General features: G+C 34.5%; 2 protein-coding genes across 2 annotated transcripts; both read left to right on the forward strand.

The window, feature by feature from the left end:
- The first annotated feature begins 4,219 nt into the window (after window positions 1–4,219).
- Window positions 4,220–38,000, forward strand: LOC115952302 (D-lactate dehydrogenase [cytochrome], mitochondrial-like). The gene is made up of 18 exons (XM_031069406.1): window positions 4,220–4,734; window positions 4,846–4,948; window positions 5,060–5,160; window positions 5,630–5,678; window positions 6,204–6,296; window positions 7,278–7,392; window positions 8,448–8,508; window positions 14,895–14,931; window positions 15,002–15,063; window positions 15,255–15,351; window positions 21,849–21,923; window positions 21,996–22,104; window positions 32,122–32,231; window positions 36,245–36,307; window positions 36,418–36,497; window positions 36,629–36,759; window positions 37,035–37,078; window positions 37,570–38,000. Exons 1-18 carry the CDS (start codon window positions 4,466–4,468, stop codon window positions 37,687–37,689), a joined length of 1,719 nt encoding a protein of 572 aa, XP_030925266.1. The 5' UTR covers window positions 4,220–4,465; the 3' UTR covers window positions 37,690–38,000.
- A 21,086-nt stretch (window positions 38,001–59,086) lies between these two features.
- On the forward strand, window positions 59,087–63,668 carry LOC115952530 (probable carboxylesterase 15). Its single transcript, XM_031069699.1, has 2 exons — window positions 59,087–59,912; window positions 63,006–63,668. Exons 1-2 carry the CDS (start codon window positions 59,230–59,232, stop codon window positions 63,310–63,312), a joined length of 990 nt encoding a protein of 329 aa, XP_030925559.1. The 5' UTR covers window positions 59,087–59,229; the 3' UTR covers window positions 63,313–63,668.
- Window positions 63,669–72,089: the final 8,421 nt, after the last annotated feature.

Raw genomic sequence — 72,089 nt, forward strand, 5'->3', positions numbered from 1 at the left:
ATCACACTATTGTATTGTATTATTAGACTACTAGTATGTAACCCATGTGTGAATTGTAGTAGTGTTATTGATGTTAGTTTGGGTTATTAAACATATAGGACATAGTTCAGAGAAAAAATAATAGCACATAGTTCAGAGAAAAAATAATTGGAGGTACTAATATAATTTTTTTTTACAATTTTCATGATATTGGTTACACCAAGTTTCTCATTACATTGCTATTACGTATATAATTTTGAAAATCATTATTAGATACTACATATATAATATTAATTCACAATTAGTGTCTGTGAAATTCTACTAAATACAACACAAAATAAAATAATAAATTTGTCAAATAGTATCTCCTAAATTGAATGGGGATAAGTGCATAGAATCGTTCAGCTCAATTACAATTTGTTACGATCAATATCTTCGCATACAAAATATTTGAATAGAAACAATATAAAAAAATATGCTTATTAGTTCAGAGAAAAAATAATAGCAAAAATCTAAACAATTTAATTTGTATAGAAATCTAACAAAAGCAAAATCTAATTTTGATTCTAATTGAATTCTCTAAACATTGGTTTAGAAAAACAAATATATACTACCTAGTTAGTAATGGACTATACATAGTCATGGTATATTATATAAATTAGTTTGTAACCCTATACATATGCATGAATATACTTAAAATATACATTAAGACACAAAGTATGATTCTTACATATATAATTTAAATATTATTGATAGTCATTCTTAAATATTTTTTAACTCTTTAAAAAGTCTTGTAAGAATATTATTAGTAAGAAAATGTAAATTTGTCATTTAAAAAAATTATTTGTTCATTAATTATAGACTCTTTGGTTTTTGTATGCAATAACTCACTTGAATGGATATTTATGATGTGATTCCACATTTGACTCAAAAATTAAGAAATAAAACTCTCTCTAAAAATAAATAATTTAGGACACATGACGCAAGATTGGACTTCAATTGTAGAATCTAATTGGATTTTCTCTAAACTTTGCTAATAGGCAAAGTTATAAATGACTTATAAATTTGAATTGTTTTTAGTTATACAAAAAAAAGCTCATAGGTATAAAATTATTCAAACTCTCTCTTCCTCTAATTTTATATATAGAGTTAGATATATTATTAGATTTTTTATGGTTTATTTATATTGAGCTCCTCATTTTCTACGCTAAATTAACTCATTTGACACAAAAAAATTAAAAAAATTAGATGGGATACGTGGCGTAAAATTAAACTCTAATTGAATTCCAATTTAAAATCTAATTGAATTTTCTCTCAGTTTTACCTATTAATATATATATATATATATATATATAGGATTTGTTTGGATATAACTTATTTTGCTGAAACTGAAAACACTGTAGCAAAATAAATTTTAAATGTGTGAATAGTACTGTGAGACCCATTTTTAATGAAAAAATTGATAAAAAAGTGGAGTTTGTGGGACCTGTGAACAGTGCACAAGTGCACTGTTCACAGAAGAATGGGTCAACCATTGCGATTGAAAAGAAAAAAAAAAAAATTGAGGAAATGCAGACGTAGCACTAATAAGTGCTATCCAAATGAGCACATAATATAATTTTCTCACAATATTAATAGTATTTTCTCATTATTTATATAAGAGGATGAAATATAAAACTATTGTATTATTAGAATATTGTATAATTTTGTCCTATGTTTGTTGGAAATTTTAAGAAATGTCGTCTCACTTAAAAAAGATATAAACGGTTGATGCCCACTTTTGACAAAGGGTCCAATAGCAGAAGAAGCCCAACAATATAGAAAAGGTGGAAAAGGGAAAAATAGTAAGGAAATAAGGAAGCTAGCCTAGCAGGTTGAAATGACAGAATTAACGGCTAGCAAGCCCACAAGAATCAAAAGAGGTAAAGAGGAAGTAAATGGGTTGAAGAAGCCCAAGAAATGAATTAGTAAATTCATTGGGATGACTTAAAGGCTAGTAAGCCCGAAAAGTAAATAAGAGATAAGGGTGTGGTAAATGGGCCGAGGAAACTCAAAGGATCTAGCAAAAAGGCCATGAGAGTAAAAGAGGTAAAGAAGAAGTAAATGGGTTGAAGAAACCCGAGAAATGAAATGGGTTGGCACAGCAGGAATGTTGGCCAATAAAACCCGAAAGAGGTAAAGATGTGGGAAATGGGCCAAAGAAGCCTTTAGCAAAAGATTGACAAAGAAGTGGGCTGGCACAGTAGGAGCATTAGCCCGTAAGCCCATGGGTAACATGAAATAAAAAGGAAAGGTAATACTATAGTAGGCACGATGAAGTGGTATGACAGGATCCACAACCAAGAGACCCACAGACATAGGAAAGAAAAGAACATGGGCTCGACAAGAAGGTGAGGGCCTCCACCCAAGCAATGCTCAGTTTGAGGAAGGGATGAAAGGCAAGGATAATAAGCCTAAAAGCCCACACATCCTTCACGCCACAAGAGATAAACACCAACCAGAACGTACAGCAAAATCAGACAAATATGGAGGCAACAGAAATGACGTGAAGACTAGAAAGAAACAAATTTAGACGGAAGTGGAGCATACATAAAGGGCCAAGGCACCACCTACTTGTACCTAGCCAATACATGGGAGGTAGGCCACGGGCCAAGGGTATCATAGGGTGTGGTCTAGCGGTGGGGAGAAAGATGGGGTCTATTTTAGGATTTCCGCTCAAACTTCTTTGGGGAGAAATACCCTACTAGGATGACATCTCACCCAAAAGAAGTAAATATGAGTTATGACCACTTGATGCATGCCATAGAGGTAAGTGAGGGAGAGATTTAATCCTTATCCAAATAAGAGTTGTGAAAGCAAAGAGAGGTAAGAAACAAGACAAGCCATTTTTGTTTGGAAATGAGGAGTGGTGCAACTAACACATTCAGTGCAATGGTAGTGGCTGGGCAATCTTGGAAGTACACCCACGAGGAGCCAAAAGCAGTTGAAGGGTAAAAATGACAAATTTTATCATAGCAGACAGTATAAAGGATGGTAGTTGTGAACAGTAAAGGGACAATGGAGGACATCACAAAAAAAGGGAAGAAGGGCATGAAAGAAGAAGAGGTAGAACAAGGAAGAAAAAGAGAGAAAAGAAAAGGAAAACACAAAAAAACTAGAGTGAAGCTTGAGTGGTAGGAATAGAGGCATGCATCAATAGGCTACCCATTTCTCTCCCTCTTGACAGACTCACTCTTTAGGAGCTAAAGGATTGAAACTTAAACCATTTAGGTCATTTTTCCAAAGTGCGTAGCTTTTATGGCAGAAGCCATCTCTAAGGTTACTCACGTTGGGGATTGGTTCCTTTCTTGGATTTCAATCTGTTGAAAAGTTAAGCTTACTTTCCATGGCAGACAAGCTTTTTTTTTTTTTTTTTCATGCTTGCTGGGTGAATAGTTTACAGTCATTAACTGCTGTATTATCCCACTGTGACTTTACCAAGCTTTCTTTTCTTATTTAAGTGTTAATATTATTCGTTTAGTACTTTAGTTATTCTGCCGTATTGTATTCTTGCTATAACATTTGTAATAGCCGTTTCAGCTGTGGGCACATCGTACACTCAATACCCTTGTTGAGAGGCATCCATATTGGGAGGGCTCAATTTGTGCACAAATTGGCCTAAAGTAGGTTTCATTTAGGCCAACTCTAACTCCCTTACCTTAGATCTACGGGCCACAGAGTAGCAAATGAGACTCAAGCCCAACAACACAAAATGCCCACCACAAAGACCATTGGATTTATTGTTGCATTTATACAAAGGTGAGTGTCCTTTGGTCCATAATTTTAGTGTCATTTCATAAAACCTTAAAAGCCTGTTGATTTAATTTTTTCTTAATCAATTTTATGAAAAAATAAAATAAAAATGAGCATTTTATAGAATTATAAATATATAATCACGGAAAGGACCTTTTCAAAATTTTTTTTTTTGTCCAATCATAGAGAAATTGGCTTTTACACTTGATTGGTTTAATTAAAGAACTAGCTTAGGTTGGTTTTTTTTTTTTTTTGGTGAGAATGAAAGAACCAGCTTAGTTGAACCTGCATTTTCAAGGGAAGGAGATAAAGCTGCTTTTTATTATTCATTATTAATTATTATGCGTCCAATGTGTATCTATCATGCATTAACAGTACAACTGAACCAAGGATTGAACCCTTTCAAAAAAAAAAAAAAACCAAGGATTGAACCAAAAATAAATATCTGAATTCCAGTTGAGTCGTGTCAGACTCTTCCTCAGTTTGGTTTGGTAAAAAAAAAAGAAAAAACCAGAAAAGAAAAAAAACAATGGCTTTCCCTTACTGGTTATCTCGTGCATTAACAGTACAACTGAACCTAGGATTGAACTAAAAAAAATAGCTGAATTCCAGTTGAGTCGTGTCAGAATCTTCCTCTGTTTGGTTTGGTAAAAAAAAAAAAAAAAAAAAAAAAAAACCAGAAAAGAAAAAACCAATGGCTTTCTCTTACTGGTTATCTCGTCTACGTTCCTCATCAAAGAGCTTCTTCTACTCCAATCTTCAAAACTCACATATCCACAATCTCAAAGTCAAAACTCCAAAACCACACACCACCACGCCTATCTTTCACTCCCATACCTCAAAAAACCCATTGCTAGCTTTGCTTCCTGCGGCCCTTGCTGTCTCACTCTCAGCTGGATCACTTGCCCTTCAATCCCAATCTAACCCTTCATTCTGTGACGCTTCTAATCTCGATTCTGCCAGGTGGGTTTCTCTCATTTTTGAAAAAAAAAAAAAAAAAATTCTTGATTGGTTAGGAAAACAAGGTTTTAGTTGATAATGGGTTTTGATTTTTTGTTTCCTTTTTATAAACAGAGGTGTCAGCATTGGGGACAAAGGTAGCACTGAGTTTGTGGTGAAGGGTTATCACAAGGAACTTCCTCAAGAGCTTATTGATGAATTGAAGGCTATCTGTCAAGTATTATATATCATTGTTTCTTCTATATTGAATCATTGATTGCTGAGAAGCTTTGAAAATTTAGTTAATTGTTGTGTGTGGTTGGTTAATGATACTATATTATTTGGGCAGGATAACATGACTATGGATTATGATGAGAGGTATATCCATGGAAAACCACAAAACAGCTTTCACAAAGCAGTCAATATTCCTGATGTCGTTGTTTTTCCTAGGTGAGACTTATATATTCACCATGTGGTTTACTATTTCTAGCTACATCAGATGTGATGTTCATTTTTGCAATTTTAACAGCAAGATGTGGCAATTTTTGTGGTCATGCAATTCAGGTTTGATGTGCTTGTATGGCAATGAAATATTGGTTGGATAGTGAAAGCCATGGTATGATGGTGCTTGTGTAATAAGGATTAAGGAATAGAAGTTCGATCACATGAAAGTTAATCATGTCCCTACTTATACTATGTGTGTGAACTTTTGCTTAAATTTTATGAGTTTCCTGTGTGAGATATTTTAATATGACTAGAAAATATGTGGTGTTTGCATACTATGTATATGTGACACTGGGAAATATTGTCAAAAAAGATGCTTTTTGTTCTTTAAGTGCAGTAATTTCTTGAGATTGTTTGAACTAAGTATTATAATTTTGTAGCTTTCGCACAGCGTGGCCTAATTTATAAATTGCAGGTCGGAGGATGAAGTTTCCAAGATAGTTAAATCATGTGACACGCATAAGGTCTGAGTTTTTCCTCATCTTTAAATTGATAATGATGCCTTGCATGTATTTCTTTTGAGGATAGAGCTTAATGGGCCAACATGCTTTAGTTCAAATGGCACTTCCTCCCCTTGTGAGTGCAAGGTTGAGGGAGAGGTCCTAGGATGCATGGATGCAGACACGGGTACGACACAGCGGCATGAGCAATTTTTAAAAAATTATAACATGAAATTGCCGCTACGACACCGGTATGACACGGGTACGACACGGGTATGGCACCCTAAATAAAGTGTCCGTGCTTCCTAGGCGATGTCTTGAGTTCAAAATCCCAGAGGGTGCATGTGTAACATACCACTAAAAATAGCTAGTAAAGTTTCGGGAATGTGGGACTAAAAATATAGTGGCTAGAAGTTCTCTTGCATACTGTAAAAATAGGAAATTTACTAATAAATAGATCCACAGTTGATGATATAGATTGTTCGCTTGCTAGTAATATTAACCTTTTCAAGAAAGTACCAAAGTTGTTTGCTTTTCATTCACAAGCAGGTCCCAATTGTACCATATGGTGGAGCTACATCAATTGAGGGTCACACCTTGTCTCCAAATGGAGGCGTTTGCATTGACATGTCAATGATGAATGTATGTACTGATCTTTTTGTATTTTATAAGAGTATGCTTTCCTGAGCTTTTGTTTTATGAAATTAAAACTTCACTTTATTTAGAACTGTAACTTACATTTTTTTAGGGTTAATTACATTTTGGGCACCAGTATGCGCAGAGTTTAGTTGAACAACTTGTGGTTTAAAAAAAAAAAGAATTTTTCAACTTGAGGTCTAGGTCAATTTGCTGTCAGAACTTGCACATGCGATCAGTCTTCGAAAAAATGTGACAGTTCACCCACCTATGATTTAGAAAAGTGCCTCTTTATCTACACATGGTTTAAAAGAAGGCACTTTACCTACTTGTGTGTTTGTGTTTTAAATTTTTGGTTGGACTGTAATATTTAATGACATAATTTTAAATATGCTAATGGGGCAGGTCTGAATTGGGTAAAGTGTCACTTGTGAAACCACATGTTGGCAAATCAAACTCACCATACAAGTAAGAAACATGTAATTAGCCTTAATTTTCACGATTCTGTTTCTTATATCTATGGGTAAAGAACTAATATTTTTCTTTGCTTACAACTTTGTTTGAGAATTATGCAAGAGGTGTACCTTCTTATATTTTAAATGAAATGAGGCAGATCAGCCTAGATGGAAGTTGCAACTGTCTTCTTTGGTCCTGCTGCCTACTTTTGCTACCATCATGAACTGCCTGCCTTATCTTGTGTGTATATGTATGTATGTATGAATGTACATATTACTTAAAAGAATTCATTCTTAGGTAGAGCCGACACTGCATTTATCATGAACGTTTTTGAATGGATAATGGGTCTACTGATATTAAAAAAATTCACTCTGTGGAGTCTGGAGCATATTTTGTCTTCCTTTGATGTCAATTCCTTCAGTTTAAAATTAAATGACTCTAGTATTGTATCTTTCTTATCTTGTTGAAAAATGAGTGGTTTGTATTTTGTCATGGTTTTTGGTTATTATTGCATTATTTGTTCAAATGTAGAGTATTAAAGCGTTACATATTGAGGACATGGATGTGGTTGTTGAACCTGGAATTGGGTGGATGGAGCTGAATGAATACCTGGAGCCTTATGGTCTATTCTTTCCCCTTGATCCAGGTTAGTTTATGATGCACCATTCTTATAATGTTTGCAATAATAGATATCTGGGGTGCATTTTTCTTTCAACTCATAGTTGAAATGCTAATTGAAATGTTTCATATCAAGATAGTGTTATAGTATGTCAAATGCGTATGCCTTAGAACTGTGCATTTTGAATGTGCTGTTGAATGAAATCATTCTGTCAGAAGCTGAGATAAATTGCAAGTCCTACGAAACATTCCTCTAGTAAATGCTATTTAGTTGGCTTGTGCTAATTTGTATATAACTTTGGTGGTATCCTACTTGACATCCTGTGGAAAGAGTCTTCACATTGGCATTGCTTCCTGAAATGGTATTTGGCATACATTGAAAATTGTGAGTTTGAAATTGCAAGAAAATGATAAAGAGAAGTTTCTTTATAACATAATAGAAAATTTCATGCAATATTTATGAGAATCTATCTTTCCTCCTTTCTGTATAGAATTACAATGTGATATCTGAATTCCTTGGAACTTGGCTATGTTAGGTCTTATATTTGAATCTTTCTAGAATAATTAAAAAGACATTTGAAGTATAGCAACAATTAAGTTATTATAAATCTGGACTTAAGGCTGAACCAAGGAGGCAAATAGTACATTCTAGTACTTAAAATGAGGATACAATTAGCCTAAAGAAATACTAATAGCCTAATAACATACTAATAACCTTGTAAACTAACACGACTCTTATTGTTGAACCATAGAGTCTTTGATATTATGGAGCCACATAGCTTAAGTATTATGCTTTTAGAAGCTCTGTTATATCAGAGATGCTACTTAAAACTGTGAAATTTGGGCAGGTGCTAGGTGTTGCCGCTTAGAAGATTACCATTTTTTGCGTAAAAAGCTTAAACAGCCCATTTTGTGAAAAGAATTCTCTGCTTTTAGTTTTTCCATATCATTTATGACCAGTGTAGTGTGAAAGTCACTCTGATAAACTTCATTTTTCAATAAATGCACCCGGTGTGTTTAGTTGTGTTCTCAAGTGATTTTGTAATTTGGATTTTCATATGCTTAAAACTTCTTGACTAACAGGGCCTGGTGCAACCATTGGGGGTATGTGTGCAACACGGTGCTCTGGTTCATTAGCTGTGAGGTGGTAGCTCTACTTTCTCAATTGTAAATTTTCATATTAGCAGATAATATATATATATTTTTTGATAGGTAATAAAGATATATATTCAAGAACACTACCTTATGCAGAAAACATAAGGCAGAGAGAAAAATACAAAGGGAAAAGAAAGAGTAAAAAGATAAAGAAAGGAAAAGATACTAAGTACATAGGAGAGAGCTAAGGAACATAGGGAGAGAATCACTAGAGGTGAGTCCCCAAGCCCTAGACGAGTCAAACAAAGTGCCACTGAAAGAGGCCAGTAGCTGGTCATCTGAACTATCCAAGTTCTCAAATGTCCTCCTATTTCGCTCCCTCCAAAGACACCACATCAGGCATAATGGAGCTAAATTCCAAATGCTAGACAAATGCTTTCTAGGCCAATTCCACCAATCGAATAGGGTATCCGCAACTAATCTTGGCAAGACCCAAGAACACCCAAAAGATCTAAACACCAAACTCCACAATTGATAAGCCTTTCCACAATGTAGTAACAAATGATCCACCGTCTCTCCATTACTACGGCACATGATAAACCAATCGACAAAATCCAACCCTCTACCCCTCAAATTATCACCTGTAAGGATCCTATCCTATACAATAGTCCACACGAAGAAGGAAACATGCCGAGGAGCGTTAACCTTTCAAACACCTTTCTAAGGAAAAATAATGGGCAAGGGGCTTCTTAACTTATTGTAAAACGATCGAATATCAAAGTCCCCGTTCTTTGTCAACTTCTATCGCATACGATCTCCGTTTTCAGTAGAAGGTAGATTTGAGCCTAAGGTATGGAGAAAATCATCCACACCATCCATTTCCCAATCATTTGGTCTCCGAGTAAAATGAACATCCCAGTTTCTCCCCTCCTCTGTCCCCAACCGTTCAAGAGAAGAGGCCATTGATGGCCCTTTATTGGATGCAATCCCAAACACACTCAGAAAAGTCAATTGAAGTGGAGAATCCCCACACTATTGATCTGTCCAAAGCTTCACTCTATCCCCCACCCCTACCTCAAAGCGAATATTCTTGCTAAAATCCTCCCATCCCATGCGAATACTTCTCCAGAAGCCACACCCATGCACCCCTCTACCTAGCTTGGAAGTCCAACCCCCCCCCCAAATTCTTCCCCAAACTTGAGAGCTACAACCCTTCTCCAACGCCTTGTCTCCTCAATCCCAAACCTTCATAACCACTTCCCTAGTAAGACTTTATTAAAAGTAGTTAATTTCCTTACTTCTAACCCACCATTTTCCAAAGGTGCACACACCTTGTCCCATCCCACCAAGTGTAACTTGGAGTCCCCCCACAAGAAATCCCTTTGCAACCTCTCAATCTTATTGGCCACATGCGTAGGGATGGTAAAAAGAGACAAATAATAAGTGGAGAGACTAGATAATGTGCTTTTAAGCAACATTAGTCTTCCACCTTTTGACAAATACATCTTCTTTCAACCGGCCAACTTACGCTCAATTTTCTCCAAGATAGGATTCCAAATAGTAGGGGACTTGTGGGACGCCCCCAATGGCATACTAAGATAGGTCATAGGCAAAGACCCAATCCGGCATCCCTAAATCTCTGCCAGGGCATGGACATTGGGAACCTCCCCAATGGGAACCATCTCACTCTTCAGCACATTAACCTTTAAACCTGTCACTGCCTGGAAACAAATAAGAAGCATCCGAACATGTAAAATCTGCTCCTCATCAGCATCGCAAAACAGAATCGTATCATCTGCGAACAAAAGATGCGAGACACATACCCCTCCACCCCGTCTACCATTAGCCCTAAAGCCTCGAAACAAACCAGCCCCTTCAGCTCTTTTCATCATTTTACTGAAGACCTCCATCATAACCAGAAACAACATGGAAGATAGCGGGTCTCCTTGTTTCAATCCCCTCGAGCTTTCGAAAAAATCGGCTGGAGACCCATTAAACAAGACAGAGAATTGGGCTGTAGATATACAAGTGCGGATCCACCTACACCACCTCACCCCAAATCCCATTCTCTTCAACAAATCAAGAAGAGCCTCCCAATTTATGTGATCATAGGCTTTCTCAATATCTAATTTACAAATAACTCTCGGAATCTTACTCTTCACCCTACTATCAATACACTTATTAGCAATGAGAATTGAATCAAGTATCTGTCTACCACCCACAAAATTGTTTTGAGGCTCCAATATCAGCTGATCCAAGACCTCTTTCAGGTAGTTTGCCAACACCTTAGCCAAAATCTTGTAAACACTCCCCACCAAACTAATAAGTCTAAAATCTCGAATATTGGAAGCACCGTTCTTCTTAGGGATTAAGGCTATGAAAGTTACATTAAGAGATTTTTCAAACTTACTATGTTGATAAAACTCTTTAAACACAGCTAACACATCTCTTTCCACAACTCCCCAACAATGGTGATAGAAAGCCAAAGAGAAACTATCCGGACTTGGTGCTTTATCTCCTTCCATCTCTTTGACAACTCGAAGAACCTCCTCCTGTTCAAACCTCCATTCAAGCCAGTCCCTCTCCAACCCCTCTATCTGATCAAACTCCAAACCTTCCACACAAGGCCTCCACTCCTCTGTCTCATTGTACAATTTTTTATAAAACTGTACAACTGGGTTGGCCACCTCGGATTTGTCCTCATAGATAACCCCATCCACCTCTAACATACTAATATGATTATGCCTTCTCCAAGAATTGGCCATCTTGTGGAAGAATTTGGTATTGTTGTCTCCTTCCTTAATGCACAGCATCTTCGATTTCTATCTCCATGAGACTTCTTCCAAAGAGAGAAGGTTCTGTATTTGAGATTTCAACATAACCCTCTCACCTAACTCCACTTCAGAATGGCCGTGCTCCCCTTCCTTAGCATCCAATAATTTCAAAGACTCCAACAATTCTTTTTTCTAACACTTTACATTTCGAAACTCACTCTCGTTCCACTAAATAATATCTTCCTTCAATGCCTTCAGCTTATTGGCAAGTACAAAACTGGGGGTACCTGAGAAATAATATCGAGTCCACCAAGAATGAACCCTATCTTTGAACCCATTCGACTTTAGCCACATGTTCTCGAACCTAAAAGGACTGTTCCCCCTTAGTATCCTTCCTACCTTCACTAATATGGAGAAGTGGTCTAAAATAGGATGAGGTAAAACTCATTGGGTCACATCCAGGTAGTGATCCTCCCAATCATGAGAAACTAGAACCCTATCTATCCTAGACATCGAAGGCTGATCCGAACCACTCGACCATGTAAAACTCCCTCCTTCCAATGGCAAATCTATCAAGCTAAGCTCCTTAATGAACTCAGAAAAATTGATAATATTGATACTTACATTTAGCAGATAATATTGATACTTAAATTTTTTTGAAAAGAAATGTATGTTAATATATGCAAGTGTTGCCCTAGTAAAGATTCAAAGATTCGATCACTTGATGGTGTAACATTTTTATCCTTGTTTTCATTTTCTCAATCTTAGTAGTACCATATTTGCTTGAATATGCTCGTTTAAGTTTTAAACTGCAAATATTTCTATAAAAGTGTCTACTAGATTTTGAACCTTAGTCCTCTCCCCCCCCCCCCCCCCCCCCAACAAAATCCCCGTCGGCAAAAAGAAGAAGAAGGTAGACGGAGTCGTAAACCTTTGACAATTGATCAAGTTTTTTATTTTTATTTTATTTTTAAATTTTTTTATTTATTTATTTTTTTTTTTTTTATGTTGAATTGGATTTGTTTGTACTATCCCTTGAATGAATAATAATTTTGCTTTCTTGCTGGAAGTGTTTCTGGATTCAATGCTAGTGTTAAGTTTGTAGATCTGACCCTTCAAGGACTATGTAGGCCATTTTCCATTATTATCCAAAACCTAATGGTCTTTCTTAATGAAATCATTCAAGTGTGCCAGTGTCACAGCTTGAGGAATGCATTAGCCATATTTACACTATACCTCAAAAGGGCTAATCACTATGGAAACTCATTGTAATCTCTTATATATCCCAAATTGACCAACTACATGTTCGATATAGGACTTAGCACATGCCTGCATGATAGCTTTAGACTCTAAATATACACTCAAATCCACATAATAGGGAGCATTACAATCTCCTTCCTTTTAAATCTTTAATGTCCTCATTAGCGCATTGCCTTGTAGTGCCTTTGAGGCACTTGGTTGTACCAACATGGTTTTGATGTCATTTGTCACGAGCTGGGGCAAGAGCTAACATCTGTGCTATATTGCAAAAGTACCAGTCACAATTGAAGCTCCCCATAATTGCTTGTTTAGCCAGATCAACCTAGTACATGCTTTAAGTGGTACTTAACATGCCCCTGCAACACCTTTGCACACACAAATCCACACAATTCAGGGAATTAAAGTTGGCAACCAAGTGCAGACCTAGCTCCACTAGCAAGTATTATTTTGCTGCATATTTTCATACAGAGGATATTCTATATGTGATTAATATTTGTACAGAATACCATATAACTTGGTTCTAAAGGATATGCTCTTTTTTTTTTTTGGGATAATTACAGATTACCCACCCGAATTTAACTTACCCATCCGTGGTTTTATTTTTGACACTTTATCCATCCGAGGTTCATTCCGTCTATGCTCCGTAACCCACCTCTAATTTTTCTGTTACTCTTAACACATTTCATCAAAAAATCAAACAAGAAATCAGATCAAACACTCCTCTCCCACACCACCTCTACGCTTGCTCACCCACTTGGAAAAAGGGACATTTGATATCAGCTTCCATAACAGGATTCACCATTTGTGAACTCATGTGACACCAATACCTTGCTGCCATTGTTTCCTCCATTTTTTCTCCTCCCTTCTTTCCCCACCACCACCGCTACCTTTGACTCTGCCACGATCAAAAATTTAAATTAAAAAAAAAAAAAAAAATCAGCACAGTAATTCAATGAATAATAGACATCAACCATCCCCAACACAAAACTCTTATAGTCAAACATTCATTCACAAGCAAAGAATCAAACAGTTTGCAAGTCTTTCACAGATCTAAATCATCATCAACCTTTTCAACCACCACACCCAAAAAAAAAAAAAAAAAAAAAAAAAAAATATAAACCCCACAAAATTCAAAGATTAAAAAAATGCCCAGAAACACTGTTTAAGATTATAGAATAAAGGTCACAGATTTGCATACCCATTAACCCAAAAAGGCAAAAGTAACACCCCAAAAAGCAAAAGAACCTGGTTAAAATTGTGAACAAAGATAATCTAGTAAGCAAAAAATAAAAAAGCGTTTTTGAAATTGATATATTACAACAAAAATTGTTGGATCCGCAACTATAGAAAAAGAAATGAGATTGAGAGAAATTTTGCACTTACCAAGACCCAGAAGAGGAACAAGAGAAGAGAGCAAGAGCAGGTCCAAAATTAAAATCTAAACAAAAATTTGTAAAATTTGGCTTTTGGGTATTGGATATCGAAGAAAATAAGGAGGGTTTAGACTCAGCAATTTATGTTTTTATGAAAACATAAATTGCTGAGTCTAAACCCTTCTTATTTTCTAAGATCCCAAGTGGGTGAGCAAGCGTAGACAATGTGTGGGAGAGGAGTGTTTGATCTGATTTTTTGATGAAACGTGTCAGGGTAATGGAAAAATTAGAGGTGGGTTACGGAGCATAGACGGAATGAACCACGGGTGGGTAAAGTGTCAAAAATAAAACCAAGGGTGGGTAAGTTAAATTCGGGCTAAACCACAGGTGGGCAATCTGTAATTATCTATTTTTTCTTAATAGATTGTCATACTTCTGTGGGATGCTTGCCATGTAATTTGGTTTTACTATTTATTTCTGTAACTCTTTGATTCAAGACTTGAGTTGTTTCACCTTTTCCAATGCTGACAGTAATTTGTGGATACTGGATCCTTTCCTCTTTGTGTTCTTATCTTTTGGCAGTGATGGATGTATAATCTCAAAATTGTAGGAGACTCTCATATAACAGTCTATGATCAAACCATTATGCATTACTTATTTGCCTTTTTAAATAATAATATATTTTCTGTCTTTTAGTAAGTCCAGGAGTGGCCACTGTTGGTAATGGGGTCCGCTTAATAAACATGCATCTGCTTCCATCAGTTCATTCTTGATTATCTGTCTAAAGGACCAATCAAGTTTAGCAACCTGGTGCATAACCATTTGGCGATTAGAATCTTTTTATTTACCTTTCTTATCTTTGGTCATTGTAAACTTGAATTTTAATTGTAAAATTAATTTTGGTAACCTAGATGCTTCCCTATCTAGATTAAATTTTGTCTAAATAACATAAATGAAAATATATTCTAGAAATAATTTCAGTGGTCTGATTTAATATTGGATCTAACGATTCTATTTTTAGCATGTAGGTATGGAACCATGCGTGATAATGTCATCAGTCTCAAGGTTTGTTATAAAATTCTGATGCCTAATTCAGCTCCCAAAAGCTGTATTTCTTATGTTGTTTTTGTTCCAGGTAGTTCTTGCCAATGGAGATATTGTCAAGACGGCATCTCGTGCTCGAAAGAGTGCTGCAGGGTTTGTTCTCTTATCTATGTCAATCTATTATTTGATATATTTTCTTTTCTGTGATTATCTTTTTTTTCCCTTATTTTTTGTTGTTTTTGTTTTGAGTAGTAGTTTCAAAAAATAAATGAGGAAGTTGGTGGGATAAAAATGCAACCGTTAACCAGGCATGCTGTTAACCTTGTAAAAGTTGTATATTGTAGGTATGATCTGACCCGCTTGGTGATTGGAAGTGAAGGAACTCTGGGTGTAATAACAGAAGTCACTCTTCGGCTTCAGAAAATTCCACAGCATTCAGTGGTACTTTGACCTTTTCTTTTTCTGAAGGTGTTTCCTCTTAAAATTATTTCTACTTTGCTACTATTGTTCTTGTCTTGTGATGGTTGGATTTAAATCTTGATTATATAGTTGTCTCGTTATGCAGCCATGATAAGATATATATTTGAATCTTATTATTATTTCTCATTTGAACGTATCTTAAAGTTATTTCTGATCCTTGCCATATTAAGCCTAGGGCTTGTGTGGAGACTTCTTGACTTGTGGGTTTTAAACTTAATTGCCATCTTCTTATGTTTCCTATTTCCATGAAATAAGCTGAAGGATCAGGAATACATGAAATCTTAGAAAAAAGCTTACGCTAAAAAGAAATTGCATTTTATGAGAATTTGAACCATCACAGAATTGATGGTATTTAAAAGTGATCAAACTAGTTTAATGATGTTAGAGAAGATCTCTTGGTTGTCTCAACATCTTTAGAGTTTTGTCTCACATTTTTTCACTGTAAAACACTGTGGTTCTTGCCATGCTGTTTCTACAAATTTGGTATAACATAATCATCAAAACATTTGCTTGTGTTCTTAGCATATTCTCAATAGCTACCGCAAGTTCTCCTCACCTGTCCCTCCCTCGCACCTAATCTCTTCAGCACCATCAATAGCTGATAGTGATCAGTCTGACACTATGCTATCACTGGCCCACATGGAACCGACATGCACCGAGATGTTTCTCTCAGTGCTTGACAACTCTGATGCCTCTGTGACTGAGTCTATGTGTTCCGATGCTTCCGTGGATGAGTCCCTGTGCTCCGATGGTGATGTGGCCTTGCAACGTGACATTCAACGGATCATCCATGAGCACATAGACAACGTCATCAAGAAATGGGGGAATTCAGAGCAGTGGGTTCTTGAATTACGAGATGGGAAGAGGGTGGCTGTCCCGATCCAAATTTCTTTGCCACCGGGAGATGTCGTTGTCGGAGTGGATGACTCGAACTAGTTGCCGACGGTACCGGGGGTGTCATCGGAATGTAAGGAGCTAAATTTAGAACTGGAAAAAGGGGCTGATGTTACTATGGAGGATTGGGTTTCAGATATTTGTTCCGAGGATGCTTCTCAATTTACTGATTCTTCGCCACCTCTAAATGTCGAACCACTGGCTTTCTCTTTGCCTATGGGCGTCATGGATATTTCTGAAGGGTCAGCAACTCTGGATGAGGGGAAATTGCTAGGTAAGGACAATTACTCAGAATGGTTTCAGGAAAAATTCAGTGGCTTTGATGATTTTCTTGGGACATCCCTCAAAGGTTTGGAAGAGCCAGCAACCAAATTCCTGTTGGTTGTTAAAGCTAAGTTACAACAGAGGGCCATTAAGGAATAAATTGGAAAAGCCGTGAAGAGCTCAGGGAGGAAAGGAATAAGGGAATTGAGGGGTTTATTTAGCTTTGTCAATTATGGTTCAGCTTCTTCAAGGCGCATTGGTAATGGTAAGGACAGGGCTCTAATTACTTTCCAATGAATTTGAAGATCATATCTTGGAATGTTAGAGGTTTGAATGAGAAGGAAAAACGGCTCAAGGTATGTAATTTTTTACGTTCTTGGAGGGCTGATATTGTTTGTTTGCAAGAGACAAAGTTGGAATGGGTTACAAGAGGAATTGTTAGAAGCATATGGAGTTGTCCTTTCATAGATTGGTTATATTTGGGTTCTGAGGGTGTTTCTGGTGGAATTCTGCTCATGTGGGACAGAAGGGTGGTTGAAAAGATAGAGGAAGCAGGGGTTTTTTTATTTAATTTTGTGTAGGTTCAAAAACGTCAGTGACCAATTTGAGTGGGCTTTCACAGGTATCTATGGTCTAAATTTGAACAAGAAACGTCAATTTATGTGGGAGGAATTGGCAGGCTTGAACAGTTGGTGGAATTTGCCATGGTGTTTAGGAGGAGACTTTAATGTCATCCGCTTTCCTTCGGAGAGGTTAGGGGCGGGAAGATTTACTCGCTGCATGTATGATTTTTTCGGATTTTATATCTCTTCATGGGCTTATGGACAATACTCTAGAGGGAGGCCTTTACACATGGTCTAACTCCACCTCAGCCTCTAGAATAGATCGGTTTCTCATCTCTCCAGTTTTGGCAGATTACCTCTCTCATCTCTCCCAAAAAAGGCTTCCTAGAGTGTTATCCGATCACTTCCCAATTCTTTTGGAGAGTAGGAGTCATCGCAGAGGGCGTATTCCTTTTCGTTTTGAGAATATGTGGTTGAAGGCGGAGAGGTTTCTAGATAAGGTGAAGTCTTGGTGGGAAAATTACCATTTTCAAGGGACTCCTAGTTTCATTCTTGCCAAGAAGTTGACTGCTCTAAAAGCGGACCTAAAGAAGTAGAATGAAACAGATTTTGGCAATATCACAGTCAAGAAATAGCAATTATGGATCAAATTGAATGCTCTAGATGTAAAAGAGGACAATCAACCTCTAACTGAGGAGGAGAAATTGGAAAAAGCAACCTTTCGCGCCAATCTTGAGAAGGCAGCTTTGTTAGAGGAGATTAGTTGGAGGCAAAAGTCCAGAGTGTTGTTTTTAAAGGAGGGCGACTCCAATACGAGGTTTTTTCATAGGATGGCTAATTCTAATAGAAGAAATAATTGTATTGAAAACCTTATGATTGATGGGGCTTTGTCTTCCAACTAGGATAGGATTTCTGACCATATTGTTCAATTTTATATGAACCTATACTCTGGGCAGCAAGAGCAGCATCCTTTCCAGGATGTATTGGATTTTCCAAGGATTTCAGGGGATAATGTGGACGGGTTAGAGACCTTTTAAGGAAACTGAGATTTTTGAAGTCATCAAAGAGTTTAATGGCGACAAATCTCCTGGGCTTGACGGTTTTTCGATGGCTTTCTTTCAAGCCTGTTGGGGGATTCTCAAATCAGACATCATGGCAGTGTTTCACAATTTCCATGTTACAGGTCAGTTTGAAAAAAGCTTGAATGCAACCTTCATTGCTCTCATTCCCAAAAAAGCTGCAGCAGTGGAGGTAAAGGACTTTCGGCCTATCAACCTTGTTGGGGGGGTTTATCAAATTCTTGCTAAAGTTTTGGCTACTCGTCTTCGCATGGTTTTAGGAGAAATCATCTCAGCTCCCCAGAACACCTTTATTCTAAATAGGCAGATTCTTGATTCTGTTCTTATTGCTAATGAATGTCTTGATAATAGATTGAAGTCTGATTAGCCAGGGTTGTTATGTAAATTGGATATTGAAAAAGCCTTTGATCACGTGAACTGGGGATTTCTTTCTAACTTACTTGAGCGTTGTGGTTTTTCTAATAAGTGGAGGCGATGGATTTCTTTTTGTTTATCAACGGTTCGTTTTTCTATCTTTATTAATGGTACTCCCCATGGGTTTTTTGGAAGTTCTAAGGGGTTGCGGCAAGGTGATCCTTTGTCCCCCTTGTTATTTGTGTTTGTTATGGAAGCTGCCGGTAGAATGTTGAATAAGGCTGTCCATGAAGGTCGTTTGTCAGGTTTTAGTGTAGGTGCTTCTATTGGAAGATCTTTGATGGTTTCCCATTTCCTTTTTGCTGATGATACTCTGATTTTTTGTGATGCTAATATTGATCAAATTCTGATTCTCCGTATGGTGCTCATTTGGTTTGAGGTTGTGTCTGGTCTGAAGGTAAATTTGAGTAAGTCTGAACTAGTGGCTATGGGGGCAGTTCATAACATGGATCTTTTGGTGGCTGTCTTAGGTTGCAAGCAAGGGTTTCTCTCAATGAAATATTTGGGTCTTCCTTTGGGGGCAAAATTTAAGGACAAGTCTATTTGGAATCCAATTCTAGAGAAGATGGAAAGAAAATTAGCAAGTTGGAAAAAATTATATTTATCCAAGGGAGGTAGAGTCACTTTAATTAAAAGCACTCTCTCTAATCTTCCTACTTATTTTCTTTCTTTATTCCCTATTCCTGCTTCTGTGGCCAACCGAATTGCTAGACTTCAGCGGGACTTTCTGTGGGGTGGCCTAGGAGACAAGCCCAAATTTCATTTGGTTAATTGGTCTACAATTTGTACTCCGCTTTCTTCAGGTGGGTTGGGGATTAGGAATCTGAGAACCTTCAATGTAGCTTTATTAGAGAAGTGGTTATGGAGATTTGGGCAAGAAAGGGATGCTTTATGGCATCAAGTGATAGAGGTGAAGTATGGTTGTGATTAGGGTGGTTGGTGTTCTAGCTCTTTCTCTAGTCCTTATGGAGTTAGTTTGTGGAAAAATATTAGAAGAGGGTGGCACTCTTTATCTCGGTTTATTTTGTATGAAATTGGAGATGGATCAAAAGTGCAATTTTGGCTAGATCGTTGGTGTGGATCTTCTCCTCTCGCAGACCACTATCCTGATTTATATAGGATTTGTTGTAGCAAAGAGGCAAGTGTGGTGGATCTAATGAGGTTCACCAATGGAGTCCTCCATTGGGATTTTCAGTTTTGTAGGGAGGTGCATAATCGTGAATTGGAAGCTTTTAGAAGCTTCATCAATTCCATTTATTGCACTCCTGTAAGGAGGAACGGGGAGGATAAGAGATGTTGGTTGCCTTGTAAGAGTAAGGAGTTCACGGTTAGTGCTTACTACCATCTTCTAGTTGGCCATAGTGAGCAGTTTTTCCCTTGGAAAAGCATTTGGAAGCAGAAGATTCCCTCTAGAGTGGCTTTCTTTGTATGGAACGCAAACCTGGGGGAAATGTCTGACAATTGAAAACTTAAGGAAAAGAAAGGTTTGCATTTTGGATTGGTCTTATATGTGCAAGTGTAATGGTGAAACTATTGACCATCTTTTCCTTCATTACCCGGTTGCTTTGGAGTTGTGGGATATGGTTTTTGGGTTATTTGGAGTTTGCTGGGTTATGGCATTCTCTGTTGTTGGGCTTTTGGCTTGCTGGCAAGGTCGTTATGGTCGCCATCGTAATGGAGATATATGGATAGTTGTTCCTCATTGTTTGATGTGGTGTATTTGGAAGGAGAGAAATAGTGGGTGTTTTGAAGACAAGGAGCGTTCCATGCTTGATCTCAAGCTTCTTTTTTTTAGAACCTTACTTGATTGGTCCTCTATGCGGAGAAACCATCCTTTTTCTTCTATTTTGAATTTACTTGATTTTTGTAATGTTTGTTTTTGATTTGTTCACCCTTGTATATTCCCTGTGTACTTGGGTGTCTCTCTCTTTTTGTTATCAATGAATCTTTATTACCTAACAAAAAATAGCTACCGCAAGCACCTGTGTTTGAAGTGTTCTTAATGGCTATAAACAAGTACCCACTAGTGATAATTCTGTCATGTGGTAGTTAGTATGGTTGATTGAGGTTTATCCGGGTTTGTCATTTCTAGGATAAATTAAAATATCTTATTCCATTTAAATATAGAAATTTTTTGTTTGAATGAACATGGGCATCTTTCTTAATACAACTTCTATATGATATTGTTATTCTTATATTCTTTTTTAATTTTTTTGCGCAGGAGATTCTGTCAGTTATTTATTCTTGCAATCTATATTAACTCTTTTGGTTTTATATTTGTTAGAATTATGTGGTTAAATGATTAAATTTACCATATCCTAATAGTTTAAGATTTTGGGACAATCGGTAATTTAATATGGTATAAGAGCAGGAGATCTTGATTTTGATCCTTGTCTTCACACTATCTCCCATTTAAAATGTTAAATTTCCATGTGGTGAGCCTCCCACTTATTAAGGGGAATTTTAAGCTCATACGTAAGGGGGAGTGTTAAAATTATGGTTAAGTGACTAAATTCACCATTTCTTAATGTTAAGTGACGTAGGACAAAGGGGAACAACAAAAATCTGATTTAGAAAACCAGGGGCAGATCTGGTAAAGCTTGGGTTTTGAAGAATTAGGGTTAGGTTTTGATGGGGAATAGGCTAGAAAATAAGAGGGATAATAGGGTTTCCAAACGGGACAAGGATTAGTAGGGTTTGGGGATGAAACAAAGGAAAACAATCAAGGTTTGGGTGGTTGTTCCAGTGCTGTGAACAGTGATCTTTGAACAGTAATCGTGAATAGTAAAATTAAAGAATATAGATAAATTCTAGGAATCACACCTAGACTTGGTTGCATCACACAAATCATAAAAGAAAGCATAGCTCCTAAATTTTGAAAACATTCATTTATAATCAACTCAATAGAAAGTACTACAACTCTTTAAATAGAAAACTAATACTTAATCCTAGTTGAACTAGGATTTCTTAAAACTCTAATAAGACTTGGACTTGGACTCCTTGGGCTTTACTAATAAGCCCAAACTAAATAACCAAGCTTAAAATAAAACTAAAGTAAGACCCAATAGACTATAAGCACAGCCCATTCTAGAATATTAGGAAATTACAAAATTGCCCTTGATACATAAAATCAAATAAAATATAGGAAATCTGTCTTCTCACTGCTTTCTGCTTTTGGGACAATCAGTAATTTAACAATATTAATGTTGTGCTTATATGCAATTTGAATTCAACAATATTGCAGGTTGCAATGTGTAATTTCCCTTCAATTAAGGATGCAGCAGATGTTGCTATAGCCACGATGATGTCTGGTATACAGGTGGGACTTTAGCTGTAAATTTTGTTCTAATTATCAATTCCTTCATGGATATATTTTTTTTATAATTGTTAGGTGTCAAGGGTGGAGCTAATGGATGAGGTTCAAGTGAAGGCTATCAATATTGCAAATGGAAAAGATTTGCCTGAAATTCCAACTTTAATGTTTGAATTTATAGGCACAGGTAAATGGGATCCTTCTCTCAATATTTTCTGTTTTTATTTATTTTTGGCTAAATGCAATTTCAAATTGAAACAACCTTTATCACTGAGCTTGCTGCACTTACTAATTGTACACCTGGAAGCCTTTTCGTAATATTAAGACAATTGTAGAATTTGTCTACTTGTACTTGTGGTGGGTTAAGGTTTAGGAGGATTTGTGGATCTAGGGTTTAATAAGAAGGGTCTTGTAGGGAAGAGAAAATATTTTATTTAGGGATGACAAGAGGTAACTATAAATGGAAATTGAATTTCTCCACATCTTTGAATGTTGTGCATGAACAATACTCGTGAACAGTGATGGAATATCAGAGAGGGAGAGAAAGGAAGAAAATAACAATAAGGTCAATGTGCCTCAATATGCAAACACAAATATTATATTGATCAACTCCGTCTACTTTATTGAGCACATTTGGCACAATTATATACAAGGACTCATTCTTGTACTAGTAGTACTAAGAACTCCTTGCTTGACTAGTAGACTAAAAACCTAATAAGGTTATGACTAATAGGGAAAAATGACCTCTCCTTTTTTTTTTGATAAGTAATAAGGATTTATTGATAATGAAAAGAGAGAGACACCCAAATACACAGGAAGTATACAGGGGTGTACAAATCAAATACAAAAATTACATAAATCAAGAAAATCCAAAAAAGAAGAAAATGATGGTTTCTCCATACTGAGAACCAGTCCAGTAAGGTTCTGAAAAAAAGAAGCTTGAGATCAAGCATAGAACACTCATTGTCTTCAAAACACCTATTATTTCTTTCCTTCCAAATACACCATATCAAACAATGAGGGACAACCATCCATATATCTCCATTGCGATGGCGACCAAAACGACCTTGCCAGCAAGCAAAAAGCTCAACAATAGACATTAGCATAACCCAACAAACTCCAAATAAACCAAAAACCATATCCCACAACTCCAGAGCAATCGGACAATGAAGGAATAGATGGTCAATGGTTTCACTGTTACACTTGCACATATAACACCAGTCCAAAATGCAAACCTTTCTTTTCCTTAATGTCAATAGTTAGACATTTCCCAAGGCAACGGTTCAAACAAAGAAAGCCACTCTAGAGGGAATCTTCTGCTTCCAAATGCTTTTCCGAGAGAAAAACTGATCACTGTGGCCAACTAGAAGATGGTAGTACGCACTAACCGTAAATCCCTTACTCTTACAAGGAAGCCAACATCCCTTGTCCTCCCCAGTCCCCCTTACAGGAGTGCTATAAATGGTAATAATGAAGCTCCATGATGCTTCTAATTCCCAATTATGAACATCCCTACAAAAATGTATCTCCCAATGAAGGACTCCATTGGAGTACCTCATTAGATCAGCCACACTCGATTCTTTGTTTCGACAAATCCTATATAAATCAGGATAGCAGTTAGCAAGAGGAGATGATCCACACCATCTATCTAGCCAAAACCGCACTTTTGATCCATCTCCAATTTCATACAGAAAAAACCGAGATAAAGAGGGCCACCCTCTTCTAATATTTTTCCACAAACTAACTCCATGAGGACCAGAGAAAGGGCTAGAACACCAACCACCCCAATCACAACCATACTTCGCTTCTATCACTTGACGCCATAGAGCATCACTTTCTTGCCCAAATCTCCATAACCACTTCCCTAATAAAGCTACATTGAAGGTTCTCAGGTTCCTAATCCTCAAACCACCTGAGGAGAGAGGCATACAAACCGTAGACCAATTAACAAGATGAAATTTGGGCTCATCTCCTAGGCCTCCCCATAGAAAGTCCCTCTAAAGTCTTGCAATTCAATTGGCCATTGAAGCAGGAATAGGGAATAAAGAAAGAAAATAAGTAGGAAGGTTAGAGGGTGCTTTTAATTAAAGTAACTCTACCTTCCCTGGATAAATATAACTTTTTCCAACTTGCTAATTTTCTTTCCATCTTCTCAAGAATTGGATTCCAAATTGTCTTGTCCTTGTATTTTGCCCCCAAAGGAAGACCCAAATATTTCATTGGAAGAGACCCTTACTTACAGCCTAAGACAACCACCAAAAGATCAAAGTTTTAAACTGCCCCTACAACCACTAGTTCAGACTTACCCAAATTTACCTTCAAATCGGACACAGCCTCAAACCAAATGAGCACCATATGGAGAATCAGCAGTTGATCAATATTAGCATCACAAAAAATTAGAGTATCATTAGCGAAAAGGAGATGGGAAATCACCAAAGATCTTCCTACAGAATCACCTACATGAAAACCTGACAAACGACCTTCATGGACAGCCTTATCCAACATTCTACCAATGACTTCCATAACCAACACAAATAACAAAGGGGACAAAGTATCACCTTGCCGCAACCCCCTTGAACTCCCAAAAAACCCATGAGGAAAACCATTAAAAAGGATAGAATAACGAACCGTTGATAAACAAAATGAAATCCATCGCTTCCACTTATCCGAAAAGCCACAACGCTCAAGCAAGTGGGAAAGAAATCCCCAATTCACATGATCAAAGGCTTTCTCTATGTCCAATTTACATAACAACCTTGGTTGACCAGATTTCAATCTACTATCAAGACATTCCTTAGCAATAAGGATGGAATCAAGAATTTGCCTATTTAGAACAAAGGCATTCTGAGGAGCTGAAATGATATCTCCTAAAACCATACGAAGTCGAATAGCCAAAACTTTAGCAAGAATTTTATAAAGCCCCCCAACAAGGTTGATAGGCCGAAAGTCCTTTACTTCCATTGAAGCGGCTTTTTTAGGGATGAGAGTAATGAAAGTTGCATTCAAGCTTCTTTCAAACTAACCTGTAACATGGAAATGGTGGAACACAGCCATGATATCTGATTTGAGAATCCCCCAGCAAGCTTGAAAGAAAGCCATCGGGAAACCATCTGGACCAGGAGATTTATCCCCATTAAACTCCTTAATGACTTCATAAATCTCAGCTTCCTCAAAAGGTCTCTCTAACCAATCCACATTATCCCCAGAAATCCTGGGGAAATCCAACACATCTGGGAAAGGCCGCTGCTCTTGCTGCTCCGAGTATAAATTCATGTAGAATTGTTCAATATGGTCAGCAATCCTATCTTGGTTGGAAGACAAAGCCCCATCAATCATAAGATTTTCAATAAAATTTTTTCTTCTATTAGAATTGGCCATCCTATGAAAAAACCTCGTATTGGAGTCGCCCTCCTTTAAGAACAACACTTTGGACTTTTGCCTCCAGCTAATCTCCTCTAACAAGGCTGTCTTCTCAAGATCAACACAAAGGGATGCTTTTTTCAATTTTTCCTCCTCTGAAAGAGGTTGATTGTCCTCTTTAACATCCAAAGCATTCAACTTACTCCATAAATGTTGCTTCTTGGCTGAGATGTTGCCAAAATCAGATTCGTTCCACTGCTTTAGATCCGATTTTAGAGCAGTCAACTTCTTGGCAAGAATGAAACTAGGAGTCCCTTGAAAGTGGTAATTCTCCCACCAGGACTTCACCTTGTCTAAAAACCCCTTTGCCTTCAACCACATATTCTCAAAACGAAAAGGAATTCGCCCTCTTCGATGACTCCCACTCTCCAAAAGAATTGGAAAGTGATCAGATAACGCTCTAGGAAGCCTTTTTTGGGAGAAATGTGTGAAATATTCTGCCAATACCGGAGAGAAGAGAAACCGATCTAATTTAGAAGTTGAGGTAGAGTTAGACCATGTGTAAAGACCTCCCTCCAAAGGATTATCCATAAGCCCATGAAGAGAAATAAAATCTGAAAAATCAAACATGCAGTGAGTAAATCTCCCTGCCCCTAACCTCTCCGAAGGGAAGTGGATAACATTAAAATCACCTCCCAAACACCAAGGCAAATTCCACCAATTGTTCAAGCCTACCAATTCCTCCCACATAAATTGATGCTTTCTGATCAAATTTGGACCATAGATACCTATGAAAGCCCACTCAAATTGGTCACTGACGTTTTTGAACCTACAAGAAATCAAAAAATGCCCCACTGCTTCCTCTATCTTTTCAACCACGCTTTGAAACCAAATATAACCAATCTATATAAAGACAACTCCATATACTTCTAACAAGTCCTCTTGTAACCCATTCCAATTTTGTCTCTTGCAAACAAACAATATCAGCTCTCTAGGTATGTAATAAATTACGAAGGGAAAAATGACCTCTCCTAAGGTTTACTAAAATTACATTGACCTCCTTGTTATTTCAAATTGTACATGGACCTCCCTTACTTTTCAAAATAAGGTACACTTATGTCCACTGTAAATTACTTGGAACATTTTGTCACTATGTCACCCAGAAAGCTGCCAGAAATCACAAAAACACATAAATTGGATTGCTAGATATTCAAAAGAAAGGAAAGTAAAGCAAAAAAGAGGAATAGAATGGTGATGGTGGGTTGGGAGGGTAAAATAGAAATTTTATTTGGAAGTGAGGTTGAAAGCATAAATTTTTCAATCTGTAATAGAATTTAACGGTGTTAAGCTGTGGGGAGATGAGTGTAGTTTTTTTAACAAGGGAGATTTATGTACAATTTGAAACAAGGGGGGAGGTCAGTGCAATTTTCTCTAACCAGTAAAAGGCTAACTTGGACTCAAAGAAAATAAAACTTAAGGTACATAGGAACTCCTAGAAAATTCTAGACTCAACTAAACAACCAAAATTCCCTTAATTCGCTGGGTTGCAAAAAAAATTACAGTTTGCCCTTTTGAATACAAAATCAACCATAAATCTTTTAAAAACCCAAATTTAAAAACTGTTTTAAACCTAGGACATAAGTAATTTGACCTTTAAATCACACTACTTTTATGTCAATTGGACAGCTCACATGGAGCCCATAAAATAAATCTTGAAAAATCAAAACAAATTAATCTTTGATGATTGCATCATTCTCCCCCAGTGGGGAAAAAAACTTGACCTTGAGCTTCATAGTGTTGAAGTATAAGAACCTTCGAACTTGAAACTTGCACCAATTCTATATCACCTTAAGAAGCATTAAGGATGATAAATTTTTCTTTACCACCATATCATCAAATTCTTATGGAATAATAAAATCAATGCTTAGAAGGCTTTACAACTTAAATTCATCTTGAATTGCTCCATAGTAGTAACACATATCTTCATTGGTCCTGACTTTTCCATGTTCAGCCTCATGCTCACCTTGCTCCTTTATGGTCTTTATTGTCTATGAAATGCATTATTTTGGGTGTTCTTGAAATTCGACATGTGGTGAATTTTATAGCTGGATTTCTCTCTTTTAGTGTCACACCTTGATGCATTAAACCAATGCTTGCTTGAGGTTGTGGCAGAAAATTTGCAAGGCTGCATATATTAGATTTTGATGGGGAACAGCTGTGATGTTTGCCAACAAGTGTGGGGATAAACTGGGGTGAAACTTAGAATTTATAAGGTCTTCATCAATTGCCATTTAGCTGAATATTTTTCCAAAATAGTGACTGCTAGCTTATCCAAAGTTTGTCACGTAGTAGACAAATTTTTTAACATTGCTTCTATGGAACACACCATTTCATTCAATTGTTTTAAATTTTTCTTGGTTTCCACAAAATTTTGAGAAAAGCCTGAGACTTTGAAAATAGTTCTACATTAGTGACCACCATCTTGAATGCAAAATTTCGTCAAGCAGTTGGTAGAAAATTTTAGCAAAGAACTTGTGATAGGATTTTGGTTCTGTTACAAAATCGACAAAGGCCAAATTGGAGAATTTGTCTACATGTGCTTTTGGTGGGTTAAGGTTTAGGAGGATTTGCAGATTAATGGTTTAGAAAGAAGGGTTTTGTAGGAAAGAGAAAAGTTTTGATTTAGGGTTGAAAAGAGGTGAAAGGAAACGAAAATTGAATTTCTCCACAATTTGTGAATAGTGCATGTGAACATGTCCTGTGAATAGTACCCATGAGAGAGAGAGAGAGAGAAAGAGAGAGAGAGAGAAGAAAAGAACAATAAAACCGCAATTTAGCAATGGAGTGTATACAAATCTCCCACCCTCCATTAAATTCATTCTTGATAATCTTCAGAGAGCCTTTACCAAAAATCACTATAACCTTTTCCAAAGAACCCTTAAGGCACTAGAATTACACCTAGTAGAACTTGAGGCAGGAAATGCAATTCTCATTAGTCAACTCTTTGGCAAAGAGGATATCCATTCCATGGATAGAATAACTACTATGGGTACTGATTATGCTAGGATAAGTCTTAAGACTCAAAACCAGCTAAGAAGTACTGTTGCCAACTTGCCTACTGATATACAAGCACGTATTTTGGGAAGCAAGGCTATGTCTGAATCATGTGACAAGTGGTTCACACATTTCAAATTGATGGTCACCACCCATTTCCCGGTTTATGGTGAAGAATCAGATGATATTGAAACTGACTTCATCCAATTAATCTGGAATGAATACTTTGGAAGCAGTCACAGGGTCTATGAAAAGAAACATCCTTTCCCTGGTCTAATAGTCAACTATGAAGACGAGGCAGATGATGAAGACAAAGATCCAACCTAGGTTTCAAAAATGTTTGAATATGACTTCATCAGACTCATCAAGCTAACAAGCCATAGTCAAATCAACCAATTCCCCCAGATAATCCAACAGGTTGTAACAAAGATCAAAAGTCCATTTGTATCCATCAGATGCTGGAGCACTCTCCCACAATGGGACAGTAACAATTGGATGTCAGTTCAACTTGCTCACCACCTTGTACTCATCAACGGGTACACCCACAATGACCCTTGGTATGAAGGAGACTCCTACCTATCCTATGTAGACCCATATGCTCTTACAGGATGTTGGAAGGACTATTTCAACAATGAACTTCTGGATGTAACCAGTGAATTATGGAAAGACTACCATTTTGCAGGTAACACTGGCAGAATTTCAGTCTTTACTACCAAGCCATACTCAGAAGCCTTCACTACCCAGAGGCTTGACTTTGTTGATCCCGGTCAGTTCACAACTCAGAACGCAGACTATGAACCTCTACTGTATTGCGGGTTTTGTAATCTGTTTGACAAATACCATGAGCATGATTGTGATTATAATCCTCCTGAATGGGATCCCTATGATGGGTATCCATCTGGTACTTCCGACTGAGAAAGTCTGAACAATTCTAGAACAGCTCCAAGATGCTCCAGAACAGCTCCAGAAGCCCCAAGACCACCTTTGCAACCCAGTTACTATTCCAGGAACAGTACCCGCACCAGCAAAGCTACCGACAAGCTACTATTTACCCACAGTCCAGAACACTGTGCAGAATTACTATTCAGAAAAGTAAGGGGACAGAACACTGTTCATGAACAGTGACTGTTACTGTTCACTAAACAGTGCCCTAGTAGAATCATTGAAATCACTATTTACTTTCGGCCGAAAAGATATTCATCTGAGAGTAAAATCATTTCACCTTCCGTAATTCCAGCAATCTCCTGAAGAATCCAAGGCTTCCTCCAGCTATAAAAGGAACCCTTTACTTCAGTCTTCAGCAGGCTTAGTTCCACACTACCTCAGAGTTCCAGCTTTACTTTGTAATAGAAATACTTTGTAAACAAATGGCCCTCTCCTTCTTCCCCCTAGTTTACACTTGTAACAGAAATACATTTGTAACCTATTTATGCTTTCGCACCGAGACTGCCCAGAACGGCACTCACCCCCTCTGTCTGTAGCTTACCCCCCTTTTGGTATTAGAGCCAAGTTTTAGCCGATAGTAAGTGTTGTAAGTTACTGTCAACTATCCACCTTAGAGATAGACCTGCATCTCAGTGTAGTTCGTTCAGAACACGAGCACCCTTTCCCACATCTAGAAGAGACCTAGATCCACAGTTTCAAGGTGTAAAGATCCACTCCCAGGTTAGTACCCCTTGTTACACAGCCAAGCAAGATTCAGTTGCTGATCAAGAAGAAGACAGCACTAGCCAAGACAGTTTAAAGCCTCCTTCATCATCAGGAACTAATATGAGAAATCCTATTCAGCAAGAAACTGAATATAACTATCAGCTCTTAGTGTTAAGGAAAGAGTTCACCCATGATATGGATGCTCTAACCAAGGATTTTGAATCTGAGAGAAACAGAGTCAAAAGAGAAGCCTATAGAGCCAACCATACCAGAGAACAAAAGCAAGAAGTTTTGGAAAAATGGAAATTATTCATGAAAGAGGTATCCAGTGATTATACTTTCTTTGAATACTTTGAGAAACATTTCAAATGGCATAAAAAAACTTGTGTCATTACCAAAACTAATTGGAAGTTACTTCCCGATAAGGATGCCCCAAGCTCTAGCAAACCAGAAGTTGTCAGATCTAGTCATCCCCCCCAGACTGCCATACTCTTCAACCACCATGGTACTGAGAATATAGTTGCCTCTCCCTTTAAGTTTGCAACCCCAGAAGAAAAGGTTGTCAAGAAGGTAATAGAGCAAAACAACTATACCAACCAGTGTTTAGGAGTCATAGGTAAACAGCTTGATAGGATAGAAGATCGGATAGACAACAAAGTTATCCTCCAACCAGGAAACCCTAGCAAACCTATCCAGTCCCTAGAAAAGCCTTTAGTCAAACTCCCTACAACTAGGCAAGCCAGTCTCAGACCTAAGGACCAATCAGCCTTAGAAATAGTTGCCCAAAAGTTTGAGGAATTTGTGAAGAAGGAACCAATCACCCCTTCACCAAACACCACCTCAACCAGTAGGGAACAACCCAGGGATAATTGGCTTATCACCCTAGAAGCCCATACAGCCACTAGCAGTTCTAGCAGAACCTCCTCAGACAACGAAAAGGAGATAGAACATTTAGAAGACCAATTTCGAGGATTACAGATAAAAAGGCTTTACCAACCCCAGGTAAACCCAACAAGTCTTACCAAGAATTGGTATCCTAGACCTACATCTCCTGACCTCCAGTACGAGGAAAGGACTACCCAGTTCACAGTATCCAGTGGTAAACTCTATGAATGGAACATAGATGGTTTATCCGAACAAGAAATCCTAAACAAAATCCAGCATATAACCATGGTAGCCAATAACTACCTAAATGATGGAATTCAAAACACAGAGATTGTAGAGCTCTTAGTTTTAGGATTTACAGGAAAATTGTTACATTGGTGGAATAACTGTCTAACAGAAAAGTCTAAAGAAGACATTAAGCATGCTGTCCAAAAAGATGAGGAAGAGAACCCCATCTTTGACGAATGCCTCAATACTCATCCAATATTTTATTGATAAACTCCATCTATTTTTTGAGTACAATGAGCGCAAATACATATAAGCTTCATTCTTGTATTTAGGACTACTAGTTTTACTAATGAACTAAACAACCTAATAAGGTAGTGACTAATAAAAGACTAACTTGAACTCAAAGAAATACTACCTTAAATACGTAGAATCTCCTAGAAAATTCTAGACTTAACTAAACTATCAAATACCCTTAATTCGCAAGATTGCATAAATTACCATTTTTTCCGTTTTAATATAAAATTGACCATAAGTTTTTTAATATAAACGAATATTAAAAAATGTTTCAACCCTAGGACACATATAACTAGACCTTTAAAATCATTTGACCTTTACTTCAATTGGACTGCAAACATGGATTCCATGAAATAAATCTTGGATAGACAAATTTGCAAAGTAGTCATTGAATCAATTTAATCATCCACGACTGCATCACAGAACCAACATGATTTGATGATTGTTGTGTTTAAATCAGTATTAACTACAGAAATTGATGCTATACGAGGTAATTAGTTTATGCTAGTAATCACTAGTAAGACAACAAATAGTATTGTCATTATGACACAGGCTCTAAATCAACCCCCTTCCTCCCCCCCCAATAAAAGAGGAAATTATCCTAAGCAAAATGATCCTTGTTTTATTATTCTGGAAAAATGCATCACCATTTCCCATAGAAAGCTACACCTATGCCATCTTCTTCATTACCTTTTTTTGATTCCTAATTTATTTCTTGATTACTATTATTTAGAGGCTTATGCACGTGAGCAAACACAAATTGTTCAGAAGATTGCTGCAGAGCACAATGGCTCAGATTTTGTTTTTGCCGAAGATCCAGAAGCTAAAAAGGAGCTTTGGAAGGTAGTGGTTACTCAGTTGATGTTCAGTAAGTGACATTTTGTTATATCTCTTTCTTCATGTTGACTTATAAATAAACCCCATACTTCAGAAAACTCACCATGGAACTAATTATTTTATCAAAATAATATGTTGTTAGAATTCAGGTAATACTACAAGTTTGGTTGTTTACTGCAAATAGAATTTGTGGCTGTTTCATTTCGATTCCTTACATGAACCTGTCTCACACTACACTGCTCCACTGCTTTAATTTTATGTCTAAATTAGATAATGTCTCATGTATAATGTTTCTATTAGGAATTGTGGATTATAGATTCAAGCATGCATTGGTGCCCTTGTCTTCCAACTGCTTTACATCCATAAAATTTTGCAACAGAGATTAAGACCTTGCTAATATATATATTGTAACGACTCAAGGTCATAAAATTGCTAATATATATATTGTAACGACTCAAGGTCATAAAATTTTGCAACAGAGATTAAGACCTTGCTAATATATATATTGTAACGACTCAAGGTCATAAAATTGCTAATATATATATTGTAACGACTCAAGGTCATAAAATTTTGCAACAGAGAATAAGACCTTGCTAATATATATTGTAACGACTCAAGGAAAAGCGCTAGCCACATCTGTACTATATCTCAAGAGGACTAGTCACAATTAAGGCTTATTGTAGTTATTAATAAAGTCTAGATCTATCCAGTAAATACTCGATGTGGGACTCATCTCACACTATACCATATGTAACGATCCAAGGAAAAGTGCTAGTCACATCTGCGCTATAACTCAAAAGGACTAGTCACAATTAAGGCTTTTTATAGTTGTTAATAAAGCCTAGATCTACCCAGTAAATACCCGATGTGGGACTCATCACACATTCATACATATCAAACAATCAATCAAATTGGAGTATCACAATCTTCCTCACTTAAATTCCTAACGTCCTCATTAGGGCCCACTTTGTGGGGTAGTGTCTCTGAGTCCACACGGGATTACTGGGTCAGCTCTGATACCATATGTAACGATTCAAGAAAAAGCGCTAGCCACATTTGCGCTATACCTCAAAAGGACTAGTCACAATTGAGGCTCCTTGTAGTTATTAATAAAGCTCAAATTGACCCAGTAAATATTTGATGTGAGACTCATCACACAATCAATCAAATTGGGGCATCACAATACTTTATGTAACGACCCAAGGAAAAACGCTAGTCATATCTGCGCTATACCTCAAAAGGACTAGTCACAATTGAGGCTCTTTGCAGTTGTTAATAAAGCCCAGTTCAACCCAGTAAATACCCGATGTGGGACTCATCACACACCCACACACATCACACAATCAATCAAATTGGGACATCACAATCTCCTCCGCTTAAATCCCTAATGTCCTTGTTAGGGCCCACTTTATGGAGTAGTGTCTTTAAGCCTACACGGGATTACCGGGTCGGCTCTTGATACCATATGTAATGATCCAAGAAAAAACGCTAGTCACATCTGCGCTATACCTCAAAAGGACTAGTCATAATTGAAACTCCTTGTAGTTGTTAATAAAGCCCAGTTCAACCCAGTAAATACCCGATGTGGGACTCATCACACACTCACACATAGGGCTGTCCACAGGTCGGTCCGGGTCGGTTTTGGCCTCAACTTGGACTCGACTTGCTTAGGTCGGGTGGAACAAAAATAGACCCACAACCGACTGGCGACCACCACAGGTCGAGTCGGCCGGACTCAGGGGAGCGAACAGTTGGGTCGGTCGAGTCTGATGATGAGCGATGGCGAGCGGAGGAGAAGATCTCTTTTCGTCAATCTGAGTTGAAGGCCGACGGGATCTAACGGATTATTGCTGGATTTGTGTAGATCTAAGTCAGATCTAACCCAATACCGCCGGATTTGAGCAAATCTGAGCGAAGGAGGAGAGTAGATCTTGGCCGGATTTGAGTGAATCTAAGCAAATAACACTGGATCTGAGCAAAGGAAGACTTGGGTGGCCGGATCGGAGTTGAGGAACACTGGATCTGAGCGAAGGAAGACCAAGGATGGCCGGATCGAAGCTAAGGAACACCAGAACGTCACCGGATCTCGAAGGATCTCACCGGATTTGGTCCAAAACTTGTTATATTTCGCCAGAGAGGATAATTGTTTCGGTTCGGGTCGGGTGTCACGGGTTTTGAAACGTAAAACCGACAACTAACCAATTAATAGAAATAATTGTTAAAGTTTTTTTTTAATTTATTTTTTATTAAATTCAATTGGTTTATTAAACTTTTTGATTATTTTATTATATTACATATATAAATATATCACGACGAAAATAAAGAACAATAAATAACACAAGGCTACAATTGCTTTTCTTTCTATATATATTTCATTTTTTTTTTTTGAAGGATTTGAAATCTTTTTCAAATAATTAAGATTAGAAAAGGTTATGAAATTCAATTTTAGTTTTACATATCTTAATATTTTTATTAACTGACTCCTTTGAAAAAAAAAAAAAAAAAGAACTGGCGAATCCGAAACAGTTAATTAAGAAGAAGAAAAAGATTTTTATTTATTTTTATGGAATATACATATCAATATTTATGGTTCATACCTTTCATTCCTGTTCTAATTCCTATGTTACTAGGAGTGGGACTCCTACTTTTCTCGACGGCAACAAGAAATCTTCAGCGCACGTGGGCTTTTCCTCGTGTTTTATTGTTAAGTATAGTTATGATTTTTTCATCCAATTTGTCTGTTCAGCAAATAAATAACAATTATATATATCAATATGTATGGTCTTGGACTATCAATAATGACTTTTCTTTAGAGTTTGGACAATTGATTAATCCACTTACTTCTATTATGTCAATCTTAATTACTACTGTTGGAATTCTCGTTCTTATTTATAGCGACAATTATATGTCTTATGATCAAGGATATTTAAGATTTTTTGCTTATATGAGTTTTTTCAATACTTCAATGCTGGGATTAGTTACTAGTTCTAATTTTATACAAATTTATATTTTTTGGGAATTAGTTGGAGTATGCTCTTATCTATTAATCGGTTTTTGGTTCACACGACCTATCGCTAGGAATGCTTGTCAAAAAGCGTTTGTCACTAATCGTGTAGGAGATTTTGGTTTATTATTAGGAATTTTAGGTTTTTATTGGATAACGGGCAGTTTTGAATTTCGGGGTTTGTTTGAAATAGTCAATAGATTGATTTCTAATAATGAAGTTAATTTTTTATTTGTTACTTTGTGTGCTCTTTTATTATTTTCTGGTGCAATTGCCAAATCCGCCCAATTTCCCCTTCATGTCTGGTTACCCGATGCTATATATATATATATATATATATATAGAGAGAGAGAGAGTTAAGGAAACTATTGAAAACTAGAATTACTTTCCAAGGAATATTATTCATATATAATTTTGAGCTTTTGGCTGCCATCTATATTTTCTGTAGTATTACTTTATACTTCTGGAATGTCAAACAGCGTTCTTTGTTTTGTTTGGAAGAGACATACCTGCATAAAGGTGAGAATTGACTTTACCCTATGTTTGGATTGGGGGAGATGGAGGGAGAGGAGAGGGGAGTAGAGGGGGAGGTGGCTGGAAATTCCAGCCACCTCCCCCTTTCCTCCCCTTCCATTCCAAATAGACCCTTAATGGATAGATCTTACACTCGATTTTACCTGTTAGTGCATGCATGCACATAGATATATGGACATGCACAGTGCAATTAGATGTCTCTTAAGTTGCATAAATGCAAACCTGAAACCTCACCAAAACATACAAGAGATCAGGTTGATTTCCATAACTCTCAGATCAAAACCCAAGTGGCCTGTATGGTCATGTTGAATTAGTATGATATTGGTTTTTAACTCAAACTGCAGCTTGTTTTCCTAATTATTCTCAGTTAGATCCATTTATTTATTTTGTTTGATAAGGTCTCTCTATTCAGAGGTTTTATCCAAATGGTCCTCATTGCCATTCTCCATATTTTCTAACTCAAAGTTTTAATGACATGAAGATAAGGAAGGAGGCACTATGGGCTTGCTTTGCAATGGAACCTAATTTTGAGGCAATGATTTCGGTCAGTTGATATCAATGGATTTTAGCTACAGTTTTATTTGCTTCCTTATACTCTCAAGGACCCTCTTTGTTTTTTGTTTGTTTTAGTTCTATAACTTTTGATTTTTGCAGGATGTATGTGTTCCTCTCTCGCACCTTGCAGAATTGATATCAAGGTCCAAACAAGAGCTTGATGCATCACCACTGGTCTGGTATGTCTGATCAGAATGGCTTTCTCTTTTTCTGGACAATAAGTTAAATTAGAGCATTTTGGTTCCTGTAGTAATGTGGTTAGTCAAATGACTGATGCTCACAATACATATGCCTCTGTTCCTATTAACAGCACGGTTATTGCTCATGCTGGTGATGGAAATTTCCACACGGTGATTCTGTTTGACCCTAACATTGAAGAACACCGGCGGGAAGCAGAGAGACTTAACAAATTTATGGTCCTTACTGCATTGTCAATGGAAGGCATGCTCTCTAATCTTTAACAAACTTACCGAATCCTTTTTAACGACGAATGTTCATGGTTACCCGTAACATTAATTATTCTATAAAGGCTCTTTGTCTGTGGTGATTCATAATCCCATAGTGCTTATCTTTCATACGTTCATCTAGTATTTCTGCACACATGCAGTAATCTGAAGTTGATGTTATCTTGAGTGGTTTCCATTCTGAAAAATTAGAACATGACCCGAAAAAGTAAGTTGTGGTGCTAATGAATGGTTTCTTTGACAACTAAGCAGGAACATGTACTGGTGAACATGGTGTTGGCACAGGGAAAGTGAAGGTAACTCATTCAAATCTTTAGACATGTAGGCCATTTAATACAATACTCAGAGGCAACTTCTAAAATGTATTGGTTATCAACTTCAGTATCATGTCCATATTTTGATATCTAAAACAATGAGTTTGCTCTCAATTTCATGCTTTGGCACTTCCCTAGCTGGCCAATGGCATGGTTATTAGGATAAATGGGACAATTAATTAAGAAAGTATATCCAGAAAGGATAGCTTTCACCATGATAATTTAATAAATTACAGTATTGATGCTCCATAGATTGGTCTTCCTTCAGAAGGTAAATTTTACACTATGACGACTATGGCAAGACCAAAATATTTATGATGCTTCTCATTTTGGCTGGCGCTTTATCCTGAGATGACCTTAGTATACATAAGTTACCGGGATTAGCCACCCAAATTCAAACACAAATGCCCTGTTCAGTGTTATTTGACAATGTAGACTGTTTTGATTGGATTCTTTACATTTCCTCTTTTCAGTATCTTGAGAAAGAACTTGGAGTGGAGGCTTTGAGGACAATGAAAAGAATAAAAGATGCTTTAGATCCCAACAGTATTATGAATCCAGGGAAGCTTATTCCTCCTCACATTTGTTTCTAAAGAGCTCCCACCCTTCTTTGCTCGCACTTATATGCATGTGCACACCTACCTTGTCACATGGGTGCACATCCTATCTATATATTTCAAATGTTGTACCTATAGGGCTATAAAATCTTCACTGTATATTATGGGCAATAATGGATCATGAACTTGGTCAATGGCTATTGCATCAGGCCTTTCATAGCGTACCTCTTGTTCTCCTGCTATTTCTTTCTTCTTCTTTTTTTTTTTTTTTTGGTATTGACAAAGGAAATTTAAAAATTTCTAGTTTTAATAATTTTGCTCCCTTCTTTGGAGTGACCTTAAATATATGTTGAAGAATAGTTTTATGTGTGTTGTGTGTGCGTGCACCCGTGTTGAAGGGAAAGACCCCAACTGCTTGGATGGAGATGAGAAAGAGAAGTAAAGTGATTTTTGTGCCATTCTGAATCCACTTATCTTTTTCTGGTTTTGCTCTCTGATTTATCCTTGAGAGGTTTGTCACACAATGGAAACGACGTCTAGATTAGTATTTCAGTAGCTGGAATTTGGTACAGCAAGGAACTTGATTCAGATTAGTTGGATTAGGTTCAAGCCAAGCCAGAGTCTTATGAGTTAAATAATCAGCTGCCCAAAACCCTATCCAACCCAACCTCCTGGCAAAATTGGTTTCCAATCCACACCTGCTAACCCGTCCAAACCCAAAAGATAAAAATGGGTATAGGTAAGGGCTTTTTGGACCCATGAAAAGTGGGTCAACTTGAACTCGACCCACCAAAATGGATTGAGTCATGTTGACTAGAGGGAGGGCTGTAAACGAGCTAAACTTGGTTGAGTAGTGCATGTTCAAGCTTGACTTATCAGGAAAAGTCAAAAGCTCAAACTTGATTTGAGCTTGGTTTATCAGGAAAAGTCAAGCTTGGCTTATCAGGAAAAATCATGTTTGAGCTTGAGCTCGTGGGAAAGTCAAAAAGCTTGGGCTTGACTTGGCTTAATTAATTAGTCAAGTCATGCTCAAGCTTAATATTAAATTTAAACTCAAGCTCAAGTTAAGCTTTGAGCTTGAAATCGAAGAAAATTATATTATCAAATGCTTAAATCTCTAAAATTAAGAAGGAAAAAAAAAATAGTATACTCATTTTATCATATGTCTAGTCCTACTTATGATTAGCCATTATTTAAATTAAAAATTTATATAATTAAATTCATTTATTCATTCTTCCTTGTTTACGGTTTCAACAATTATTCAAAATACAATTTTTACATTCACATTAAATGGTGAAGAATTAGAAAAATACTTATTTGTAACTATTATTAATGAGAAAATACTAGCATGTTTCATTACTTTACATTAGATAATTGATGGGGAAGGATTGTATTTGGTCTACTTAATTAATTAATTAATTTTTAAATGTAACTAAAGTCTAAAAAGGGAAAAAAAAAATTGAGGTAATGAATAGCGGTTCCATGTTAGCCATGTCATTGTTAAGATATGTGTAATGAGTATATTTAGTTAACACATATAAAATTATAAATGAGTCTATACTTGAATTGTTTTGTATCAAGCCCTATAGTTTACGAGCTTGTTTGTGAACAAATTTTTTTGCTTGGGCTCAGCTTGTTTATTAAACGATCTTAAAACTAAGGCTTAAGCTTGACTTATTTATAAACAAACAAACATGAACGAGCTTTTTATTAAGCCAAGTTCGAGTTGTTCATGATTGGCTTGGTTCATCTATAGCCCTAATTGCAGGTCAAGCAAGCTAAAACTATTTTTAGGGAGGAAAAACATATAATTTATCTTTTATTTTTGTTTTCTAACTTTGCTAACGAAAGGAAAGAAAGTCTACGTAAAGAAAAAATTGCAAGAAGCTTTGATTACTTATTTATTTTACTTTATTTATTACTTTTCACACCAAATTTTCTTTAGTTTTCTATGTTACATAAAAATCGCTAAAAAATTATTATGTAAAACTATTTCTTGACCAATACAAACTCATATACTAGTTATAATTTATATTTTATACATATTATGTTACCATTTCTAAAATATTTGTTTTGTTTTTTGTTTTTTTTTTTCTTTTTTTGTACTCTTACAATTGCATTTTCTCTTTACATTTCATCTTTATCTTCATTACTCTTGTTAGGATTAGTAAAATATTTCCAACCCATCCCAAACCTAGCCTAATGCACTTTTGTCCCAAGTAGGTTTTTCTCATCCTAAAGAGGAGACAAGGTGGGGATGGGGTCACAGGACACCCATGATCCAATCCCGCATTACCCGTTGCCATCCCTATTTAGGAGTTGGAATAGGATAAGAGTTGGTGATGTTTTATATTTACCGATTAGGATTGCCTTGTTTGCTTCAGTTGAAGGCTATTTATAGCCTACGTTTGATAATAAGAAAGCATTAGCATATTTTAGTAAAAAATTCAAGTTTTTTCTTGTCAAGGAGGTCTCGGTTATCGCTTGAAGTATAACCAGAAATTTCTTCTTCTCTATTGTTTAATTTCCAAAAATCCCTTGATCTAACCATAGCCCCTTGTAGGAAAAGAGGTGTAGTACGTGGTTGTGGTGGGTGGGGGTCGTATCAGCTTAGTATCAGAGCCAACCACCATGTCGAGTAATCCAATGTATCTCATTGAGTATAGGATTAAATGAGTTGTGGCTTTGTGGTTGGATCTCGGAGGGGTGATCTAAAAGCTAGATTAAAATGTCTTACTAAGCCATTGAATAACTGATAAGTGAGTGGAGCCGCTAAAAAAGAGAAAGGGCTACTATTGGGTCAATGTTGATAGAGTGAGGCGTCATAGATGTCTGTTGCAAAGCGTGGTGGTATGTTATGAGCCTAGTGTCCCATATGTCTTAAGTGTAAGTTTAACCATATGTATATAAGCTCTTGGGCAACCTTCCCTTATAAGCTAGTTTGCAAGGGTGAGTTCTACCGATGGGTTTGTATCAATATCAAATGAAAGCATCTTGTTAGAAACTGAAATGCATTAAATGTCCTACAAAACAATTTTTCTAGTAAATGCTATTTAATTGGTTTTTGTTAATCCATAGAAACTTTAGTGGTGTCCTACTTGACATCTTGGGGAAATAGTCTTTACACCGGTATTGCTTCCGAAAATGGCAAGAAAATGGTAAAGCTAAGTTGCTTCATTACATAATAGAAAGTTTTCATACAATCTTTATCTTTCCTCCAATGTAATTTCTGTATATAATTACAAAGTGATATCTAAATTCCTTGGAATTGGCTGCATTAGGTCTTTTTTGTTTTTTTTTTTTTTGGATTCTTTCTAGAATAATAAAAAAGATATTTGAAGTATTGCAATAATTTATTTATTATAAATCTGATCTTATGGCCTGTTTGGATGGAGGGAGGAAAAGGAGGGGGAGTGGAGGTGAGTAGAGTAGAGTTGGCTAAAAATAAGTTAATTTTGTGTTAAATCTACTTTACTCTACTCCCCCTTAATCCAAATGGACCATTAAGGTTGAACCAAGGAGGCAAGTAAAACATTCTTAGCAATACTAACCTAATAGCATACTAACAGCCTAATAAGCTAACATGCTTGTTATTGTTGAACCATAAAGTCTTCGATATTGTGACACCACATAGCTTAAGTATTTTGCTTCTAAAAGCTTTGCTATATCTGAGAAGCTACTTAAAATTGTAAAATTGGGGTAGGTGCTTGATGTTGTCAATTTAAAGGTTAAAATTTTATACGAAAATGCTTAAATAGCCTATTTTGTGAATATAATTCTCTGCTTTTAGTTTTTCCATATCATTTATGACCAATTTAGGGTGATAGTAACTCTCCAGTATGTTCTAATATACTTCATTTTTCAATAAATGCACCTGCTGTATTACTTGTGTTTTAAAGTCATTTTTGCAATTTTAGATTTCCATATACTTAAAAAAATTACTAATAGAGTCTAGTGCAACTATTGGTGTATGTGTGCTACACGTTGCTCTAGTTTTTTAGCTGTCAGGTAGTAGCTCTACCTTTTTAGCTGTAAATCTTTTCATATTTAGCAGACAATGTTGATACATACATTTATTGAAGGTATGTTAGTATATGCAGAAGCCGCCCCCCAAGTAACCATGGATCCTTGATATGCAGAATTGGATTTGCTCTTACTTTCCCCTACTGCTTTAAATAAATAAATGAATAAAGAAAGAAAGAAAACTTAAGATTGTGTTCAGGATTTGTTTTGATTTCTAGAAGAAAGAATGTATTTTGGTTTTCTTGTTGGAAGTGTTTCTAGTTTCCATACCCTATGAAGCACAGGTGCATTTCTGGATTCAGGTGCAGGTGCGGGACTCGGTAATTTTTGAAAAAGTAGGGTGCAGGTGCAGGTGCAGGACTCGGCAATTTTTGAAGAAGTAGGGTGCGGGTGTGACAGGGTGCGGCGATTAAAAAATTATTAAAAATATTTCTATTTATATTTTTAATATATTGCTAAGCATACTTATATATAATAATAATAGAAAACTCATATAATAATAATAAAATAACAAGATAGATAGTAATAAGTACACTAAAGTTTTTGACACTTGAATTATTGACAGAGGTATTAAAATAGATGAGGTTTCCCATAAATAAATAAATAAAAAGATGTGGCTTAGTGGCTCACGTATTTGGTCAACCCAAAAACAAAATAAAGGATATATGTGGCAGGTATTAAAATATGTGTAGCTTCTTCCCATTACAAAAGAAAAAAAAAAAAGAAAAAAAGAAAAAGAAAAAAGGGAAGATGTGGCTGGCTTACATGTTTGGTCAAAGAAGCACAAAAAACAAAATAAAGTTAACAAAGGCATTAACTTATCCAGTTATCCTATTGTTTTACTGTCCAAAAAAAACAAAAAAAACAAAAGTTTTCAAAAAAAGAAACAGAACAGAAGGTAGGGGCTAAAAAAAGGAAGAAGAAACGAAGAAGCAAAGAAGAAGAAAGGGGTTGAGGCCACTGGTATCACAAGCACAGGGAGAGAGAGAGAGAGAGAGAATGGTTGTAGCAACTGTAACTTCGTCTTACCAAAACCACACCTTCTTCTCCAACTTTCTTTCTTCTTCTCCTAATAATTCCAACCTCTTTCCTCTCCATCTTCGCTAGCTTAAGAGACAGTCAGTCACAAGTTTTTATCCATTTTTTGTTTGTTTACATTCTTGTTCAGCGCCGGCACCGTGTGTTTTGGCGATTTCAACCGATATGGACTGACTCAACCTGAATCAGTGCGAGTCGGCGCGTATTGTGAAACCAAAAAAAAAAAAAAAAACTGGATGCGGTTCGATGCGCAAGCAGTGGCGTCCCTCGCGTGTTGCTGCGTCGGGCCAAGTTGGACACGGGTGCGGCGGCCATTTTGCCGCGTCTGTGCATCCCAGTCCATACCAATGTTAAGCTTGTAGATTTGACCCTACGCTCTTGCCTTCAAGTAAATGGATGCTACCAAGATATCTGTCGGGTGTTCTCTCCCATCTTCTTCTAAATAGTGAGTACACAAGATAATGAACATCACAAAGGCATATCTCAGAACAACCTCAATAAGCATGTGCTACTTACACAAGATTGCCTAACCTGCGCTACAGCGTTCTTGCGTGTTTGCAAATTGTTGAACACATCGCCATCTGCCATACCAAAAAGTCTAAAACATCCTATAAATGCCCAATCTGTAGTGCATTGACTAAAGGCAATGAGATTGCTTATGCTTCAGCAATAAAATCCTTCCCAAACAATAGCAACTTTGACTTCGAGAAGATTTTATTACAAAAATTGCAGACGATCTCCTTGCTTTTGGTCAATGTACCGCATTTCTTGGATGTTTCAGACTTTTTGGTACGGCGGATGACGGATATGTTCAGCAGTTTGTTGAACGCGAGGATGTTGGATGCGAGAATGGATATGTTCATTATGTTACGTATTCATTATTTTTTTTTTTTTGGATAAAATACTATTTTTTTTTTTTATAAAAGTTTGTTTTTTGTCCCTAAACTTTAAAAAGTTATTTTTTCATCCCTAAACTTTGTAAAGAATTTTTTCAATAGTTTCGAGATAAAAATAGGGATGAAAAAAGAATTTTTTTCAATAATTTAGAGATGAAAAATAAACTTTTGGTAAAATTTAAGGACATAAATAAAACATTTTTAATATTTTAGGGATGAAAGATGAACTTTTAATAGTTTAGGAATAAAAAATGAACTTCTTAAAGTTTGGAGACCAAAATAGCACTTTACCTTTATTTATTTATTTTTTTGTTATAATTCTTGATTTGGCCAAGTTAGTACTATTTTAGAAGAAAATGGGAGAGAGCACCTTACGGAAATCTAGGTTTCCTTTACCTACTCCTGCCACAAATTGATTATAATTTAATAACTCTTTTCAATTGTTTCTATTTAGTTTCTCATCTCAGATTTTACTATTTAAAATATTTAAAAATTGAAGATAAAAAATAAAATTAAAAAGATTTGGGGAAAGATTCCGAGAGGCAAAATGAATGGGTAGTTGAAGATGGTGGCAAAGTGAGGTGGCTGGAGGAGTGCAGACTCAGGAGCAAAAATTTAAATACTATGAAGTATGAAGTGCTGTTTGTTTGACCTTACAAAATGCAAAATCAAAGAGTGGATGAATAATCTATCAAAAAGAAAAGAAAAGAGTGGATGATTAAGAAACTAAGAATGATATATATATATATATATTCTAAATTAATTGATTAAAATATCTCTCATCTCTGTCATATATATAAAAGTTTTTGGCTTTATATTACCATTAACATAATATATAAATAATTGATTATCATATTAAAAAGGTGATAAGCACAAAAAGTAGGAGATAAATGCTAAAAATATGATAGGTAAGATATGTGTTCCCAACATGTAATGCCTGGAATGCTAATGTGAATTACTTAAAGTCTCAAACCAATGTGACTATTACCGTTCATGTAATAAATATAATTAATTATTCGGAGAACTAGTCATATTTAATAACCAGCTTACAATTCTGTTTCTTTCTCACAAAAAAAAAAAAAAAACTTAAAAATCCCTAGTTCCTCTCAAAAAAAAAAAAATATATATATATATATATATATAATTGGGGTATATTAATCATCATTATCCCAAACTTTTAAGTGGGACACTTGAAACCTAGACTTTCATAAATATACTTAAAAAAAAAAAAAAAAAATCAAAACAAATCCCACCCTCACACATGAAATGTACATTTACGAAAGTTTGGGGTTTAAAATGTTTTATTTAAAAGTATGAAGTTTAATGTGTCCTAAAGATAAAACCATGGTTTTTACAATTTTTTTTAATATTATTATTATATTTTCTCTGAAAAATTGTACACATTCATAGTATTACATACATAGATAGACATATAATATGTTTGAATTGAGTCTTTTTACCTTTTTAAAATTTAGATACATGATTTTGCATATAAATATAGTATTCGTTTGAGAACAGTTTATTTAGTTTTTGTTGAAATTTTTTTGACTGAAAGTGTTCTAAAGCATATTTGTACCTTGAAAAAAATAGAAAATGTGAAAAAATGTGAGAAAAAGTGACATTTTAAAAGCTGTACATAAAAAATAAAAATTCAAAACTAAAAGCTAAAACAGATACCAAAACACTCATGTTTGATCCAAAATTATAATATAATTGGAATGACACTTTTTTTTTATTATTTTTTATGAGAAGAATTGGAATGACACTTGGTATCAAAATAAAGTTCAATTTTAAGAATACTTGGCACAAAACTAAAGTGCAATTAAAATTTAATTTGGATTTTTGATTGACTTCGCTTTTTTATTTCTTATTTTTTATCTTTTATATGAATCGTGGACACTTGAAATTCCAGCCGAAGCTGTTCTTGACTTCTTGTTATCATTTGTTGAGTTAAGCTTCGGCTGTTAAGCCCATTCATGCTCTTGAATGGGCTTTACATATACTACAAGCCCGAAACCTCCTAAAGAAACTACTATAGTGAATATTCATTCTATCTTCTCAAGGCTAGTATTATTTCAAAGAGGTAGCAAACACATCAAATGATCAAATATAGTTTTCATTTTACATGACAAACAAACATCAAGTACAATAACAATATTTATATAAGACTAAAGTCTTAAACACACGTTGAAGTTTGGGAATTTTTGAATTTACATTCTAAAATTTTAGAATTTAAATTTTACCTTTTAACATTATATGTTGTTTAAGTCATTTGTTTTTCGTCTGTTTTTTTGCTGATGTGTCTATTAAGTGACACATACTAAAATTTGAGATATTTAAATTTTACATTATGAAGTTTTAGAGTTTAAATTTTGTTCCCTAATGATAGATAATATTTGGATTGTTTGTCCTCTGTCAATTTTTTGTTGATGTATTGATTAAGTGGCACATAAGCTTGTCACATATAACAAATGGACCAATAAAATTGTGGCATGTAGATTTCCCTATTAAGTATAATTAAATAACTTAAAAAATCTTTAAAATAATTTAAATAAATCATAAATTCAAATAAAATGAAATAAAATAATTAATTATTATTATTATTTTTATTTTTATTTTTCCATTTTATCTAATGAACTTGAACTAACCAAATATGCCCTTTGAAGAGTTTAAACCAAATGTAGAAAAAATCCTAAGAAAATTTACTCCAATGTATCGTTAGAAAATTCAAACCCAAAAAAGACAAATCAAGCAGCAATCCCTTCAAACCCAGAAAATCTCATCAAAACAACAAAGATTAAGGAACCCATATAGACCCACAAATACATCAACCCAGGAACTTTGAACCTAACCCAGAAAACCCATTTTGAGCCAACCTCGAACCCATCTACTTTGAACCAATCATCTCAAACTAAGCTACCTTAAACCCAGCTTCACTTCATGAACATAGCTTCATCTCGAATCTAGCTTCACTTCACGGATCCAACTATCACTCAAATCCATCAAACCCATAACATGAATACCCAAACAAACATCATCTCTAGCAAACTTAGTGTGTCGAGATGGTCGAGATGGTCTGGATTTGAGAAAGAGAGGAAGAAATTGAGTTTCGACCATGGAGTTTGAGCTTAGGGATCTGAGAGAGTGTGGGTTAATGCTTTAGACTAAAGAATGTGAGAAAGAGAGAGAAATTAGAAAGGGGAGGCTAGAGAGAGAGAGAGAGAGAGAGAGAGACCGAGAGGAAAATGGGAGAGGGCCACCACCAATGGCGGTGGCAAGTGGTAGAGAAGTGAGCTAGTACTAAAAAATAGGGTAAAATTCCCTAAATTTTATTAAAAATATTGTTTTTCGTCCCTAAACTTTAAAAAGTTCTTTATTCATCCTTAGATTGTGTAAATAGTTTTTCAATAGTTTAGAGACAAAAAATAAGGACCAAAAACAAACTTTTTTTTTTTTAATAAATAATTTAGGTATAAAAAATAAACTTTTAGTAAAGTTTAAGGATGAAAGATGAACTTTTTAATAATTTAAGGTCGAAAAATGAACTTTTTAAAGTTTAGGGATAAAAAACAAATTTTAGTAAAGTTTAGGGACCAAAATAGTATTTTGCCATAAAAAATAATAGTAAAGATGATTACTTATTTGAATGGAAGTATATAAAGAGAAGAATTTTGATTGTAGGCTTATAGTTTGTATTAATCGAATTCATTGGTGGCTTTAATTATTAATCTAAAATCAAAATGAAAGAAGTTATTTTAAGTTCATAAAACAAATGTTGCCTACTATGACCTCTCATAAATTTTGTAAAAGTGAGAATTTTGTGCATTGATATGACATTTAATAAAAAATATTGTTAATAGAGTAAAATTATCTAATTTATTATGTGTTATTACATTATAAATGTTAGAGCATCTGCATCAGTAAATACAAAGTCTTGCAAAATACAAAAAAACACTTCATTTTACATAAACAAAGTCTTGCAAAAAAAAAAAAAACACTTCATTTTAAATATTTTGAAAAAAAAAAAAAAAAAAAAAAAACAGCCACATCAGTGGGTGTAAAATTGTGTATAAATGTATAAGTGCTATAGTAACCATGCATATATACACAGTTACTATAACTCTTGCATTTAATATTTTACTATTTTTTTCTCTCTCCACCTCACTCTTTCTTTTTCTATGTGGTCTGACTCTCACCTTACGCTTTCTTTTCCTCCACTGATCTCCATTGCTCTCTCGAGTCTCACCACAGTCGTGCCATCGCCAATCACCTTACTTGCCATTTCTCACGCCAATCACCGCTACCTTGCTGATTGCCGTTGCTTTCACCGATGCTATCTTTTTTCTCTGTTTGATGGTTTTGGGATTTTGATTAGTGGGTTTTGATGGTCCGCTACTCTCTCGAGTCTTGCCATAGCCGTGCCATCGTCGATCATCTCACCTGCCACTGCTCATGCTGATCACCGCTGCCTTGTCGATCGCCGCTGCTCTCGCCAATCGCCATTGCTATCTTTTTTCTTTGTTTGATGGTTTTGGGATTTTGATAAGTGGATTTTAATAGTTTTGATAAGTGGTTTTGATGATTTTGATTAGTGGGTTTTGATGATTTTGATTAGTGGTTTTGGGATTTTGATGGGTGGGTTGATGATGGAGGATGGGTTGATGATCACCATTGCTCTCTTTTTTCTTTGTTTGATCGTTGATGGTGGCTGGGTATTGAGTCAAGAATGAATATTTTATTGAATAAATGTGTAAAATAGACAAACTGACGTGAATGTTTTGTAAAAACGGGTGTGCAAAATAAAAAAAGATAAAAAAAAAAAACTTTTTTTTTTTTTTTTTTTTGCAAAATGGACAGAAATTATGCATTGATGCTGTTAGATACATTATATTTGTTTGCTGGATTATGTGTCATTCGCATATATAATTCTATCTCAATGTTTGCTGCATCAACTTCAGCTCTATCATTATTTCACTCATAAATGATATGCTATATCATTATTTCACTCATAAAACATGGAAATTAAAAGTAGAGAATAGACAGGAAAATCGACGTACTGATTCGATTCAATTCATTGGTGAAACTGCATAATTATATCTAGTCTTCATGCACCTTCAACTTTGTATTTACCCCAAAGGTTAGCTCTGATCACTTCAACAAATATAGACAACAATTTGGATTATGCAAGTCGTAGGAAATTAGGCCAATGACCTATAGAGTATAGGCTGGATTTCGCGTGGATTTGAGCGGATATTCTGTCTGGCCATGAAATACTGTCTATAATTCATATGCAGTGGAAGAACGACAAAGGATTTAACTAAAGTCAATGATGGAAGAAGACAAAACAATAACGGGACAAAATAGAACTATAAAGATTTGAATGGAACTTTAAAAAAGTACTTTGTTTTTTTTAAGAGAAAGGTGAGATGACTCTAAGATTTTTTAATCACCAACTATCAATTTGATTTAAAAAAAAAAAAAAAAAAAAAGGTATCAATTTGATTCCTCGGTTAGATTCCACAAGTAATAGAATCTATTGTATGTGCCTAGCACAAAGCATGTAGTACTACTTGAAAGGATTATGGGTGATGAGAGGAAGGGATGAATTACCTTAGTGTTGGTTTGGTTTGCCTTAGAAAAAAAGGTTTGAATGCTTATATACTCTCTTTAAAAGTTAGTAATATTTTCCAAATACCGTTATATTTTAAGTAAAGCTTAGATTCAGTGCCTCTAATTTATTGGACTTGTCACGATGATGACACGTGATCAAAAGTAAAAACCCGACCTCATTACAATGGTATATTACATTGGAGTATTAGATTCAAGTCAAGTTTGATCTTACTTAAAAAAAAAAAAAAAAAAAAAAAAAATAGTGAATACATCAATAACAATGAATTACACTAAACCAACATTTAGAACCATGCTTAATTAAAGTTTTTTTTTTTTTTTTTAATTACCAAAGAGAAGGTGGATATTCATTTGGGGGGGGAAAAAAAAGGTTGGTGGAGTAAAGCAGGAGAAAAGAAGCTTATCCAACACTGTGCAACAGGTTCCATTCCATGCATGTATCAGCATCCGGTAATGTCATAATAGAGACAAACTATAAAACACACCATATGCGCAGTTGACCGCAGAATGATTCATTAGAAGACTGTATAAACTTCTCTTGCGCCAGTTTCAGATTCAGGTGCTTTTCTTATAGCAATATGAAAAAAAATTATAAACATAATTCAAGATCAAGTACTTTATTTTCTTATACTGTTTTCAACCTTTTGACAAAGATCATGTGGAGTAATATCTTTTTATTAGTTTAATATGCCAATTGCCCACATAATATTAAATCAGTTTTTTAAGGGAAGACCCATTACACTACTGGGTCTTCTCTTGCTGCTTAGAGCATTCCCATCCAGTGCTCTAAATCTTGATATTCTGCATTTTCTGTAGCAATATCTATATTTAATATCTTAAAAAACACTATTACTTTAGTTTATTCCACTCCCAATTAATTATATTAATTTCACAGGAAAAAAAAAAAATAGAATATTGAATACATGATGTATTGTTAAAATGGTAATGTAAAATAGATAAAATGATTTTTTAGTGATGCAATTTTTTTTCCCTTGTGGTATTTATGGATGGAAATACTCTTATGTGTTGCACTATTAAAAAGTGCAAATGAAGTTATTTATAATTCAATGTGTATGACAAAAGTGTATTTTATAAAAAATGATAATTATGTATGGAAATTGTAAAACAGAATTAAGTAATTTACTATTTTTTACTTCACCCTCTAATTAACCAATTACCCTACTGGGTTAGATATCTAACCTGGTGTACAAAGATATCGATATACAAAGATGGGTACCCATGAATCAGTGGTACCCATGAGTGTCAGTCACCAGAAACAGAAACCATGATTTTTCTTCGAGGAGGGGGGCTAAAGTAAACAAAAAAAAAAATTCACCCTTTAGTAATAACTAATAAGAGTTTTAACAAATATTCAAAAATAAATTAATACTTAAAAATAAAATGTATGTATTTACAAAATATAAGAAAACAGAAACCATAGTTATTTCTTAATACACTTTAAGTTAATCATTTATTAAGGAGAACTAAATTTTGCATCAAATTCCCTCAACTCTAAAGCCAAATTACCTAAATATTTTATATAAATAATATTATGTTGTTCAATATTAATTTCCTCGAAATAAAATTTTATCATTCATAAAAAAAAAAAAAAAAAAATCATGTTGCCCATATCCTATCTGACATCTAATTCCAAATTAAACCAAAAAAAAAAAAAATATATATATATATATATATATACCAAATACATGTATATAAAAGACAGAAAAGCTTTGAGAACAAAAAACAAAAATAAACTTTGAGAACCATAGAATATTATTAAATTAATGACTATAAGTCAATGACGATGAGAAAAATCTAACTTTGAAAAGATGCAAAAATCAAACAATTTGACATGAATATAGTGCATTTAATTCGAATATACCGGAAATACTTAGCATTAATTACGTTATACTCACCAAAGCTAAATACACCAACAAAAAAAGAAAGAAAAGATTTTTACAAAATAACCTATTCTACATTCTCTTTGTTATATCAATTCAACATCCAAAAATATAGACATAGTTAACCTACATTTTCTTTATTATTTTCTTAAATTTTTATTCTTATATTTGAAATTAGTAAATTGACTAAGAAGAAGAAAGAAAGAAAAAAATATCAATCATAAAGTTTAAGAATTTTGTAGTAAAGAAACAAAATTATAAATAATATTCATCCCAAAAAAGAAAATTCCTTTTTTGAAATTACTTCTAGAAAGAGAGGAGGAATAAGAGTGAAAGCCTTTTGACCTAAACGATATTGCTACTAGAATTGAGTATCTTGAGGTATTGGTATTCAATGGACAAGTTGGCATTATTCACTTGATCACACCCCTTTGTGTGATGAATTCTCTCACTCGCTGCTAACCGGTTTCAACTGCCTATTTGAAATAACTCATCAATGAACCTTTTTCTTAAAAGGTTGGTTTATTTTCAGTACTTTTTAAATTATAATCTCCTTTTTATTTTAATGAGAAATTGGCACATCATCCACTAACTAAATAAAATGTGGAAATTAAAACTCACTACTACTTATCATTATATACTTAAAACAAAAGAAGATATCCAGTTGAAAAAGTACTGAACGTAACTCCCTGCTTAAACTATGTTGATTGAGTGATTTATGTGAATTAGTTTAAAATGGGTCATTGATTGCCCTTATATGCAAAAACAAACAAAAATATGAAAGCCAAATTTATCTCCATTTAAAAATTATAGCTTAAGCTTTTTTACAGAATTAAAATCAAATGTCGAAGGGAGTTGGAAAAAACAGAGGGGCAAAGGTAATAACTAAAAAGGAATCATACGAATATAGGAAGTTTGCCCCCTTTTTTCCTTCTTAATCTTGAAATCATCTTAGGATAACTTTTGTCATAGCAATTATATAAATTAGTGTGTAGTCATGTGCATATCCACGAATACAATTAAAAATAACCACAATTATACGATTCAAATTATACATGGGATTAGTTTATACTTTTTTTAGACTTTTCGGTTATGTACTCAATAATTTACTTGCCATAAAAATTAAAAATTTAGATAGATATATGGCGAAAAATTGGACTTCAATTGAAATTCAATTTAAAATCTAATTAGATTTGGACTCTTCGATTTTTACACTCAATAATTCACTTAACACCGAATTAAAAATTAAATAGGACACGTGGCACAAAATTAAGAATCCAATTTAAAATCTTATTGGATTTTCTCTAATTTTTGGCTATCTATACTATATATAAAAGGATTTCTTTTTTTCAATTGGATTTTTATGTTGTTCCAAAATACCCTCATTAATGAAGGGTAATTTTATTTAGAAATAGGGTCATAAATGTCAAATAGTAACAAATTTTATTTTGAATTTAAAAAAAGAACTCCTAAAATTTAGGATTTTTTTCCTTTACATTCAAAAAAGAAATTATAGTTACTTTTTATCTCTAAAATTTATCATTTTTATTTATTTGAAAAATTAAAAAAAAAAATCTAAATTATAAGAGAACTCACAACAGTGGTGCTATATTACTATATTGCTATATTTTAACTCCTCAAACCCCAAAATCAGCACGCAACAGTGGAGCTAAATCTATTTCTTTTAGCTCCATTGCTATAGTGCATATCTATAGATAGATGTGCACTGTTCATGAGAGCTAAAAAAAATATTATTTTATTAAATTTCTCTCTCCTCTTCCATTAAAAAAATATTTTCTCTCTCTCTCTCTCTCCGGCTTCTGTTCTTTCTTCCTCTTTCCTTCTCTTTTTTTTTTCTCTCCCTCATCAACTCTTTGCTTCGTCAATCTATTCTGGATCTTCATCATCGCCGATCTTCATCGTCATCGCCCACGTTGCCTTCCCATGCCGATCACCCACTGCTACTGCCAATCTTCATTGTTCTCTCTCTCTCTCTCTCTCTCTCTCTCTCTCTCTCTCTCTCTCCGTTTTTAGCTCCGATCGGGTCCCACATTACCCGACTCACCTCAAATCGGAGCATTCTGTTTCGCTTTGCACTCATAATCACTATTTATAATCACTAATCGATGATCAGCGTAGTTCTCGTCGGCCGGTACCGAATCGGACAGAGTATCAGGCATGGGTTTCGATTTGGCTGTGTTGATTTTTCTGGGTTTTTGTTTTGTTCTTCTTCACTAGTTTGGCTGTGTTGATTTTTTTGGGTTTTTGTTTTGTTCTTCTTCACTAGTTTTGATGGGCACGATGGGTTGTGGTTGTGCAGTGATTTTTATGGGTTTGATGGTGGTTGTGGTGGTGTGTTGATGGTTGAATGAAATATTATTTTATTGTGTTAAAAGGTAAAATAGATAAAATGACTTTTTGTGTAGCTAAAAAGCTAAAAATTTAGATCCACTGCTGTGGATGTTCTAATAGATGCAAATTATTAATTTTTATCCAAAAAAATAGAAGAGAATCTAAGCACGCGCTCACGCGCGTGCTCAGAGGCTAGTGTGTGTGTATATATATAACTAATAAATTCAAATAATTGGTATATATAGAGTTTCGATTTTATTTTAACAAATGTAAGTAGCCTTAGATTAAGACTTGGGGCATAACTCATAATTACAACAACTTTTTTTTTTTTTTTTTTTTTTTCATGCCAACTATAAGTAGTTTAGTACAACTACTTGAAAACTACCTCACATAGACATAACACTCAGGAATTTTTCAAATATTTGGGAGACCAAGGCCTCCCTTATCTCCATGTGGCTCTGCCACTACCTTGGGGTGGAGCTTGGGTCTATTTTGAGGACCCAATTGAACAATGATCAGTACCAAGTACCAAGTACCAAGAACCCACTACGGCACCATAATCACCTAGGATTGGGCAATTTTGCTTGGCTTCGTATCCGGACAAAGCTTTGGCATGTTACGTAGGGCTATGCAATATGATAGGGTTCATGCACTTGAAATTTTAGCCTTGGTGCTTTCGTTAATCTGATAACGATGATGAGTGTGGGTTTAGCATAATTATAATTCTAGACCCTATACAATTGTGTAAAGCTTGTCCCAAAACAACACTATATACCTCCAATTCAATTGGTTTGGCTTGATTGTAACGTATTCATGAATTAATGGGAAGCACTAGCTAGCTAACATCAGCACTGAGCTCAAAAGCACATTGCCCCAACTATACCATGGCCATCAACACTGCACCAATTACCACTGTCATTGTCACTGGTACCATGCATACACACAATATGGGCATATGGCTCCCCATTTTTATCTATATTTTTCTTCAATTATTGATATATGCAAGGTAAGCTGAAATCACCGTTTCCTGTTTTTGTTTTTGTCTCTTTTACCTACCTGAGGGACTCAGTAAAAATTAGGTAGAGCAGTGGGGGTCAATTCTATATATAACCAAGTCCAATTTAGATACTAATACAAATAAACTCAAATGGATGTGGACATTAACCCAACAATTTGTCATTTTGCTTATGGTTTGAATACAGTAATCAATGGCCGCTTTAGAAACTTTTTTTCTAGGATAGCTATCAAAAGATATCTTGAATATATTGATATAAAAAATAATAAAAAAATAATAAATAAAAAAAAACACAAATAAATGAAGTTCTACAATTTTCTTTTAGGGTGTGTTTGGATACCGCTTATTTGGCTGAAAACTGAAAACTGAAAATACTGTAGTAAAATAATTTTTAAATGTGTGAATAATACTGTGGGACCCAATTTTAAAGTTTTTTTTTTTAATAAAGTACTTGTGGGTCCTATGAACAGTACACGAGACCCACTGGAAAAACAAAAAAATGTTTTCCTCTTCCTGCACGGGACTCACAGTGCACGTTCTCAAAAAAAAGAAAAAAAGAAAACGCCAAAACGTAGACGCTGGCAGAAGCAGTTGTATCCAAACGGGTACTTAGTGTGAGTTTGGATGTTGCTGAAAACTAAAAGTTAGTGCGGTTGCCTTTTTTTGTGGGTCCCGTTCACTGTCCATGGGACTTGCAAGTATGAAATTCAGCAAATATAACTTTAAAACTGAGTCCCACGGCATTATTCACACATTTAAAAATTATTTTGTTACAGTGTTTTTAGTTTTTAGTTTTCAGCAATAAGCGGTATCCAAACAGACCCTTACTTACAAAATGAAAAGCAAAAATAGATTGTTGAGAGATAAAATGAGAACTAAGAGTGTTGAAATGAGAATAATAAAGTAAGAGAGAGAGTCTAAAATGATAATAGCTAGGGAAGAAAAAAAATGGAGAGAGAGAGAGAGAGAGAGAGCAACAGATGATACCAAATGCAACTGCAAGTCAATCTGCCAAGAAAAGTGGGGCTGCTGCGACTACAAAGCCAAGGAGAACTCATAGCCATAGTATCTCTTTTGATATCATTTTTTTTAGGAAAAATGAAATTATGGATTATTTTTTATGAAATTGGTTGAATTTTTATTTCTTATTTTTGAATGATTTTTTTAATATTTTATTTATTTGTTGTTGTTTGGGTTTATATTTTTTATTTTTGTTATGAGGTTGATAATTATGTTTGGAAGCCAAGATTATTTTTGTTGAACCCAAATTCTCGAGATTTCTCGAGATTCACAAGTCAGAGTGTTTAATATATAATTATATATATATATTTGCAACTCAGTGTTTAGCTCGACATAAAGCCGCCCCTCAATATAAACTAGCATATTGTTAAACTTCCTCAGGGTTTGTTTGCTTGAAAATCCGTTTTTTCCTTTGCATTAACAACTTCATCAATTAATTTTAGTCCTGTATGGGTGAAAGGAGAGGACTTATTTGCTAGCTCCGACTAAATTAATAATTGTATATTTAAATATTTCCTTTATTTTGTCCCCCCAAAAGGTAATTAAAGAGAAGCTAAAAAACAAATAGATGGCAATGCTACAGCCAAAAGTGTGATAAATGATTTTCATATATAGACTCCACTTTAAGTACGTGACAAGAAGTAATAGGTTGCGTCTCATTCATACACAACCATCAAATTCATTTGATGGTCACAAAACTAGCTTGACCCTTCAAACCTAAAAGGTTTTTTTATATAAATAAAATAAAATAAAAGTATAAAGGAAAAGATGTTGACAAATAGAAAATGATACACTCCCATTTAATATATATCAATTTCATAATTTAGATTAAATATTTTAAATTTAAAAATATATTTAGTATTACATTATTTAAAATTTTAAATGACATGTCAACCTTTTTATTTATATATATATATATATATTATATAAAATGTACTTCATTAAATCTTAAAAAATAAAATATTGATTATAATATATACACTCTATTTTCAATCAAAAGGATTAGATCTTATTTTTATCAAATGAGCAAGAATATTTTACTTATTTTATAGCTAGGTAAAATACAAAAACTATCCCTGAAGTTTAGGCTTATATCAAGAACTACCAAAACTTTTCCAACGTATCCAGTTTACTTAAGCACAAACATCGCTTAAAACCATTTGAAAATTTCCTTGCTCTTCCTTCTTCCTAATCTCTAGCTATTATTTCTTCATTATTGGCTATACAGACACTCACTCGCATATATAATTGTCATAATGTAATTACTGTGAAATTTATGTAATCAAGAAAAGTTATTAGAAGAAAGTAGAAGACTTGGAGGAGCAAGAAACTTTCAAATGGTGTTAAGTGTTTTTTGTACTTAGGAAACATATTAGATATTTTTGAAAAATCTTGTTAGAACTTAGTATTAAGCCAATTCTCAAAGTGGCTTTCGTATTTTTGCTAGGGATGGAACTATGGTTTGACTTGGGGGCAATGGCCTCCCCTCTGAAATTTTTACTTTTTAAAATATTATATATATATATATATATATAAAAGAAAATTAAAAAAAAAAAAATTATACTTGGCCTCCCTAAAAATTAAAATTGGTCACAAAAGCCAATAAACACAATAGGCATCTCATTCATTGTGACTGTGCACTATGTTATCAACTGTATCCGTGTGGTTTGTGTACCGATTTTGACCTTTTGAAAACTTCAAAACACGTTTATTGATTATTTAGCATTTTTTATGCAAATGACTTGAGTTATTAAGTTGTTTGATTTTGGTTATTTGTTGGTTGGGACTTAAAGTTGGAACTTAGAAGTGCGGTTCTTTTTATTCCCTTGGCAATGTTAATTAGGTTTTTAGTTCAATAATATTTGATATATAATTAGATGAGAAATATGACTTATATTTGGGGTCTGTTTGGATAGAACTTATTTTACTGAAACTGAAAACTGAAAACTTAAAACACTGTAGCAAAATAATTTTTAAATGTGTGAATAGTACCGTGGGACCCATTTTTAATGAAAAAGTTGATAAAAAGTAAAATTTGTGGGTCCGTGAACAGTGCAAGAATGCACTGTTCACGGACAAAAAGTCAACAAGTGCGGCTAAAAAAAAAAAAAAAAAAAAAAACTGAAACGCAGGAAACGCAAAACGTAGACGCAAAAGCTCAATACAAACACACACTTGATTGGTAAATCATGGAAAATCTAGCTACAATATTAGATTTATTTCAAAAGAATATTGCAAATAATTCAAAAATAACTATTATGCGTACGTTTGGATATCGCTTATTTTGTTGAAAACTGAAAACTAAAAATAATAATAGAAAATAATTTCTGGTTACTGTTTATTACTGTTCATTGGCCTAAATACACTGTTCATGTCCTATAAACAGTGCATTAAGCGCTGGTTAAAAAAAAAAAAAAAAACTGAAATGCAAAACGTCCAAAATGTGGACGTGATCCAAACAAACACTATGGTGCGGTTTGGATTCCACGTTTCTAGCATTTCCACTTCACGTTTCTCTCTCTCTCTCTCTCTCTCTCTCTCTCTCTCTCTCTCTCTCTCTCTCTCTCTTTTACCGTGAATGTTGACTTTTCCCATGAATAGTGCATCCGTGTACTGTTCACGGGACCCATACGGGATGCACTATTCACGGGATCCATAAAACATCACTTTTCAACAATTTTTTCATTAAAAATGAATTCCACGGTACTATTTACATATTTTAAAATTATTTTGTTACAGTGTTTTCAGTTTTCAGCTGTTTCCAAACGGACCCTATGTATCTTTTCTTTTATTGATTGGTCAAATAAATTTATTTAGAATGATGGCATAACTACTATAAGTTTTACTAGACAAGCCTTACAAATTGATGTATCAATCATTGAGACATAACAAATAAGTAATTAAGACATTTATTTATTATAGGCCATGTCTGAAAACGCAGTTATAGAAAACGTGGTTATAGACCACATTTTAAAAACGCGGCTATAGCTCACGTTTTTTGTAGTATTGATAATAGTTTTTGGATTTTATTTATTAATTATGATATTGATGTGATACTAATCACTTTCAAAATATTGTCACATTAGTTATAAGGCTTTGGAATAATTAGTAGCAATTTTATCATTTTTCTTGCTGATATTTTATTAATACCAATTTTATAATTAAAAAAAAAAATCAGTTATACTTTGGGCCCTAAGGTAAACTCCTGGCTCCCTCCCTAATTTCACCATATCTTATATTTGTATGTCGGGCTCCCTCCCTAATTTTACCATATTTAATATTTTTATGTCGGTATATGAACTAATGCATAGGTTAAAAAATGAACAAAGTGATCATATTTTAGAGTTGAGAACCCCTCATCTAAGCCAATTTCAACCCTCGAAACTAACAATACAATAGCCACCACTCCCATCTATGGTCCATATTCAATATAATAAGATAAACCACTTGCCAGCTCACATATGACACCACATTCATTTAGCCGAAATAAAAATGACACCACATTCAAATTCAATAATGTCCTCCCACTTTTACACAATCACCCCCAACATTTTCACACTATCCCTACTTTCTCCCACTCCTTCCTTCCCTACTTATACCCTCACATTCTCTCTATATTCTATACACAAACACAACACACTCAACCTACGAAAACCAAACAAACAAACAAACAAACAAACAAACCAACCCTGACACAGAAACTATGGGTTCACTCCCTCAAATAGTAGAGGATTGCATGGGAGTTCTCCAACTTTTCAGCGACGGCACCGTTTTCCGTTCTGAAAACATTAACTTCAAAGACCCTGTTGTCCACGACAACTCTGTCCTCTTCAAAGACTGTCCCTTTGACGAAAAACTAAACCTCCATTTGCGTATGTACAAGCCCACCTCAACAAAAATCAATGGTAGTATTAACACTAATAAGCTCCCCATCATTGTGTTCATCCATGGTGGTGGCTTCTGTGTTGGCTCACGCACGTGGCCCAGCTCTCACAACTGCTGTGTCCGCCTTGCTTCCGGCCTTGACGCGCTCGTCGTGGCGATTGACTATCGCTTGGCGCCCGAGCATAGGCTTCCGGCTGCTATGGATGATGCAGTGAGTGCAGTGAAGTGGTTACAGTGGCGGAGCCAGAATTTGAGTGATGGTGGTGATGATGAATGGTGGAGTGGTACGTTTGACTTTGACCGTGTTTTCATAGTGGGAGACTCGTCAGGTGGGACTATTGCCCATCATTTGGCGGTCAGGTTCGGGTCGGGTGAACTGGATCCGGTGGGAATACGGGTACGAGGTTTTGTGTTGCTGGCGCCGTTTTTTGGTGGAGAGGTTCGGACAAAGTCAGAGGAGGGGCCATCTGAAGAATTGTTGACCTTGGAGATACTTGACAGGTAATTAATTGTTGTTGTAAAATTGCTTTTATTATCAGAAACAGGTTTTTGTTTTTGTTTTTTTGTGAGCATCCTAATTAAAGTCTACTAATTTTTTAATCTAATTTTTTTCTTCTTTGGTTTAATTTTAAAATTTTAACATTTCTGTTTATCATCAAGTTCATATTTTTTGTTTATTGTCGTTAAAATTGATATCATTCACATATGTGATTTATTGGACTTAACCGTAATTTTATAGATGACAATGAATGAAAGTTGATAAAGATGAAGAAAATTATTTTTTAAGGACCATTCATCCCAATTTGAAGGATGTAATTTAGATTTTGCTTTAGTTTACACTTTACAGCTTTACTGCCTCATATTTTGGTTTACATGCTTATGAACCTTTGACATGCAATTTGTAATTGTCGTTGCCACTTGCTAAGAATATTACAAGGGAGAAAGAACACATATTTTCTGACAATGGACAAAGTAGTTAATATCGTTTTTCATTGCTTGAATAATAGTTAGAAAAAATAGCTCATGTCTTAAGACCATTTGATTAAGGCAAGAAGGAAATCATTTCATGTCTTTTATCTCAAAATTTGTTATTGTTTTATTTAGTGAGAAAAATCTATCCTTAATTTATTATTGAAGAAGGAAAAACTTTTAGACAAATTATATTTTTTGCTTTTTTCGATAAATGAGTATTGATCTCGTTTACTAAGACGAGATTTCCATGTAAAAGATGTGTGACACATATATCCCGAAACTTAAAGGGAAAAAAGAAAAATAGAGTTGAAATTAATAGACTAAAATATAATTTTAAAGATACAACTAATTGTAGTTACACACTTAATTTCACAATTCATTAATTTATGTAATTATGAGTGATTGATTTTTCTTGAGTTGTAGACTGAAAGAGTAATCTTTCAGTTCTACGCTTGCATCGTACCTCTTTGCCTGCCGGTGGTGATGGTGGATAGGCAGCTACTTTATTCTATTTTTGTGATAATTAAACTGCATAAATTTCAAACATCATGCGAATGATTTAGACTGATCCGTACATAAAGTTGCTGCAACTTGGTAAGTGACCCCTAGGATCTGATGGAAATACATCTATGAACTCTCTATCACTATTGACAGACAGTCCATGAATAACGACATTTGAGTGATTTTTGTTCTCATCTATCTATGGTAGTTATTCCTCGGAATTGAACTGCCATTTATAAGTGCCTTTATTCAAGTGTTTGGAGTATCTTGTTTTCTTTCTTTTGGAATCTATGCTACTCTCTCTCGCTTTCTCTCCTTTGTTTTTTTTTGTTTTTTTTTGTTTTTTGTCACTTACCTTATTACTTAATCTAATTAGGTATCAAATTTTTGAGAGTAGACAATTAATTTGGAATATCTTATTTAAACAGATTGGGTTAGGTATATATATTGGGTTACTGATTCGAATTATATATGGACGTGGATAGTGAAATATCAATACAAAAACCACTCCCATGCCATGCATGATGGTCTTAATTAAGACCATTTGATTAATGTCAAAAGGAAACCATTACATTTTTCACAAAATTTCACTTCTTTAAACACTAGCTAGAAATAGTTATTACCCTATTTGCAAGCTTCTGTGTGAATGAGGAGATGATCTAATATTGACCATTAAGTGTGCAAGCAAAATCCAATTTTTAGATCTCTCTCAACCAATCATTTAGATATGTCGAAATAGATAATTTACTATATTGACAATTTACACATATTTTAGTGGGTTTTGAATTTATGACATTATTAATTATGAGAGGAGAAAGTGATTGAAAATATATTTGTGTATTAAGAAAAAGTCTCACAAATCTTAAGATTTGTGCATTAAAAAAAAAAAAAAAATCTAGAATATATAATATAAGAGCCTAAAGAAGTGATGGGGTTCCAAATTTTAATGAAATCTCTCTCTCTCTGACATGATAGTCGGCAATTTCATGTAACATATAAAGGCAACTAGGGGAACCTTCTTTCTTACTTATTTGGAAAAGTCATTTTCTAGTTCTTTCACAAGCTGCCACTTTGACCTTGAATCAGTCACAATAGTACAGGTGTCTTATGATTTTCTTATCTCAAATTCTCTATAATATCTCGGCTCCTCCACTCTCCTTTCCTTTTCAGATTCTCTCTTCTTTTTCTCAATAATATCTGAAAATAATAAATTAAATTTGAATTTAAGAACGTGACCAAATTCAAGAAATTTCAACCCCATAATCATAGTTCCTTAAGTCAAGAATATGGAAGTAAATTAAAACACGTGGCTCATCACTATTGGAGTTTCCTTATAGCACTTTCGTGGTGGTGGTGCCAAAACATGTCACACCAGCAAACTTAGTAAAAATCATATTAATTAGTTTGTAGAGATATGTTACTGTCAGAAACTTTTTAAAGAATCCAATATTACTTTCTTCACTCATCACAATTTCCATTAAAATCGTATTTCCTGTTATGTATTATCATGTGTGCGTTTGAATAAGATTAAATTTCAATTTTTTTGACTGCCAATTTATTTACAACTTTTTTTTGGTATAACTATATTTTTCTTAGTTTATTATTATTATTTTTGAACAAAATAAGTTGAAACCTTGAATGGTTTTCTGTATGCATGCATAAGCATAATATAAAAGCATGAAATTAGAAGGGATGAAAGATGTTTCAGTATAACTGGTTGAGAAATTAATTCCTATCCCACTTTGAAATCATTGAAAAGTTACAAAGCCTTATCAAAACAAATCTACTTTTAGTAGATATGTTGGGTACTAAATCAGCTATTAAGAAAGCTTGTGATGGGTGTATCCCCAACAAAAATTCGTTAAATATCTCTTCATCTTTACCAACATATACAAAGCAATAATCCCTGTACTAATCAGTATTACTCATTAAAATAATGCTACCCCAAATCATTATTATACAACTGAGCCTTATCTTTCTGCATAAAAGGTTATCCAATAATATTTAAAGAAATTTTCTAAGCAGCAGAACCATTGTATGAGTCTTAGGTATATATGTATCACTCATTTGTAGTAGTCCATACCATTCATACTATACTTGTTTTTCCCTTATTCTCAACAGGTTTTGGAGGCTGTCGCTACCAGCAGGTGAAAATAGAGACCATCCATTTGCGAACCCATTTGGACCTGCGAGCCCGAGGCTTGAATCCCTGGCACTTGACCCTGTTTTAGTCGTTGTAGGGGGCAGTGAATTGTTGAAAGATAGAGCCGAGGACTATGCCAAGAGGTTAAAAGAACTCGGAAAGAAAATTGAATATGTAGAGTTTGAGGGAAAGCAACATGGTTTCTTCACTCATGATCCGTTCTCAGAAGTCGCAAATGAAGCCATTCAAATTATTAGACGATTCATGCTTGAAAATTCTAACTAGGAGAGTTAGAATCATGTCAATTCAGACTCTTATAATATTTAGTGAAATGTGTAAGTATAATGTGTCAGTGTGGGTATGGAGTGAGTTTCTTCTTGTGTTTATAAGCCATTGTAAACCTTCTTTGATATATTAAGATATGGTGCCTAGTATGAACTTTCGGTCTTATCTATACCACGCGCACCTCATCCAACCTCATCACGTGTGGGTCTAGATCAGTTTTACCTTGAGATATTTTGAGCTATTGAAAGTTATTTGTGACCATTGGATCAGCCCGTTCAATTTAGCTTCCTTTGTAAACTAAATTATTATGTTGTTGTTGCTCTCTCTCTAGAACAATAACAATGTTATTTTCTTCTCCTGAAAGTGTTCTTTCTCTCACACATGTATTTTTTTTTTTTTTTGTGCAAATAGTATTCATGCTTGTGTGAATGATCTTATTGATTGATTGGAAGGAAAGACATTATTAGAAGGTTGTTCTTGATCCTCTATGAGTGGAAGTATGTTTAACACAAAGGTCAACGTTATAGTCTAATCTTAAAGAGGTTGTTTTGCTTGAAAATATATCAATCACACTGCATTTTTTTTTGTGTCCAAATAGTATTCATGCTTGTGTGAATGATCTTATTGATTGATTGGAAGGAAAGATATTATTAGAAGGTTGTTCTTGATCCTCTATGAGTGGAAGTATGTTTAACACAAAGGTCAACGTTATAGTCTAATCTTAAAGAGGTTGTTTTACTTGAAAATATATCAATTACACTGCATTTTACTCTGAGTGACACGAATTAACCTTTAAAAGACAATATGATAGGCCAAAAACGAATTAACCCTTTATGATAAATTAACCAATTAATTTAGCCAAGTGAATTAATTAAGTTAATTAACATGCAAATGCGAGGTAGCACAAACAAATCACCAATAAACTAAATATGCAGCGAAAAATAAATTGACACGGTGATTTGTTTACGAATGAGGAAAACCAACATAGCAAAAACCCCACCGGGTGATTTTAAGGTCACCACTCCCGAAATTCTACTATTATCACAACAAGCGGTTACAAGTAAAGGAATCTCAGTACCTTATACTAACCTACAATTAAACTCTTACCCCAATACCCAATTGGACTTGTTCTGTAGTGACAATTTCTTTTTTTGATGCACGGCTCCTAGTACATAATTAACCAATTGTGCAGATCCCAATACGCGAATTTAATCACCAACTAGAGAAGGTTGTTGGTTGCAAAGTTCTTCAATTCATCCCAATGATGAAGATCAAGAAGATGCTTGGTCACAAAACCCTATGGTGCACAAACACAGTAACTTCTTTACAAGAATGATGAACTATGACAAATTTTGTCTCCGGTCACAATTTGTTTGAATAAACTTTACTCAATACTTGTGCAACTTGTGAACACTTTGACGACCCTTAAAATAATCCTTTTATATGTCTAGGGTTGTGAGAAAAGAAAACCCAAACACATAATCACAGATTTGAGTCAAAACAAAACCGAAACCCTGTTTTTCATAAACCTCGACAAATGCCTATCTGTCGAGTTGCTGTCGAGCAACTGTCGAGCCACGAGACTGAAACAACTTCTTAAGGTCGATAGATGGCTAGCTATCGAGCTAGCTGTCAAGCTTTAATGACAGACACTTCTTCAGTTTGTTCTTGGACAAACTCGCATAGTTTTAATACTTGATCTTGAAACAAAATTTCTTGAAGTATTAAACACATCCTAAATCTACCCAAATACAAGTAAAGTGAGTTTTTTCAAAAGATTAGCCAATTATATAAAATAGTGACATATGCTCCTAACAAGTGAATCACATATGTCCTAACACAATACTTTTAGGCTATACTTGTTTATTTACTAAAATATTTCAATTTGATGCAAATGAAATTGGCCATGGCAAATGGATGGTCTTATTCATTTTCTTCCTTAGCATGATTGTAACATACAAATAATCATAATAATAGAATGATTAAATTTCATATGGTTATTGTAACTTGTAAGTAAAAGTATTAATAACTTATAGACCGAATGACATGATCTAATGATAAATAAGATTATATACAATTTAAAATCTTGTGGAATGTACATGTTGCATATAATGGAAAGAAATACTACAACTGTAGCGCACTCTCGGTGTAGTGGTCACTCTATAAGTATAAATGTTTGTAGAGTGTAGGGGTAAAAACCAGGGTTCAAGTCTCCAGGAGGGAACTTCACACATATATACACTTAGATTAAGATAGAGTAGAAATTCTATCTTGTTAAAAAAAAAAAAAAAAAAAAAAAAAAAAAAAAAAAAAAAAAAAAAAAAAAGAAGAAGAAGATAGAGGCTCTAATCACCAAGTGCTTTTTGCTTTTTAGTTTAACTTAAACCGTTTGGTATTCCAATAAAGACATTTAGGGTTCAAAGTCTCTCTCTGACTTCTATTGTATTTATTGAATTATTGAATAACAAAATAATAATAATAATAATAATAATAATAATAGGCTTGTGTTGTGAGTCATGACATAACGTGTGTATGCTTTGGTTCACATCCCATGGATCAATTGTGTAAATTATTTACCTGAAGAAAAAAATGCAATCGAAACTGGTGATGATAGGCTTGAGATATTTTTAAAAACATTACATGATGCTCCGTTGAAGCTGTAAATGTTTGTTTAAGTGGGTGCGAATGTAGGAATGTACTATACCTTGAATTTTATACAGTATCTATCCTGTACGTTTGTTGGGGATAAGATCAAGCGTGCCTAAGTAGTGATGGTGTTGCATTCAGATGCTTATGAAATCAATATCTTGTCATGCACACACTGGCACAAATTACAAGATGAGACCAAATAAATATTGTATGCGTGTTCATGCCAGTTGTTCTCATCAAAAGTTTGGTTCTGTCTCTATTCTTACAAAAACTCATATTTTTTTGAGGAACTTACAAAAACTCATATGGGTCATATACATGCTCCCCTCTTATATTTTTTGTTTTCGGAGTTTAGACAATCGTTCATTTTCACCTTTAGGTAAGTTTGGAGCTTTTAGCCCAGAAACCATGCAGTAAAGTATGGATTAGGGGAAGGCTCATGATCAGTCCTTCACAAGAACAACCCCCCTTTTTTTTTGTGCTTCTTTTTTCAAACATACCTGAAAATTTTCAGTTCTATCGTTCTTCATAAACTAAATTCAATACAATTTGAAATAAAGATAAAATTGTCGAGAAATATTATAAAAAAGAATATAAAGGTTACATGATTCAACTTGATGATTTATTTCAATTAATGAAAGAAACTCTTAATGATCATATCCTTACTATGCTCGAATCATTTACAAAAAAAAACCCCTAAACATGGTATATATATAGAAACTAAATTAGCCCTAATTAGGTTTTACAGTATATTTACCTCTCCGACCATTACACATACACCCATAATATTAAACCCATGTTTTAACATCTCAAGCCGGCGGCTGGCTGATCAGGCAGAGTAATGTGAACCATTCACTTCTTGTGGACTATATACAAGCTCTGATAAGATTGTTGTAATGATTGTGCAATGTCTTAAGAAAGCAAATCACTGCAATAGTGTCAAAGTGAACACCATGATCACAGTCAATACTTATAATTAGGTAGTGAGGAATAATGTGGGGATAGCTATTAGCTCATTATTACTTGCTAGTGAGTTCTGAGCTCATGTAACTTCCGGATATTAATGCTTAGGCTTCAGTTTTTTCTTTGTAGATGAACACATAAAGCTTAAAACTCTTAAAAATAAGTTGACCAGTCTAGGTGATCACATAGGACATATCCTAATATAAGCATGATCTAGATTCTTTACTATTCCATCACACCAGTCACCATCAAATCAACAATTCCACTGTGCTCATCAATAATCAATCACTTTGTGGTTTACATTAAAATATAAATTCCAAATTTTTTATGCCAACTTTATGAATGGTGCAATGAATTTTTGCCGGAAAAAATAAAAATAAAAATATATTGTGCCATGCATGTACCACAAGTTACATCAGAAGCTTTTTTTAGAAGATTGTGTGGGTCCAGAATCAGCTCGTCGCTCCCCATGCCTTGAATTATCTCCAATTTATGTATAAAACTAAATTAATTGTCCCAATCTACCAATTAAAAATGGTACCTTATCTTATATTATAGGACATAATGACACTGTTTATCAAAAAACAAGACATTATGACCTGGTCCTTATCCGCTACTATTAAACAATAATCGTACCAAACGCGCTTTTGAGAGAAGAATCAGCCATAAATCTGAGATGGAAAATATTGATCTTAGTAATAATAATTCATGGTCCACGAGGTTTTCATATTCCAATTTCCACCTTTGTCTTAGTCTATCTAACAAAATGTAATCTTACGTGTTCATATAAAACGTGGTTTGTTCCTTTCCTTTCTTTTTATCTTCTTCGGTCCACGAGCTGCTTATTACGTTGGCCAAGTTGGAGAAAAATTCCATGTTCTTAGCTTTTGGTTTCCAAAAAGATAAGATTTCTATGTTTCTTCAATTATTTGGCACATGTAGAGCGATGTTGACGCAAAAATGTAGTGGTACAAGCTTGTCTTGTCCAATATTCTAGCTAGGTCTAATTTTGGATGGTTGCTGATGGTAGGCACAGATTTTGGAGATGAGGCTATATGGGTGGGGATGGTGATAATTGATCAATCGAGAACCTAACAATTTTTCGCAAATTGCTTCTAGATTTACTGTCACCAAGAAAGTTTTCAAGGGTATACATTTCATTTTAATTCAAAGGATTAATTAAAATGACTTTAGAGCTCACTGATATATTTCACAAATATTGAATAGGAACTCTTTATAATGATAACTTTTTTTTTTTTTTAGAATCTTTTATAATGATAACAAATGAGATTAAAATTCCTCTTTTTGTCCATTTGCTCAGCAACAATTAAATAAAGGTAATTAAAAGTTAATTTAAGTCCTTTAACTTTACTTTCGTTTGTTTCAATCATCTAAATTTCAGATTTATTCAATTAAGGACTTTCCTTCAATTTTTATTAAAATTTTTTGAAAAAAAAAATCTAGAAAATATTCTTCAATCATTAATTGAATTTTTTAAATTTAAAAAACTTTGAAGAAAAAAAATGGAAAATTAACCACAGAAAATAACAAAAGTTGATGGAAAAGTTTTGATTGAATAAAATTGAAACTCAAAGAACTGAAATGAACAAAAACAAAATTAAAAAACTAAAATAAATTTTGATGAAATATAGAGAGTTAGTTTTGCATTTTAGTCTTTCTTTTTTCTAGAAAGAAATGTAGGTGAAATTAAAGGTTCAACTTGATAATGACAAAACACATAAGTGGATACTCATAATGGTTGATGGTAATCTCTAAGTTTTGAGCAGTTCCATATACAAGACAGATTTCAGGCACAATTTTGTTATAACTCAAATATGACTAACTATGAGTGATGAAGAAAAATTTCTAGGTTTATATTAAAGTGATAAGTAGCTAATCACAATTTGCCTTATTAGAGTTTTGATAAGAGTTCATATCCTAGAAAAACTTTCTCAAGCACTAGTTAGAATATTCTATAACAGTAAAACGCTTATGAACGAGTGTTAAGGGCTCTTTTTTAATAAGCCTCTCGGGACCCAAACTCATGGGCGCCAACTCCAAGTCAAAGGAGCTTGATATATGATCCAAAATTTCAACCGCTTCAAACCAACAATCAAGTCTGGATCTATTCTTCATAAAGCCCATTAATACCACGTGTGGCCAACAAAAAGGCCCAAGGTTTCACCACAAAAATTAATGAAATTCTATCTTTTCCATGATAAAAAAGGAAAATATTTACTTTTTATTAAATAAAAATTTGTTGTTGATAATTAATGAATGGAAAGCATGGTTCCTTTTGAACACGTATTGTCCCATTATTTTCTAGCTTTGCAATGTACATATATAATGAGCAATCTAGCAAAGGTGTCCTTATTAGGTCACGTCCTGGGGGGTTAGTCACAAATGGTCGCCTCCGCCCCCCTTCTCGATTATCAAAAAATATAATGAGCAATGTATTTAGTTAGTGTATAGTCAAATAGTATAGTAGTATTGTTAGACATTTGAAGATAAGTCTAAGAAGTTTATAGACTTGAAGACACCTAAGCAACCAAAAAATAAATCAAAATTAAAAGAAGAAAAAAATATGGAAAAGTAGAGGGAAAAAAATATCCTTAATTTTTCAATCCATCGGAGTTTTACTGCCTACTCTGGTTCCTTGGGTGTGTCAACTAGAGGGTGGAGATATATGTAACACCATATAACAGGGTTGTAATTTGGAAAAAAAAAAAAAAAAAAAAAAAAAAAAAAAAAAAAAAAACAAAAATACAAAAAAAAAATCACAAAAAACAAAAACAAAACAAAGCATGAAACTCTCAACTTTAAAAAATTGCTATAACCGAATTCAAGTGAAAATTCATCCTCAAAATCAAATCAAAGAGTTGTAAAAGGAAGGTAGACCATTTTTTTTCTTTAAATTTTGGATAGGCTTCCTATACTATTACAACCATACTTCAGAGGTTGAAGATTACAATATTGCATTATTAAAATAAAAACAAAAAGAAAACAAGTTATTTATTTACACAAGGCAACATGATCAAACAACCAAAGAAAAAAAAAAAAAAAGAAGGAAAAGTATAATAAAAAAAGCATACCTTTAATTTTTCAATCAGTTGGAGTTTTACCACCTACCCCAATTACTCTACCTACCTCGGTTCCTTGAGTGTGACAATCGAGGGTGGAGATGTATATAGCACCATATAAGAGGTTGTAACCTACCCAAAAAAAAAAAAAAAAAACATAATTACAAACTTTGAACTTTAAAAATTTGCTATAAATCATTAACCATCACATAACTAGCACCTTTTGACATAATAAAAGAAATGGACAACAGGAAAATATACATTAATATGATAACATCATATATTTTTTTGAGAGAGAGAGAGAGAAAATTACACTAAGGCATTGGTGTATAACCAGCACCTATTGACATAATAGAAAAAAAAAAAAAATGACAACTGAAACATATACATTAATATGATAACATAATCTTAAATTGGAAGCAAAGAGGGAAATGATAACATCATATTAAATTGGAAGCAAAGGGGGAAAAGTACACAAAGGTGTCTGTAGGTAGTAACCACTACGCAAAGGGGAAAAGTCGACTAAGGCATTGCTGGCATTGGTGTTTATAGGTTAACCACCACAAGAAAAAAAAAGAACTGGACACAGTTCAAATCATAAGAAAGGGACAACATGAACATATACATTAATATGATAATATCATATTGAATTGGAAGCAAAGGGAGAAAAGTACACTAAGGCATTGGTTCAAACACTAAGGGAGAAAAGTACATTACTACTACTACTACTACTACTACTACTACAAAACAAAAAAAAACAAAAAAAACAAAAAAAAAAAAAAAAAAAAAAATATGGTTCAAACACGGTTTATGATCAATTTACAAAACAAAAAAAAACAAAAAAAACAAAAAAAAAAAAAAAAACCAAATATGGTTCAAACACGGTTTATGATCAATGTAATATTCGAACTCGATTGTAATAGCTTATTTTGCAATAGAGTTTTCTGTTGTAATAGGTTGTTACTTAAAAGCCTCATTGCAATAGGTTGAGAGTTTATTATTATTATTAACAAATTGCATACAAATAAATGATGCAAATGTCAAAATACATCATTAAAAATCTAGTATTTTTCTTCATTTTAATCATGTTTTTTCTGTAATAGTTTTCAAGTACTTTGCGTATTTTCTTCATTTCCATAACGTCTTTTCTGTGATATATAGTTTTCAATTAGTTTGCGTTAGAGATAAACTTTTGAATTCAGTAGAGATAAAGTGAAAATTTGAGAGACTAGTGTCATGGTGAGAGAGACGAAAATTGAGTTTTTTGCAATACTTTTCACTATACTCAATTTCCTATACCTTTTCGTTACCCAACTTTTCCTATCTAGCCCAACAATACATTGTAACAATATATGTGGATGTTAAATAAAGGAGGGGTAGTCAGTTCTTGATAGTGACACACCAAAGTGATAGATCCTAGCAAGTAGTTGTAGCCTTGATCAAGCTCCAATCAAGACGGGTATGGAACATAGAGATAGAGCATGCATCCTCGATGAGCCTATGAAAGAGAAAGTCTAGTCCTTTGCAGTAAAAGAGATCCACTATTTCCTAAGCTCTCTCTTATGGAAATCTTGCCACTCAAGAACCACCAAATTATCATAGGACTTAAGTGCCAACTCATCAATGGACAAATCTAAAGAAATCCTCAGCGATTTGATGTGCTAGATGATTGTAGAAATCAAGCTGGATTTATGTTTCCGAAGTTGTCTAATTGAAGAAGGGTAGGAGAAGACCCAAAAATGAGAAAATATGAAGAAATGACCTTTATTACAACAACATAGGTTGACTTAACCTGTATATTTTAATGTGAAACAAGGCATACCTTTTGTAATAACACATGTAAAATAAGGGTTTGAATATTACAATAATACATTTAGACTAGTGTCTACTAGGGCAATTCTAAATTAGCTCTAAATCATTGGGGAAGTTGTATAAATTAAAGGATCTAGTGAATTCCGCGTTTGGATATGATCAAATTGAAATAACATTTATGGCACTTGATAACATGATGGGCGTCATTCTGCAGATTGCAAAAAATGTGGGAAGCGATAGAGGCGGCGGAGGTGGAGGCGGCGTAAGTGTTGG

This window comes from Quercus lobata, chromosome 7, assembly GCF_001633185.2.
Source record: "Quercus lobata isolate SW786 chromosome 7, ValleyOak3.0 Primary Assembly, whole genome shotgun sequence".
NCBI lineage: Eukaryota > Viridiplantae > Streptophyta > Magnoliopsida > Fagales > Fagaceae > Quercus > Quercus lobata.

Excerpts from the sequence above, each read along its gene's own strand:
- LOC115952302 (XM_031069406.1), top strand. The coding sequence starts at position 4,466 with ATGGCTTTCTCTTACTGGTTATCTCGTCTACGTTCCTCATCAAAGAGC. Across the intron at positions 15,352-21,848 it reads AAATTCCACAGCATTCAGTG|GTTGCAATGTGTAATTTCCC; the intron begins GTACTTTGACCT and ends ACAATATTGCAG. Across the intron at positions 36,308-36,417 it reads ATTTTGAGGCAATGATTTCG|GATGTATGTGTTCCTCTCTC; the intron begins GTCAGTTGATAT and ends TGATTTTTGCAG.
- LOC115952530 (XM_031069699.1), top strand. The coding sequence starts at position 59,230 with ATGGGTTCACTCCCTCAAATAGTAGAGGATTGCATGGGAGTTCTCCAA. Across the intron at positions 59,913-63,005 it reads ACCTTGGAGATACTTGACAG|GTTTTGGAGGCTGTCGCTAC; the intron begins GTAATTAATTGT and ends TATTCTCAACAG.